Below are 56,623 nucleotides of genomic sequence, written 5' to 3'. Positions count from 1 at the left end.
CAGAGACACGGAGGATGGAGTCAGAAACATGGAGGACGGAGTCAGAAACGTGGAGGATGGAGTCAGAATCATGGAGGATGGAGTCAGAAACATGGAGGATGGAGTCAGATCCTACAGCCTTCTGGACATGAGCTACAGAGAGACGCTCTCTGCTCTACGGCGGTTTTAGTTGATTTCTCTGAGGTGAGCTTTTATTATACGTCATGTCACGCTAAGGATTGTGGGATTCCTGAAGGCTTCTTAGCGCCGGTAAGGGATACTGTGAGATTCCTAAACTAAAGGAGCTAAGATAGGAAGCATTCAGGCTCCTTTCCTACCTCCTTCTTCACTGACTGCTCTATTCAGACACTCTGATCATGGAGGTCTCACCTGGAGGTCTCACCTGGAGGTCCCACCTGGAGGTCTCACCTGGAGGTCTCACCTGGAGGTCCCAGAGCATCACTCTGGTCCTCTGTCTGATTAAAGCAGTGGCGCACATCGCACAGGAGGAAATAATTAATTATGATGGTTATAACAAAATAAAGAGGAATTCACCGTAATCAGGATGGAAACGTTCATCCATGACTTTGTTCTTTGGGGCAGGTTCTCCAGATCATTTGAGACAGAACCAAAGTCAGCAGCTGATCCGTTGGGTTCTGTTTCCCTTTACCAACCCTGCAGAACTGCTCCTCAGCTTCCAGCCTGCTTCACCAGGAAACGTTCCCTCTGTGGTTCTGCAGACGGTCTCTAGAGAACAGGAGGAACCGCATGGCCCAAAGCGCTGGTTCAGCTCTCCTGCTCCAGGAACGGTTCTGGTTCTGAACTTCTCCATAAGACTCACCTGGACGAGCTGTTCAGGAACCTTTACCTGTCCACATAATGACCCAACATGATTCCAGCTGACGAAGGAAAGTGAGACTTTAGATGATTCCTGCAGCACAGAACCTCTTCATCACCACCAGTCATCCTCCTTAATGAATGAAACCTGGACTTTAGACTAATGCTGCATTTTGTTTACATCTCTGCCAACATGTCAGAAGCTCTTGAAATGGAGCTCCTCTTTTTTCATCTACACAGCTAGGAAAAAGTATTTACACCCCATCAGATTTCTTCTTTTTCCATTTTAACATCTTAGAAAGAGAACCTGTCTGACAACATGAAGTAGGCGAAAGATCTCAAGAAATAAAACTTGTCCCCATCTAAAGAAATTCAAGAACAGCGGAGAACCTTCCCAGGAGAGGCCGACCCACCAGAATTACTCCAGGAGGTGTCAGAGGAACCCAGAGGAACCCAGAGGAACCAAGAACACGTGAAGCTCTGCAGGCCTCACTGCCTCAGCTAAGGTCAAGATGGCCTCCATGGGAGACCAGAACCACTGCTGACCCAAAAAAATGTTTCTTGATTTCCAAACCTTATTGAAATTACTCTGGAGACAAACGTGGACCTTTTCTGTTCTTTGTCAGATTTTATGTTTGTTTGATGATCAGAAACAAATAATTAAAAAGCAAAACCAGAAGAAATCTGTAAAGGGGCAAATACTTGTTCACAGAACTGGACTAAAGCAGATCCAGCTGCTTCTCAGAGGTGTGACTGTGCTTCACTCTGTGGTAAAAGTTGTTTGGATCCAGAACCGACGCCACACCTGAGCTCAGTGGGTTCTACTGACAGCTGGAGCCTTTCTGGTGGGTTCGTTTGGCCAGATCCACAGTGGACCTCATGGACCAGCATGGACCTCATGGTCCTCATGGACCAGTATGGACCTCATGGACCACCATGGACCACCATGGACCACCATGGACCTCATGGACCACCATGGACCACCATGGACCTCATGGACCAGCATGGACCTCATGGTCCTCATGGACCAGCATGGACCTCATGGACCAGTATGGACCTCATGGACCTTATGGACCTCATGGTCCTCATGGACCTTATGGACCAGCATGGTCCTCGTGGACCTTATGGACCAGCATGGTCCTCGTGGACCAGCATAGACCTCATGGACCAGCATGGACCTCATGGACCAGTATGGACCTCATGGACCTTATGGACCTCATGGTCCTCATGGACCAGCATGGACCAGCATAGACCTCATGGACCAGCATGGACCAGCATGGACCAGTATGGACCTCATGGACCAGTATGGACCTCATGGACCTTATGGACCAGCATGGTCCTCGTGGACCAGCATAGACCTCATGGACCAGCATGGACCTCATGGACCAGCATGGACCTAATGGACCCTCTTGGACCTCGTCTTCAGGGTCTTTTGTTAACAAGAAACCTTTGATTGTGCCAAATCCAAACTGGGTTTAAGTTACCGAGTCGTGATTTTCTCTGATTCTTCCAGACAGACATTATTTATGGAGACAAAGAGTCTGAGAAGGTTAAAGAACAGCCAACAGATTTTGAACGGTTCTGGACAGAGACAGCAGAGGACAAGAAGGTTTTCAAAGATAATTCCTTCCCTTTATAAATTCATTTGTATAATACAAGATAAAAACACGTTATCTGTGAGGAATGAGTGAGACTCAAAACAATAATTAATGACAGGGGCTTTAACATTCATGGCATAAATGTCTTAATAACCTTTAGCAGGAGCAACAGCGCCCCCTGTCGGCAAACCACAGACAAAAGGATGATTTGTCTCCTTTGGAATGGTCCAATGGGAAAGGTTTACTGGGAGGAGGTAACCCAACAGATTAATAACGTTTAACATTTGAAAAGATTACTTACTGTCTACCAAATGATACCAAGCAGCATAAAACTGATGTTTGGGAAAATTCTGCTACGAGTCGCTCACAAAATAGTGATTAAGCTCCTTCAAGCGCACCGTGGAGTCAAAGACTGAAATGTGTGACCTGATGGAGGAAATAACGGCGGTGCTGCGTCATGTAGATGCTTCCCACCTAAAAACTGCTCTAACTCATACGCACATAAAAAATAACTTCTACTGTTTTCATTTGATCATTTATTATCTTGAACATCCGCTGGATTCTAACCAGATCTTCGTCACAGTGAAGACCTGATCACATTCCTAGAGCCCTGCTGAGGAAGACGAGGGTCCAGCTGCTGGTTCCCAGCGACTGCTGGAGGATTTCAGAACCATGACTGGACCCGGTACTGTTGGACACCTGAAGACGTGTTTGCAGGAAGACAAAATAATATCTGGATAACCAGGAGAAGCAATGAGAAAGTTACAAAGTAGAAAAGCGGGCCTGAGGTTCTGCTGGAACGTTCTGGCCTGAGGTTCTGCTGGAACGTTCTGGCCTGAGGTTCTGCTGGAATGTTCAGGCCTGAGGTTCTGCTGGAACGTTCTGGCCTGAGGTGCGTGAACGTGAAGCTGCTGATATGAAACCTGCTGCCTTCAGCCTGTTTGATGGAACAAAAGCTGCAGGAGGAAGAGGACGTCCTCAGCCCCAATGACTCCTGCACGCTGTGTTCTGCCGCCTCGCTGCTGGATCCGGTCCACTTTGTTCTGAGCAGGAACTCCCCAGAACAGCTGATGGATACAAATCAGCTGTGTGCTTAGAGGGGCCCGTCTAATCCCTGGTCCTGCCTGCTGGCTCAATGGACCTGGAGAACTTTGACAGTGGTCTCATCAGCCAGAGACGCGCCCTGTCCCAGCAGCTTCACATGCGTGATGGCGTAGAGAGGCTCCAGAGGTCTATGCCCCGCCCCCTTTGCGCCCATGCATATATATTCATATATACCATTCATATATACTTTGTTTTGGTGTGAAAGCATTGGAGGGAGCAGGCAGAGAAAGTGATGCAGAAGAAGACGTTGGGAAGGTTTGGGAAGCTGGAGAGGCAGAAGGTGACCAGAGCAGAGCCTGCTGCTAAATTCTCAGAGACATGTGGATAAAATCGGTTTGGGAGACTTGTTAACCAGATCTGTTATTATTTTATTCTTCAATTAGTTTGATGTGTTTATAATGTCTGAAAGCAGCAAGTAAAGCATGTCTATTTCAAGTTTGAGGTATAAAAATTACAGTAGTTATGAAAAAACATTTGATGTCTTTAATATTATCTCAGAATTTTCTGTATCCCAACAAAAAGGTGTTGCATCAAGGTGCTGTCATTAGTTAAAGGCACACACACACATATATATATATATATATATATATATATATATATATATATATATATATAGTTATTTTAGATTTATTTTGGGTATATGTTTTAACAATATAATTTTTCATTTGTGGCTATACCCGCTCTGCTATGGCCAAGTCTCTCAAATTTAAGTTCTGGCACTTTATTCCCCCCAAAACACTCTTAGCAGTAATGATTCCTAAAATAGCGACGGTTCTGTCGCTTTTGGTGTCTCAGTTATGACGCAGAGGCGCAAGTTAATGACGTAACCCCTAATGTCCCAATTCTCCAATTTTACACACTAACCTGCGCATTCTGACCACTAAATGCGCTTCATAGACCGCCAAGACTTGATGCAACCTGCTGGGTTTCCTTAGAGAGGAAACGTTCTGACCAACCTGGAGGATCTGATGGAGTCTGACTTTGAAATGAACCTTGAGATGATGTGATGTTAATTGGTGCTATAAAAATAAGATTTAATTTAATTGAATAGAGGGGCGCAGGGTTTAGTGCGAGTATTGGGGCAGGGCTCTGATGTTACGTCATCAACACCTGGATTTACCTGCTTAATGCTGGATCTCACAGACAGAAGCAGCAGAACAGAGGGCTTTACTGCCCCCTAGTGGCCGCTTAAAAACTGCACGTCAGTTTTGTTAGTATAGATCAACCAATACGTTATTAATGCACCAATAACATAAAATCTATTTCCTTTCCTACTGTTTGATCTTCTGTGATAAGAATAACCACTTCTTATACCAATTTAATCTGCAGTTATTTAATATCTGTTAAAATAAGAAAAGTAATCACAGAGCACCAACAGGGAGCGCTGTCTCTAGAACAAGTCCTCTGGAATCTGATTCACATGACAAACATTTTACTTTGTTCGTGTTGGAATTCAAGAAAAAAAGGACAGTAAACATCAGAAATAAGTAAATAAAATAAACTTTGAGGTATTTGCGGAAAGAAAAGGAATAAATTAACAACAAGGAGAACTTTAAAATGATCAAAATAAAACAAGAGTGACAGAAAATCAGCAATTAAAGGCAAAATAGAAAATTAAAACATTAGACTTGAGTTTTATTTTAAAGGCAAAACAAGGTTACAAAAGATTTATTCTGAAATGTTTGAAGAGTCAAAACAGTTCATTCTATACTGTTAAAATTAAGATAAACTGTTCATTTTACATTAAGAAAACCTTTTTATTTGTGACTGTTAATCATTAATGCTACAATACAAATACTGATAAATCATTAAAATCACATAGGTCAAAAAATGTTTTTTAAACTCGATATTCTATAGATCAGTTATTCTGTTTTCTACTATTAAAAAAACATAAATAAGCCACAAAATAAATTTTTAACATATTATTGCAGTTTCAAAAAGTTTCTTCTTAGAAAAACATCTGAAATATTCTAATGTTCTGTCAGCATGAGGAGTGTTACAGGAAATATCCCTGAAACTAAATAAAGACCAAGCAGATCTGCCTTCAGTGAATCTATCATTAATATAAAGCCAACAATGATGGAATCGGCAGAAGATTCACATCCTGACGTAGAGAAATGAGCACCAAACTTGGGAGTGATGGTCACAAACATACAATTATTAGTGTTGAGAAAAGAAAAAAAAATTGAAGGTAAACAAGAGTCACTTCCCCAAGATTTAGTTATTTCCTTTTTTAGTTAAAATCCTGAATTTAAAAACAATAGGCACAGATTTTAACTACATGTGCATCTCTATGCAGATGATATTTGAACTAAAGCATTTATCACAATAATAATACGTAAACCATAATCTTTGATTTAAAGCTAAAGGAACCAAACTGTAAGAACCACAGAAATGTGATTTCAAAGAAGTAGGAGTGTAATAAATGGGCTCGTTTTCAGGTTCCTTTACCTCTGAGACAGAACAGCCACACTTCAGTCATGATGCAGCAGAAGCTGTTGGAGCATTGATGTTTGGCATCTTAATTTGAAAAGACTGGACCTCAGAAGACAGGAAGCAGGAGCGGTCCATCTCAGGATCCTTTCTCTTTTCCTGAACACCTACAGGACAGACAGAGGAATCGGCATCAGGAGAGCTTAAAGTGTCCAAAGAGACGCATCGCTGCTTTCTCCATGCTGACGTTGTGAATGAGGAGATGAAGCAACAATTTCTGAGGTCTGAAGGTTGATGAAGACAGAATTCCTATAAGCAGGAAGTTCTCTGAGGGAAAAACTCAGTGAATGATCAAACAAAATAAAGCGTCATAAAGCGTCTCTGCAGCTCATGTAGAGTCTATCCAGAGTCCCAATCCAGAACCAACAGCAGCACAAGTCCGGTTCTGGTCTCTGAATCCCATTCCTGCAAACCATCAGAAAGACCAGATGTGATCCAGATGTGAATGAAACCTCTGGAAAGAGAAGCCTGGAGATGACCGGGGTTAAAGAACCGGATCAGACCACAGCCTGATGACTGACCCGGTACCGGTCCAGATCCAGAACCAGTGCGACGCAAACTGAAGCGTTTCCTCGGCTTCTCCAGCAGGAGAAACGGACTCTGATTGGACGCGTCACAGAAGCTCTCAGATAGGAGCCAATCAGAAGCCGAGGACCTGGATCGGTTCTGAAATGACCCGATCAGCAATGGTTCTGTGCTAACCAGACTAACAGGAGAGAATGTGGGAAAGATTAGGAACGTCTGCTGGATGATTGGGAATAAAGCAATGGAAGAAGAAGAAGTCCGGCTCATCGGATCAGAACCTTCCCAACAGCCTGAACTCTGGGAGGACCTCTGGGGAAACCCAGTCTGCTGCTGGTCCTGCTAACCCTGAGCTGGATGTGGGCCGACCCGCTTCAGGAACATCTGGGACGGTCGTGGCTCCATGGAGCTGATTTCACCTGCTGCTCATGAAACCAACTTTGTGGAGCAACCTGAGTTATTTTGGAGAGTTTTCACCTCACATGCAACTGATGAGTTGACCTTGACCTTGACCTTGTTTGCACGTCGTCTAGACGTCCGTAATTAGCCATGGACCGACCCAACATAGACGTGATCTGAACGTCCGTCAGATCAATGTGGTCTAATGTGGCGATTAGTGACGTTATGAGAATGAACTGAAACTGGGCGAAAAGCTGCCAAAGTCCAAAGACTCTGAGAGAAGAAGTATTGATGTCAACCACTTTAAGGATCCGACACAGAAATGAGAACTGGACCCGTCTTCAGAAAAGTAGCTCTTATTTTAGGAAAAACCTTAGAATTTCCCAGGTTTTAAGGTTTTTCTTAGAATTTTACTTCAGTGAGATAAAAGTTCTTCTCCAAACATCTCAAACCTTCAGAGCTGCTGGAGTGGAAAATGTTAGTAGAGAGGAGGGAGGAAACAGAGAGAGCTGATTGGCTGATCCACCTGAACAGACAGAGCTGATTGGCTGAACAATGGAGGAAATGAGCTCAGAAACCTCTTTACCAATCAGACGATTATTAATATGTAGATAAAATAAACTTTATCGTCTCCATAGAGGGAAATTAGTTTTAGCGCCATTGGGTTAAAGGTGCAGCTCTAACTGTAACATAATTTTATTGGTAAATAAATAACGGGAATAATCCTGAATAAAAAGAGGAGAAATGTACAAAGAGATAAAAGAGGCGATTCAGCGCTTTCTGACGTCAGCATCAAAGCCTAAACGGTGGTCTGGAAGGTTGCTGGTGCGACGCCGGCTCCTCTCTGGCTCCTGATTGCTGCACGGAGAGCTTCTCACTTTCCAGGCTGGAGCTTAAAAGCAGAAAAAAGACTCGTTGGTCTGCAGCAACCAGCCTCTAAGTCCCTCTGGGCTCCAGGATCCAGGGAGCACTTCACCTTCAGCTCTCTGTTCTCCTCCCAGAGCTGAGAGGACGCAGCAGCTGCTCTGCTTTCTACGTGTCATGGCGCTCCTTTATCCCAGCAGGTGATGGCAGTAAGACGCTGACAGGTGAGAGGCGTTAGCAGCAGGTAGAGGAAGCAGGAAATGAGCTTAATGGAGAGGAGACAGAAGCAGCTACTCACAATGATGATGAGGATGGAGATAAGGTTCAAACCTTCTGATGCTCTGACCATCAGTTTAGCTAAAGTTTCATCATCATGACACGTTTTCTGACCCGGTCTGACCGCCTCACTTCTCTCCTCTCATGCTAGCAGCACAGGTGTGTATCAGCCAATCACAGCTCTTATAAGACGGCGTCACACCTGGGAGCGACGCTGACGAAGCAAATGACAGAAATGTTGACTTCAGTGAGGAGGCTGAGCCCGTAGCCAGGTGTGACGCCGTCTTTCTAGAGCTGTGATTGGTTGATGGTGCAGGAAGAAGAAAGGAGAGCAAAGCGATTAGCCTGGATGAAGAAATGCGTGGTGATGATGACATTTAGATCGTCCCACAGCATGAAAATGTTTGAACGCAGCTTATTTCCATCCTGGTCATTACTCTGATGTGCTTGTTGACCCTCCAGTGGTTTTACTACCTTACCTGTCTGCCATTAACGCGCTCTCACCTGTCAGCATCCTGCTGCTATCAAGCGGTTGGATTTGGCAAAATAAGCCACATGAAATGGAGAGAAAAGGGAAAAGCAAAGGGCAGCGCACCTGTGCAGCTCTCTGGGAGGAGTGTTGGCAGGTAAACTGGTCCCTGGGTGCCGGTGCAGATCCAGGGACTTTAAAGCGTCTTCCTGCAGGTCAGTGCGTGTTGTTCTCTGCGCGTCTTGGTGCTTTCTGCAGCCGCCTGGTGAGAAGCGCTGCGTGCAGCGATGAGGAGAGGAGATGCATCATGCAGGCACACCTAGACCACCGTTAGGCTGCTCACCTCATCATGCAGGACAGGAAACACTCAATCACCTCTTATTCTCTCTGACCAGGTGCATCAGCCAATCAGCTCTTATTCTCTCTGTCCAGGTGCATCAGCCAATCAGCTCTTATTCTCTCTGTCCAGGTGCATCAGCCAATCAGCTCTTAGATATTCTCTCTGTCCAGGTGCATCAGCCAATCAGCTCTTAGATATTCTCTCTGTCCAGGTGCATCAGCCAATCAGCTCTTAGATATTCTTTGGACATTTCTCCACCTTATTCAGCATTATTCAATATTTTATTGATATTAACTGTCCTCAATAAAATTACATACAGAGCTGCACCTTCAACCCAACGGGCGCTAAAACTAATTTCCCTCTATGGAGACGATAAAGTTTATTTTATCTACATATTAATAATCGTCTGATTGTTAAAGAAGTTTCTGAGCTCATTTCCTCCATTGTTCAGCCAATCAGCTCTCTCCGTTTCCTCCCTCCTCTCTAACATTTTCCACTGCAGCAGGTCTGATGAACTGAGATGTTTGGAGAAGAACTTTTATCTCTCTGAGGTAAAATTCTAGGAAATTCTAACATTTTTCCTAAAGTGACGTCACTAAGAGCTGCTTTTAGGGTTCTTGATGAAAACGGACCTGGAGCTTTGGACAGAAATCACTTTTCTGAAGGTTTATTCATTTATGTAATTAGTAGAAGTTTTAGGAAGATGTTTTTTTAAATGTTACATTTAACTTTAGCTGGTCTTAATCAGAATATTTTTCTTCAGTTCCTAACATGGTTGGCAGTAACAGGATTATGAGCTCAATTTTTAGTGTCGGCTTTTTAAACCTAATTGGCTCCTTTTCCTCCTTCACACCAGAATCTGGTTAACAGGCGGTGAAACGAGGAGAAGCAGAATCCACATCAGGTGGATCAGTTCCAGGAGTCAACATTTTTAATTTAATTATCAGAATGTGAGAATTTCAGATGTTAACAGGTTTCATCCCCATCCTATCATCGCTGCAGGTAAACTGTTTTATTTTGTTTGGTTCCCAAACTGAAGGGAAACTTCCTGAAAGCACAAATTAAAGACAAACCCAAGTTTAGTGTTTGTTGTAGTAAACTTTACCAAAAGAAGTTTTTACAAACCCACAAACTGGGACACAATCAACGCAGTCAGCCGAACAAACGGCCCAAACAGAGAGGAACCAGAACCAGGACAGTTCTACCAGCAGGGGGCGCTGCAGGCGACCCAAACACAAACTGCATCATGTTCAGAAGAAGTTATCAAGAGTCCATCAACAAAAGTGAAACATATTTTCTGCTCTTCAAATATTTAAACTTCAAAGTGTAAACAAAATATTCAGCTTATTGACAGCAACAAGTTATGCTTTAGCTTCTTTTCCGTCATATATCTTTTATTTTTCCAAAACAAAAACAAAGAAAAACTTTTACAAAAAAAAAAAAGAGATAAAAATGTGTCAGAACAGATAATTCAAAAGATAAATTATCAACAGAAACAATATTTACCTACAATCTACATGTCATTTTATATATTTGTGTTCATTTATTCATTTCCTTTGAGGAAGAATTTTTTTTTTACATTAATTTAACATTAATAACTTAATGGTGATGAAAAAGTTATAATAAACATTCAGACAAAAGAAAAGACGTTTTAGGATCATTTTTGGCATTTCATTTTGGGTGAATAAAAAAGGTTTTAATGGAAAATGTTTGATATAAACTGATAAACTGTTCAGCTCCCTGATATCATTTGGTCCTCATGCAGAAAAGTGGCGGAAAGGAAAGACCCAAACCCAGACCGGCCCAAACGGACCCAACACCATCAGGTTCTGATGAAGCCGGAGCAACGAGCTCAGACCTGCTTCTGTCCCAGTTTACCAGAGTAATTCTGATTTATTCCCACTAAGGCGGCAGCAGGCTGCCAACGCTGTCGCCACAAACCAGGAGGATTATTCTGAACGTTGCTGAAAAAACAAACTCAGAACCCAAAGAGGACGACAGAACCGGAAATCAAGCGCTTAGAGAGGAACCATCTTCAGATCCTGGAGGTCCAACTACTTCAGATCATGTTCAGCACCTTAAACCACGTCAGAGGCTTCTGGAAAACTGAAGCCTCGCTTTAAAGACGATAAAATAAAAAAAACGACTTTCTGAGAAACCACCAAATAAAGAATACCTCAAAATCTGAACCAACTAAAACCCTGATAACCCAAATCAAACCTCTTCACCGACCAGAACCCTAAATGATCTCATTAACATGATACGCCTGAATGGACCTGCTGGTTCTGATAAAGCCTGACCCTCCTCACTTCCATGAAGACCTTCACCGCTCTGCGGTTCTGATCATCCGGGTTTTCTGTCTCCACATGGACCGGACCTCAGAGGCTAACCCCAGACAGTCAGAACCAAACCCAACTGGACCTTTGGCCGTGGATTAGAACCTCTGACTGGATGGAGAGGTTTGGAGGAGTCCAATCAGGGCCCTGAAAGTTATTCCAGCTCCTAATGTGAGAATTAAAGAAGCATTAAATCTGTTCAAAGGTTCTTTAATGACCCGGTCCATCTGGGAGCTTTCACTGCGGTTCTGCTCGCTGTGACCTCTGGGAAATGTCAGAACCGTTATTTACATTCATTATAATTGGTATTAATCAGATTTTGTTCCAAACATGGAGGGATAAAGGAACCCTGATGTTCTCCTGGTTCCGTTTCAGGATTTTTCTCCTTTGTCCAGCAGACGGCGGTGATCAGCTGCCTGATCCCTTCAGAACCGAACCGTCTCCTTCAGAACCCGCCTGGACCGCAGAGCAGGACTGTAGGGCGGTCATACCAGCGTCTGCCAGCAGGGGGAGCAGCTGTCTGGGAGGTGGGCGGGGCTAACATTGAGCAGGGGGTGTGGCCAAGCAGCTGGCCCCGCCCAGTACCACAGATGGACCGGTTCTATCAGGACGATGGCGCTAGCAGAACAATCAGAGCAACTTTGCCTTTTAGGAACCTTTGAACAGATTTTAATGATTTCAGGCGTTCATCCAGAACTGAGGTTAAAGTTTAAATCCTCCAGGTGTGTCAGAGTCCAGGTGGAGACAAAAGAGGGAAACACGACCATTCAGACACCAATGAGCAGCAGAACCCCCCCGATGGTCCGGTCCGAGCTCAGAACCAGCGTATGGCTTCTGTTCAGCTGAGAGAGAAAGGCACCGAGCCCAAACGCCACCAGAGACCCTCCAGAGCTAACGTTAGCCGTTAGCTAGCAGAGAGCTGTAAGGCAGAGAGAACAGCAGGGGGCGCCGCAGCTCCTTCCTCCTCCGCTTCCAGCAATTAGTCTGTGTCGCTGGCGGCAGGAGCTCTGAGGAGGAGGAGGAGGAGCAGAGGTTAGTGCCCAGAAGGAGGGAGGACAGGAAGAGGAGGCGCAGCAGCAGCTCTCTGATTGGTTAGTCGGAAAGAAGCGGCCGGCGGCGCCGCAGAAACACGATCACTTCACCAGAACTGACTTTGGCAGAAACGCCTCCATTTGGCCGCTCCCCTCCGTCCTCAGCGTCTGCGGGGCCGGCGAGGAAGAGGCGGCGCCGGGGGGGAGGGCGGCGCCGGGCGCCTTGGGCAGGCTGTACATGTAGACGGCGCCGATGACCAGCCCCGCCCCCGCCGTGAAGAGCAGGTCCACGTGGAAGGAGAACAGGTAGACGGACATGACGGTGGACACGATGATGGAGAAGGACGTGGCGAAGCCCTTCAGGATGTTGTCGGCGTACTTCACCACCACCGCCACCAGCAGCCCGCCGAACGCCTGGTTCAGGATCACGCACCACACCATGCCCGTGTAGCCGAACAGGAAGCCGCGCCGCGCCACGGCGCCGCCGTCGTTCCACCACATGCCCAGCAGCCCCAGCGCCGTGCCGAAGACCCCCAGCTGCACGTTCCTCATCCACACCGACGCCGCGCTGCCCTTCAGGATCCGCTCAAAGTAAACGCCGGCGAAGCCCGACGACAGGCAGCTGACCACCACCGCCACCACGCCCACCGAGTAGTTCTGGGAGGAGCCGTCCGCCACCGCCGCCTCCTTGTTCCCCTCCTGCTGCACCTGAAAGGAGAGCAAGATGAGCGCCGAGCCGTCATGGCGCCGAGCCGCCGCCATGACGGCGTTAACGATGACATCACGTCACAATCAACAGGAACGCCCGTTTGGCTCACTTATCTACAGGAAAACGTCCTTTATCTTTATTTAAATAATTCATATAGTGACTAAATGAGATAAACGTGACGGGAGCTCTGAGCCTCGCTCCTCCTTCACTGCACCGTACTTCCTGGGTCCAGGAGGATTCATCCAGATGTTAACAGCTGTCTGTGAGCTCCGTATAAACGCCTTAAGTTTACAGAACCAGGCATTTTGATCATTTACTGACAGAAGCAGAAGATTAGTGGAGCAGCTCCTCTCTGGACGACAGAACCGGTAAAATAAAAGATTCATTTCTCAGCGTCTAGTTGTCGTAGTTCAGGGTCTCAGTCAGCGCTGATGAAGGAAATCTGATGTTAAACTACAGCAACTGATCTAAAAAGACGAGATAAAGACATTTTTTCTGGGAATTCAGTCTCTCAGGGGAAGTTCTGATTAATCATCTAGAATCAGAACCATCTGGGTTCTGCCACTAGAACAGAATATTTTATTGGGGGAGGAAGCGTCTCAGTGGCGCCGCCCTGGTGGTAAAGGTCTGAACTGTCTGCAGACGTTGGCCGACCCGTCGGTCGTCCAGCCGGTGGAATCAGAACCCGTCAGAGTCGTTAACCTCAGACTGATCCACTGGATCAAGGTTCTGGTTCTTCTGGGACCTCCTGGAGTAATTCTCCTGCTGCATCGACCAAAATAAATTCTGCTTCCTCTCTTCATAAAAGCATCAGTTTCAGGTTCAGTCAACCAACAAGAGATGCTGTTTCATCACCGGGGTCCGGTTCTGGTTCTGATCGCTCCGGTCCCCCTAACCCAGCAGAAACCCAGCACCAGGTGACACCGGACCAGAGGACAGGAGGCGGGATCAGGAGGAGCAGCAGCCAATCAAATCGCTGCGAGCGCCGTGTCAACATAAAAACAGTGAAATCTGTTCATCTAGAGTCAAATGTCGGATCAGAACCAGAACAACAGAAGCTGACTGGTTCTGATCCTCCCCGTCAGAGGCTCAGCGGGTCTGTGAGACGGTACCAGCTCAGATGTTCAGGAATGTTGGTTCGGCTCAACCGGACTCTACGGTTCTGATTAAGTCCAGTTCTCCAGCTGCTGAGCAGAGCTCAGCGGATCAGAACCAGGAGCTTTCAGAACCAGCGCTGGCTGTTAATGCACCACTGGGTGCAGATTCTGGGAGAACGATGGAGGTCCACCGTCTCCAGGAGCTCTGGACCGATCCGGATGGAGCAGAACCAGGACCAGAACCACCCTGAGATATTATGGGACGGTCCAGAGCAGATTCATGGGTTAGAACGGCCTAGTCAAAGTCCAGACCTGAGTCCTACAGACTTGAGAACCGATGTTCTCAGACGTTCTGCCTCCAGCTGCTTGGCTGGAGGAGGCAGAACCCAGAACCTGCAGCCAGAGGAGGTTCTACTGGGTTCTGCCTCCTCCTTACCATCATTTCCTCTTTGTGGAGCGGACCAGAGGGAACTGGACCTACCTGGACGATGGCGACTCCGGCGAAGAGCAGCAGCAGAGAAACCCACTGGACTCTGGACAGAGACTTCCTGAGCATGAGGACGCTGAACAGCGCCGTGGTGAGGATCTTCAGCTGGTAGGTCACCTGAGGGGGAGGAGCCTGTTAGAACCACGCAGGTAGGTCACCTGAGGGGGAGGAGCCTGTTAGAACCACGCAGGTAGGTCACCTGAGGGGGAGGAGCCTGTTAGAACCACGCAGGTAGGTCACCTGAGGGGGAGGAGCCTGTTAGAACCACGCAGGTAGAAGCAGCAGCCTGAGCCGGTTTACGGCTTCACGCCTAAAGCCAAACGTTCACATCAACGTCTTCTAAAGCAGAAACAGCAACAATACGGCCGTCTCTTTAAGGCAGTGGTGGATATTACAGGACTTAAAACTAATTATTTATATTTGCTAAATGGATTTATGAGAAAACCATTAATTTAACTTGTGATATTTTAGTAAAACCTGCAGAACTTGAACGCACCAAGAAGCTTTACTGTCATGAGTTCCCATAAATAAATAAATTATTATATTTGGCCCTGAGGCGGCGCCGGTGTTGGTCCTGTTCAGTCCTGGCAGCTAAAGGACTCGGGTCAGTCAGAACTGTGTGGCTGAGCAGGTTTATGTGTGAGAATCTTCATCAGCATCAGAGAATCAATGATTCAGAGCAGAACCTGTGGAACCAGCAGCAGGCAGTAAACATGGAAACATGCTGGTCCACTGGCTGCCAGCAGGGGGCGGCAGACCTCAGCTGTGATAAGAAGCTGTTTTTACGTCTGTTGGCTTAATTTAATGTTTAATTTAATGTTTCTGAAGCGTTCCTGGTGGAAGTTGGTTTCTGGGACTGACCCGGTGGAAATGTTCAAGTTTGACCATGTGGGCCGACAACAATGAATACTTTTAAGAACAGCGATGTGGGAACAACATCTAACGGGCAGGAAGAGTTTAAACTTTAACTTCCTCCTCAGTGACAGGAGTGAATGAGAAGGATGATTATTATCAAATTATCAAAAGATGGATTCATACTGACCCTGAAATAATCCACGTTTTTCACGTTTAAAGTCCTCTGCTGTTAATTCAGGTACCAGCGGAGTTCAGGGTGATACGACATTACTGATGGTGTCCAACAAGACTTTTCCTGTTTGTCTTCTCAAGGTTAGAAAAATATGCAGAACTGGTTTAATCACATCATTAAACGACGAGATCAACTCCTTTAAATGTAATCTTTCAGGTTTGGTAGATTTCCACAAACGCTCCACTTTACGACACGATCTGCTAAACAGCAATATATCTTCATTCAGGAGAAGATATTTTGTGCCTTATAGGAGAAACTTAGCTTAGAACGGACAGACAGTGACTTTTAAAAGACTCGATAGAAGAATCAGCATCACTGACAAAATGATTTAACTCAGGTCAGAGAAATTCTGATTCATTTGATTTATAAAATCGTCTTTTGGAAATAACCGTCTGAGGCTGACTAAATTAAAAGAAATGAAAATACACACAGCAGTGAGAAAAATTAACACTCAGCTGGTCTGTGCTAAAACCGGAGGAAAAACTTCATGTAATGTTTGTCGTTTAGAGCGTAGAACCAGAAACATGCTGGTTAAAATGAAACGCTGCGGTCTGGCTAGAAGCTTCATCAATGTGAACGTTCATTTCTCCAAGGATTAAAACATTCTGTAGTTGTGTGTGTGTGTGTGTGTGTGTGTGTGTGTGTGTGTGTGTGTGTGTGTGTGTGTGGTAAATCAGAGGCACTCACATTTAACGAGATTAATGAGTGAGTCAGTGTGTGTGTAATCAGGTAATTATTGGAGCAGTTTAAGAGAGAAAAAGAGACTAGATTAAAAACTATCTGTCCAGGTTCTCCTCCCTGTTAAAGGGGAGTTTTCCTCTCCACTGTCGCTTCATGCATGCTCAGTATGAGGGATTGCTGCAAAGCCACCAACAATGCAGACGACTGTCCACTGTGGCTCTACGCTCTTTCAGGAGGAGTGAATGCTGCTTGGAGAGACTTGATGCAACCTGCTGGGTTTCCTTAGAGAGGAAACTTTCTCACCAACCTGGAGGATCTGATGGAGTCTGACTTTGGAAAGAGCCTTGATGATGATGTGATGTGTTAATTGGAGCTATATAAATAAAACTGACTTATCAGGGTTTATACAGGAATGAGTAACCCTAATTTAATGCTTTTTAATGCTCTTTTAATGCTCGTAGAAATAAATTTAATGCCATCAACAAGTACCCATATTAATTATATATATATATATATATATATATATATATATATATATATATATATATATATATATATATATATATATATATATATATATATATATATATATATAATAAATGAGAGAGAACTTGTTGGCTGTGTTCAGACAACAGAACACCTCCGCATGCAGTGTTGCATTGGATCCAAATGTTGATCACAGATCATCTGATTTCCCGACGTTAGTGGCGGTAGAGCTTGCACCAGCTGCTGCTGTGCTGTTTGCGATAGCTAATGTGGACGTGACTGCGTTGGTTACAGAAAAGTAACTTGACATTGTTAGCTGCTGTCTGCTCCTTGCAGCTGATCTGTGGCTGTCTGCAGTGGTGTAGTGGTCCCTGGAGACGTGGGTATACTCTCATTGTTTGCCCTTTTAGACACAGCTCAGAAAAATGCTGTTTTAGAAACAATGACATGTAACACTGCTTTATTTAGTTTACCCAAAAATCCATCACTAGGGTTTACTCATTTTAGCCTAAAATATTTAGCCTAAAACATTTAGATTAAAATATTTCCTTGAGCTACTACGTGAGGCGTGAAAATACTGTTGTCTCTTTTTTTTAAAGATTTTACCCAGCTTCTGGCAGGTAATGTAAAATTTTCTTTGGTTTATATTCAAGGAATTCCTACACTACATCCAGAATCAACATTTAATTTCATTACTGTAGGTTTTTTAATATAGACATGGATAAGGCATATGGAAAGTCCTAAATTGAATGAGAAAGAGAATCTATACAAAGAGCTAAAGTTAATAACGAGGAGAACATCAAAACTCAAATCACTTTGTCTTTGCAAATCATGAATTGTCAAATATACCAGCTGAAACACCCAAAGAACTGTTGATCCTGTTAATTTAGACACCCTGACAATGAATGCTTAGCCCCTCGATTTTAAAATGGACGGTGATTTTAAACTTGACAGCCAAAAAGGACCTCAGTTAAGTAATTTTTATCATGTAAGGAACAAAGCAAAGGTAAAACCTATTCTTTCAAGGCATAAATATGAAAACACTACTCCAAGCCTTCATTCATCATGGCTGAATTAGTGTAATTCTCTTTATCTCTGAATTGGTCAGTCCTCACTCAGATGTCTACAGCTGGTTCAAATGTTGCTGCACACATTTTAATGGAAAAACATAAAATAAAGCATATTACCTGATCCTGGCCTCCCTTCAATGGTTACCTGTTTATCTTAGAGTTCAGTTTAAAGAACATCTGTTTGTTTTTAAGGTTTTAAACAGCTAATTATTATTGTTGTTGTTTTAAAAACTGTTGAGTCTTTACTCAAGTAATTTTATTGGATGTTATTTTGTTTTACCTCGTGTTAAAGTGCTCTTTAAATAATGATGATGATTATGATCACAAGAAACTTTTGTATCATCACCCAGAAGCTGGAAAGAAAAGAGACAAAAAGATTTTTCATACCTCATTTAGTAACTCAAGGAATTATTCCAAACTAAATATTTTAGGCTAAAATATGAAACTGTTTATTGGTTGTTGTTTTTTTTTTGTTTTCTCTTAAATCCCACCGTTATGTTTATTAATTTCTGCCAAAAGCTGCAGCATTTTCATTTAATCCATTTGAATGCAGTATTTGCAAGCCCTACTCTGATTGGATGGAAAGAAACCTGTCTGTGATTGGCTGGTGAGGTGGACAGTTTTTTTTAAGTCAGAGCGCACAGCTGATGGTGAGCGTGGAAGTATCATGTCACGGGCAGACACGGAACCGAACGCGAGCGAGGATAGTGGATTGAGAAAAGTTTATCAGTTTTGAGCGCGCGCGCATGATGTTTAAACGCTGAATACCTGTCTCACTGCGCGCTCAAACAAAAGACACAAATATCGCTCCCGAAAAATGCTGACTGAGAAATAAGTGGGTATGCGCCGCATACACCCTGAAATACACTGTCGGACTTCAAATGAGATCGTGAAGCATTGACACCCATTGTGCATCTTCATTTTTTTTTTTTTTTTTTTTTTTTTTTTTTTACACACACAGCAAACTCCTTCATCATCCTTACCATCGACAGGCTGCAGCCATGTTTTCCATCCACTTTTAGCTTTTTCCCCATTCCCCAGCTCTTTCTCCGCCTCGAGCATCTTTGCCGAACATTGTAAACATACGGCTTTACGATCAACCGGAAGCAGTTATATCTGATAATATATCTGACGAAACTGTTTTTATGACCGTATTTGTTTTAGAAAAAAAAGCTATTTTTAATGCCACAGATAATCACATTTAATGACTTTTAATGCCAATTAAGGCCTTAATTTTAAAAGATTTCATTTAATGACTTTTAATGACTTTCAATGCCCCGCGGAAACCCTGCTTATAGAGACTGGATGTTGTTGAGGAACCCTGAGGAAGAACGGATCGGTGCTGGTCTCTGACCTGGAAGGTGGCTGCTGGCAGGTTGGAGATGGCCACGTACTGCAGGTTGTTCTGCAGCGTGTAGATGAGCGACGGCACGGCCAGCTTCAGGGTGTCTTTGTACTGAAAGACGACGGAGTCCAGAAGGAAGCAGGCGGTCTCCTTGACGTTGACTGCAGAGAGAGGCTCAGCGTGAGGACGGGCAGACACACCTGGACTCGCTCATCTCCACCCCGCTGTACTTACATCTCTTCTGCAGCAGGATGATGAGCAGACAGGTGGTCACCTTCAGGACCTCCGCCATGACCACGGCCGACGTGGTGAAGAAGCGGTCCCCCGGCAGCGTGCGGACATAACGGATGCTGAGGATGAGCGATGCGTTCTGGACCACCAGGATCGCCAGGCTGATGTACTTCAACTTCCTGTTGGCTGCAGGTGAAAAAGGACGGAGACGTTTTACACAAACCGTTGACCCGAGGAGAGACTGTGGAGCAAACGTAACACGGATTCACCACAAACAACGAGACTTCAGTTCCTGCTTCCATCTAAGAAGATCAGACCAGAAGTGCATTCATGTAAAGCAGCCTGGAGAACGCGCTAGCAGCAATAAACCTAGTAAGTTAATTCAATATAAAGTTTATTTTGGCCTTATGTTAGAAACAGTGTAGTCCAGCTCCTCTGTCCTCCAGAGACGGACAGAGAGCTGTGGACCTGAAGGGGCTAAAGGGGAACTAAAAGTAAAATTTTATTGAAATTTGTGTTTTTTTTCCCTTATTTTGAGCAGCTAAATAAGACTATTTGTCAACGCAATGCGCATATTTACCCCCGAAATAAGATAATTAGATATCCTGCCCTTCACATAAGATGACGGAGATGAAATGTTCTTATTTTAAGACAAAATCTTATTCCATCGACACAAAGTCTTATTTACCTGCTCAAATTAAGGAAAAATTCTTTCAAGAACATTTTACTGACTTTTAGTTTCCTTTCTGCAGTGCAGAGTGATGTTGCACATGTGGGAAGAATATTTGGTGCCCCTTATGGTCCAGAAAATACGGTACTGGGTCCGGCTGTTTGCTAACTTTAGCAATCAGAAAGCGAAGGTCCGTTCCAACCTGGCAGAACTTTGCAGCAACGCTCTTCACACCAGAACCACCATTTTCTTCCACATATTCTTTTACAAACTGCAGATTATGAACAAAGTCCTGGAAGCGTGTTAAACTACTCCAGCAGGACCGGCTTCTATTATTCTGCGTACGCAACGTTTTCCTCAGAGCCTCAGTTATTTGGTGTGGTTGCTGCAAAAGGTATTAATCATTTTTAAACAGGCATTTTTTTTATAAATATGATTAATTTTTCCTAAATTGATTCTTCAGTATCACTTATAGATATTTCATTAATTCACACTGGAAGTGGAGGATTTTCATCGTTATCAAGGACAGAAGCTCATTAATTAGACAAAGATTCATCTTTATCTTTGCAGTTTTGCTCAAAGGCATAGAGCACGTGACCTGAGCAGAACCTTCACTTTATTACATCCTGGGTTAACAGGAAGTGGGAGGAGCCTAGAAAACAGGAGCGGCACCGACCGCTACCATCCGGATCTGAGGGATAAAAACAACAATTCACACCCGAGTTACATTTTCACAATAAGAGCCTCCAAACTAAAGTCAGCAAACTGAGGCGCCGCGTCTTCATCTCAGGGATGATGATGATGTCCACTCAGGACATTTCCACTGATGAGTCCTCAGCAGATGTTCTGATCCATTCAGTTCGTCCACAAACCACAACTGGGTCGAACCTCCAGAACCTCCTTCCTTTAGTCACATGACACCCAGGACCCCACTGGGCTCCTCACCTGCAGCCAGGTAGACAGTGACCGGCCTCACCTGTGATGCTGTTTTATTGCTGCCTGTTTTAGTTCACCTGCTCTGATGCCTTCAAAAGATGACGTCAGAGAAAAGTAAAACTGAAGCAGATGGAGCCTCAGGTGTGCCGAGAGCCCAGGGACCTCGGACACACCTGAGCTCCACGTCACCAGGTGAACAGGTGGGTCGGTCAGAACCTCAGGATCCAGCTCTGTGTGAAGTGACCCAAACTCTCTGCAGCTCTTTATCGCAGAGCTGGTTCTCTTTATTAAACTCTTTCATATTTTAACAGTTGTTCTGGTGATGGTTCGGTTCGGTTCTAACCAATGTGTGGGTTCTTTAATCGGCCCAAACAGGTTTAGCTGCAGTCAGCTGGCTCCTGTCACCGGTCTGACTTGTTTTAACCGCTAGAAAATAACAATTTATCCCGAACACGGACTGGTTTACCTTCAGTCTGACTCCGGGTCGGAACCTCCCCGGTACCGGTGCTGCTCCCAGCCGCCATGCTGCGCTCTCTGCCCCGTCCGGACCAAACCTTCAGCCCGCTGGCTACACAGCTAGCCCCGCTAGCCTCCCGGCTAAACACCTCTGTCGGTACCGAACCGGTCAGCGCTCCGACTCTCGGCTGGTTCTGGTTCTGGTTCTGGAAGCAGGCGGCAGAGGACCTGCCTGGTAGAACTGGCGGGAGCTGAGGAGCAGGACCGCGGGGGGAACCTGCTGCGTGGAAGCGCTGAGCTGTCCCGGAAGTCCGCTGGACTACAGCGGCGAAGATGGGAATGTTAGACAGGATGCCTTCTTCTTCGTTTTATTTATTGGTGGATTGCAAACAGCTTCGCGGCGCATACCGCCACCTGCTGTACAGGAGTGTGTAACTTCACGGCCTCCACAAACTAAATTCTATTTTTCAGTTTAGTATCATGTAAGAATGCTTTTCTAAAATTATAAATATATTCTTTGTCCTCTGCTGGACCTAATATTCCCTTTTAGACTCCATTCTCGTCCTGCCTTCTGCACCCTTTCCTTTAATTTCTCTCTTTCAGCTAAATATGCTACATATTTCATCAATATGTGCTCAACATTTTCTTTTTCTGCACAAACTATCTGGATACAGCCTTGCCGTATCAGGAATATAGAACAAGTGCTGTCCTTTTAACTTTAGCAGGACGTCATTATGTTTGCTGGTGAAGATTCTCAGTCATCCAGGTCATGGTCATTCCAAAAAAGTTAAGTGAATTTCTCCATTGTGAGATCAATAAAAACTATCTTATCTTATCTTATCTTATCTTAAAAAAATAAAAAACAAAACAACTGGACTTATTTTTCGTAGTTGAAGATGTTTCGCTTCCTCTCCAGGAAGCTTTCTCAATTCAAAAAGTCTGGAGTTTTTCTCCCAAGCAGAACACGAGCTTTAATGGAAGGTTATGACGAATTTGAGTCATTAATTAAAACGACAGGAAACACCTCAAAGTCTGTTAAAGCCAGGAGAGAGGGCTGGCAAAAAGTAGCAGACAAATTAATGCGTAAATACTGTCCATGGTAGATGTTTCTATCACTTTCTACAGTATGAATTTTTGCATTTTAATAATTTCATATTTACTTTGTTCTTTTATATCAAAGCCTCCATGGGACCCACTAGAACATGAGGACAAGTAAAAGTGAAATACAAGAATATTCTACAAAATGGTAGCCTTTAATTATTATACTGTATTTTAAAAAGCCACTTTTTCCTCTTTTTAAAGACCACTGTTAAATGATGTGTTTGTCTGTTTATAACAGCCACCAAGAAAAAGGCTAAAAAAAAAACAGTTTTCTTTTAATCTTGTTGCATGAGGCATGTTTCACCCTTTCTTTTTCTTTCACAAAATGACACAGGGTGCCATCCGTTCCCTATATAAACGGCTTCTTCAACAAAAAAAATTGTATTTTGACCTGAAATAAACACAAATAAGGAGAAGAAATTGAACTCCACAACTTGAAAAAGAGAAAAATTGCACTAGAGATCGAGTTGCTTCAAAAGGACTTCAGAGTAAGTTCTAATAAACCATTTGACACATAGCAGTATTGCTGACTTTATATAACAATCCCTTATTGCAGGCAAAACATGACTTGCTGTCTTTTCTTTATAAAGAATTGTTTAAATAAAACAACAGGAACTAAGCATTATTTGTTTCGTCTTTTATTAAACATTAAAAAATGGTGTTCCACAATTCTGTCCCGTCCTCTGCCACTAGGTGGTGCAAGTGCACTGGCTGGACAGACTTCCCTATCGCCTCCGCTTATAAAGCTGCGATCTAATCCTGTTTACATGAAATAAACCTGAGAGCGAGCAGGTTTAAGCTGGCGCACATGTTGCTATGACAACAAGTCCAGGATGAGTTTTGAAGAACCAAACGATCCAAGATCATGCCAAACCGTCAACAATCAAATCCAGTTAACTGAGTTAGGGATGTATGAAGAATGGACCCCTGGATGGTTAATACAAACTTTATTTGCATTTAAAATCATAAAATCTGAAACAAATCGAAAGAGAACACTTTACAAAAGGGTACAGAAAGTAAAATGTGGCCCAGGCCTCCCTGAAACTAAATTATCTGTTTATTATAAAATAACTTAACATTATTTCCCCGTACAGCTATTAAGTCACGGGGCTTCCTGGTTTGTGTAGTTTTTCCACTGAGCTATATTATAGCTCAGGGAGTTTTTCCTTGTGGGGCTGAGTGAGTCTGGAGGAATCAGGGACAGCGCCCCCTAGAGGCCATTTGTCCAACCCTCATCACCTGCAGTGGTCCTGTCTGTCAAACCCAGACTTCAGAAACAGCAACAAGGCCCACATGGATAATAAAGTTAATAATGGAACAGATCATAACGTTAATAATAATAATAATAATAGGTCCCTGAATGCCAGTCTCTGGGATTCGAATAAAAACAACAGACCATTAATCTGATAATGGACCACGTTGGGCATCATCACTTACATAATTTAGTATTTTTATATTTTTTAAGAAAAGAAACATTAAGTTTCCAGTTGCTGTTATCTATGTCAGTGCCTGCTGTGCTGAGCCAATCAGGTTTAAGTTCAATCACAGAAACTAAAGAAAATCTAATACAAATAAAATATAACGCTTAAATAAGTTAATGAGAAACCATTTTCCTTCACTTCCTGCCTAAATGTGATCTATTGTTTCTGATGACAGAGCCGTGAAGTTTAATCTTTGGGAAAACGACTAAATGAGGTTTTAACGGTTTTAGTTTAACAGTTTGTTTTGTTGGCGTTTCGCATCATTGAGAGGAAAACATGCAGGAATCCATCAGAGTGAGACCTCTTAGTGAAACACAGACAGGATGAGTCTGAAAAGGTTTTATTCAAACATGGGATCTTTGTCATCGATCCAGAACGTCTTATTTAATGTAAATAAACGGAACCAAGTGGCGGGGGCCACTTTAAGCAATACGTAGACGTATTTACTGCAGCATCCTTCCTGCAGCCGGGAGACGCTCCCAGCCGCCGTGATGAAGAACATCTGAGGTCTTCACTTTTTCCACAAAGCTTCAGCTGAAGGAAAATTAATCGCTTTAACGAGTTCTGAACATCCTGCAGAACGTGCAACAGAGGAACGGGTCGGTCCGACACTTCAGCAATCCCTCCTCTTCATCACCGTCCCAGTTAACTCCAGCTTATCCAGCAGGAGGAAGAGGAGGACACCAATAAATTATCAATAAATAAAACTCATCATCATCGTCATGACGAGCGTCTCAGTGCAGGTAAAGTCCGGTTTCTGGTTCTGATCCGACTCGGATCACAGCGAGGAGCTGGGCAGCGAGCCGCGCTCTTCCTCCTCCTCCTCCTCTTCCTCCTCTCCTCCGTCCATCCACGGGTGGGACAGGATGTCCTCCAGGGAGGGGCGGTCCTCGGGCCGCAGCGACAGACACCAGCGGACCAGAGCCTGGCATTCTGCGGAGGGCGGGAACAACACAGTCAGCACACCTGTCGACCAATCAGGAGCCGGTGGGGGCGTGTCCGGCGCTCACCTTTAGAGACGCGCCGCGTGAAGAAGGGCGTGGCCTCCACGATCTCCTGGTCTCGCTCGAACGGGATGTCGCCGCACACCATGTCGAAGAGCAGCACGCCGAGCGACCACACGGTGAGCGGGACGGCGCGGTACGTCCGGTTCTGGACCCACTCCGGAGGGCTGTAGACCCGCGTACCTGCGCACACAGACACCTGGCTTAGAACCCCGCCCACTTTCACCGTCCGCACCACGAGCCGCCGGCCGAGCGCCGCCGCACCTTCAAACTCGTCGTAGGCGGCGTCCTTCAGCAGCGCCCCGGAGCCGAAGTCGATGATCTTGACCTCCAGCGTCCGGGTGTCCACCACCACGTTCTCGTCCTTCATGTCCCGGTGCACCACGCCGTGCGCGTGCACGAAGCGCAGCGTCTCCACCAGCTGCCTGAAGAACCTGGAGCGGAGAAGGCCGTTAGCACGAGCCGGCGGTCCCAGGTTACTACGGTCACCAGGGTAACCTCCAGGGTTACCGGGGTAACCAGGTTACCAGGGTAACCAGCCCCACCTGAGAGCCAGACGCTCCGGCAGCGCCCCGCGCTCCGTGATGAAGTCGAACAGGTCCTGGCTCTGCGGCGGCCGCTCCATCACCAGCAGGAAGCCCCGCCCCTCCACCTCAAACCAGTCCAGCATGCGGATCACGCCGCCGTGGCCCCCGGCCTCGTTGAGCCGCTGCAGCAGAGCGATCTCCATCGGAACCGGGCCGAGCTCACCGGGCTGCAGGCAGAGAGACGGAAACGATGAGTTAAAACATAAAAACGTTTAAACGAGAGAAACTAAAGAACCAGAATCTGATCTGCAGCAAAGCCACAGAAAGCAGAACCTCTGCTGCCCTGAGTTCTGTCTGCAGGTAATCTGGGGAAAGGCTAACGGAACCAGCAGAGGGCGCCAGCTGCCTGGTTCTGAAGGGGAGAACCGGACCTGGAGGCGGGACTCACCAGTCTGGCCCACTGCTGAACCCGGTCACTGCAGATCTGCTTGATGGCGACCTGGAGTCCATCCGAGAGCCGCTGACCCGAAAACACGGAACCGAAGCCGCCGCTGCCGAGCAGAGGACCGCAGCGGTACTGCTGGCTGAAGGACTCCTTTCCTGAGGGGCAGAACCACAACACGGTCAGAACCGGACCCAACCCGAGGCTCCCTGGGAAGTAATTACCTACATCTCTGTGCTGACTCGGTCCACAGTAAACGGGACCAAACGCTTTTACCGAGATTTATTTAAAACACTAAACGTGAAAAAGTTTAGACAAAAACAGTAAAGCTTTAACAAATAAATAAATAACTGAGAAAAATATTCAGTTCGGTTCCAATTTCTATTCTTTTAAAGCTGGACCCAAAGCTGGTTCTGGTCCAGGAAACAGAGAAATTCGTGTTGTCACTTGTTTAAAGGATCCGAGACTGACTCGGTCCGTCTCTGACTGACCCACAAACTGAACCGAGTCCTTAAAAAGACTCAAAGATCCGCTCCATCAGAAGCGACGTCAACGCGCTGGTGCTGAAGGAAGCGTCATTAAACGCGGCCCATTGGACCGGAACACAACATTTTCAGGTGCTCACCATGTTTTTCATGTTTTCCTTCCACTTTCTCCTCCGAATGAAGATCCGCGGACCTTTTCTCCAACATTATCCTGCGTCTGAGTCACTGAAAGCGGATACAATCCATCCAGTGAGTCACGGAACCCTTTTATCCGTCCAAAACTGTTTCAGCGAACCCGTCCGAAGCTTCCGGGACTTTCCCGCTCGATGGGTCCAGCTGAGTGCGCAGAATTATCCGAAGGTTCTGCTCCGTGGCCGCGGAACCAGACGTTTGCGTTATGAACTTAGTCGCTCCGGCTGCCGTTTCTCCTGACTTTATAGCTTCTCCGAGGACACGCCCACCCCGTGCTCCCCATCCAATCAGCAGCTCGTAGTGTGCGCAATGTTTTGAACTGAGCGGCCAATCAGATTAAAGATGTCGGCTCATGAATGTGGAAGCGGCGCGTGGGGAAGAATTCGTAGAATTCAGATCAACGAGGCGGGGGGAGCGCGCGCTGACAAACTGACGGGAAACACGAGGCCGATTTCCTGACAAATATCGGTGCGCGCGCGCACACACTGACACAGAAACGTGCACGACCTCGCGCACCAGCGGTTACTCGGACGCGCACGCGCAGTGAGCTTCCTGTCAGGTCTGTTGAGAAGCTGCTGATGCGGTCAGATAGCGGAGAGTCGACTTAAACTTCTGATTATTAGTCACCATAGCTGCTTCAAAATGCAGATATAATTAACATAAATACACAAAACACCCGTGAAATCAAGTTTTCTTTGATTATTTTAACTTTCCTATTTATAAATCCTCCACCTGTTTGCTGCTGACATCAGGTCTATTTTACCTGAACTCGTAAAAATGTCTAATTTCAACCAGTTTTAAGTGAAAATACGCCAAACTGAAATATTACCTAAAAAGGTCAACATCCTTCCAGCAGAGTGAGGTCACGTTATCAGATCTGACGTCAGAACCCGTCAAGAGAACCTACTCTATTTGTTTTTATCTGACATCAGATTTCTCGAGGAATCAGCCTTTTATGTTGAGAATTAAAAATGTAAACATTACAAATTCAATAAAAAAAATAAGTTTCTGTATCAGAATGAAGTTTTTCTCCAGTTTGGTGTTTCTTGTCCTTCAAGACGAGCTGTTTTCAGTACATTTATCTACTACAGAAGAGATTTTATTAAAACTACACACTATTAAAACTAAAAGATTAAAATCTGAATAAAATAAGAAATCCTAGGAATGGCTTTCTTTACTGGGGGGACATTTAAATAAATCATGCTCATGTCCTTAAAGTGAAAACGTCACAATGACCCAAAGCAGCCGGGTGGCTCTGTGTAGCGTTCTAACCGGTGAGCTCTAACTATCCGACAAATGAACAAAAATATGTTTCTCAGCCGATCGGACAGATGAGCTGAAGATGGAGACGTCACAAACGTGTTTTTTGGTCGCGGTTCCAACTTTACATATAAAAGAGTTCAGACGGCGTGAATACTTTGTGAGCCACAGAATAAGTGCCCAGGTGCAGAAAGCTGTGCACGGGTTCACCTGCTGGCTTTAATGGAGCAAGGAGGACGTCTCTGGTTGTCCTTCAGAGGGACAGCAGAGACAAGCAGAGACGCATCGTCAGCTGGAGTCCTCCTGGTGAAGTTGGGTTGATGCTGAGGTTAAACTGAACCTGATGAGTTTACGGACATTAACCAGGTACGTCTACCAGGTACGTTAACCAGGTACGTTTACCAGGTAAATTAACCAGGTACGTCAACCAGGTACATTAACCAGGTACGTTTACCAGGTACGTTAACCAGGTACGTTAACCAGGTAAATTAACCAGGTAAATTAACCAGGTACGTTAACCAGGTACGTTAACCAGGTACGTTAACCAGGTACGTCAACCAGGTAAATTAACCAGGTACGTCAACCAGGTACATTAACCAGGTACGTTTACCAGGTACGTTTACCAGGTACGTTTACCAGGTAAATTAACCAGGTACGTCAACCAGGTACATTAACCAGGTACGTTTACCAGGTACGTTTACCAGGTACGTTAACCAGGTAAATTAACCAGGTACGTCAACCAGGTACATTAACCAGGTACATTAACCAGGTACGTTAACCAGGTACGTTTACCAGGTACGTTAACCAGGTACGTCAACCAGGTAAATTAACCAGGTACGTCAATCAGGTACATTTACCAGGTACGTTAACCAGGTACATTAACCAGGTACGTTTACCAGGTACGTTAACCAGGTAAATTAACCAGGTACGTCAACCAGGTACGTTAACCAGGTAAATTAACCAGGTACGTCAACCAGGTACATTAACCAGGTACGTTAACCAGGTACGTCAACCAGGTAAATTAACCAGGTACGTCAACCAGGTACATTAACCAGGTACATTTACCAGGTACGTTAACCAGAGACGTTAACCAGGTATATTAACCATGTACGTTAACCAGGTACATTTACCAGGGCCGTTAACCAGGTACCTTTACCAGGTACATTAACCAGGTACGTTTACCAGGTACGTTTACCAGGTAAATTAACCAGGTACGTCAACCAGGTACATTAACCAGGTACGTTAACCAGGTAAATTAACCAGGTACGTCAACCAGGTACATTAACCAGGTACGTTTACCAGGTACGTTTACCAGGTACGTTAACCAGGTAAATTAACCAGGTACGTCAACCAGGTACATTAACCAGGTACGTTTACCAGGTACGTTTACCAGGTACGTTAACCAGGTAAATTAACCAGGTACGTCAACCAGGTACATTAACCAGGTACATTAACCAGGTACGTTAACCAGGTACGTTTACCAGGTACGTTAACCAGGTACGTCAACCAGGTAAATTAACCAGGTACGTCAATCAGGTACATTTACCAGGTACGTTAACCAGGTACATTAACCAGGTACGTTAACCAGGTACGTTTACCAGGTACGTCTACCAGGTAAATTAACCAGGTACGTCAACCAGGTACGTTAACCAGGTAAATTAACCAGGTACGTCAACCAGGTACATTAACCAGGTACGTTAACCAGGTACGTCAACCAGGTAAATTAACCAGGTACGTCAACCAGGTACATTAACCAGGTACATTTACCAGGTACGTTAACCAGAGACGTTAACCAGGTATATTAACCATGTACGTTAACCAGGTACATTTACCAGGGCCGTTAACCAGGTACCTTTACCAGGTACATTAACCAGGTACGTTTACCAGGTACGTTTACCAGGTAAATTAACCAGGTACGTCAACCAGGTACATTAACCAGGTACGTTAACCAGGTACATTAACCAGGTACGTTAACCAGGTACGTTTACCAGGTACGTTAACCAGGTAAATTAACCAGGTACATTAACCAGGTACGTTAACCAGGTACATTAACCAGGTACGTTAACCAGGTACGTTAACCAGGTACGTTTACCAGGTACGTTAACCAGGTACGTCAACCAGGTACATTAACCAGGTACATTTACCAGGTACGTTAACCAGAGACGTTAACCAGGTATATTAACCATGTACGTTAACCAGGTACATTTACCAGGGCCGTTAACCAGGTACCTTTACCAGGTACATTAACCAGGTACGTTAACCAGGTACGTTAACCAGGTACATTTACCAGGGCCGTTAACCAGGTATGTTTACCAGGTACGTTTACCAGGTACATTAACCAGGTACGTTAACCAGGTACGTTAACCAGGTACGTTAACCAGGTACCTTTACCAGGTACATTAACCAGGTACGTTAACCAGGTACGTTAACCAGGTACATTTACCAGGGCCGTTAACCAGGTACGTTAACCAGGTACATTAACCAGGTACGTTAACCAGGTACGTTAACCAGGTACATTTACCAGGGCCGTTAACCAGGTACGTTAACCAGGTACGTTAACCAGGTACGTTTACCAGGTACGTTAACCAGGTAAATTAACCAGGTACATTAACCAGGTACGTTAACCAGGTACATTAACCAGGTACGTTAACCAGGTACGTTAACCAGGTACGTTAACCAGGTACGTTTACCAGGTACGTTAACCAGGTACGTCAACCAGGTACATTAACCAGGTACATTTACCAGGTACGTTAACCAGAGACGTTAACCAGGTATATTAACCATGTACGTTAACCAGGTACATTTACCAGGGCCGTTAACCAGGTACCTTTACCAGGTACATTAACCAGGTACGTTAACCAGGTACGTTAACCAGGTACATTTACCAGGGCCGTTAACCAGGTATGTTTACCAGGTACGTTTACCAGGTACATTAACCAGGTACCTTTACCAGGTACATTAACCAGGTACGTTAACCAGGTACATTTACCAGGGCCGTTAACCAGGTACGTTAACCAGGTACATTAACCAGGTACGTTTACCAGGTACGTTTACCAGGTAACGCGTCATGGATGTCAGACCAAGAGGCTGAGGTGAAGCTCTTGCTCCTCGTGTTGCAGGACGTTCTCCTGTGTGGAGAATCTGAACCTCACGGTTCCTCAGGTGCTCGCCTTTAAAGCGGAGCCGCTTTGATCCCAGCAGGTGAAGCTGCAGCTCTGCAGCCACGGCTTTATGCTTGTCAGCCAGAACCCGGCTTCAGGTTCTGGAAATAAAAACGACGTAGAGGAAGAGGGACGTTGTCGTCGAGAAGCTAAAGACACTTTAAGGTTGGAAAGAAGAAACTCAGCTGCTTTTCAGAAACTTCTTCCTCGTTTTATTCCAAGAAACCAAAAAGTTTTCATCCCAACTGAGAAAATAAAATAAAACAAACTTCTATTATTAATAATAGCAACAATAATCAATCATTAAGAGGATAAGTATGACAACGGTCTATGTTGCCTCCTTTTGTCGTTTCTTCTATGATGAGCTCGGCTGTGGTCGGTTAAACATGCAGCTAAATAAGTCTGATGATGAAGGTGACGATGAGGAGGCCGCCTGCACCACGGCTCGTTATCCGCTGCGTCCGCGCTGGGAATGATCAGCGCCGTGCAGAACATGATAAGACTTTTGATGGCTGAACAGAACCGGATGGGCCGGACAGTCGGGCTCGGATCGGACCGCCGAGCGTCCTTCATTGGAACCATGGAGCTAACAGCCTGATTGTGACAACAGGAAAACCAAAACTCAAACTGCTGGGCGCTGTCCACATTTAAATACGAGCTGATCCCGGATCAGCGTGACGCCCTGGCTCCGTCTCAGAGCAACCAGGAGGTGGGAGGAAGTGATGCTGGAAACGGGAACATGAATCAGAGGATTTGAAAAAGAAAATGAGTGCATCTCTGTTGGATGGTTTATTTTCTCCATGGAGGAGGTCCGTCTGTGGGCCGGGGGGGCGAGGCGGGCCGGGGTATCAGCTGCTGTCTGGCGATGGCTCGCGCTCTCTATGCATGGCGGCGCCGGCGCTCTGGTGTTTCATGCTGTCCAGGTATTCCTGCTGCGACACGGCGAGCACCGAGGCCAGGATCTCATCGTCCTCCCAGTCCGTCAGACCTGAAACACAAACAGACGCTTTAAAACCACCTGACTGCAGATTTTATTTAGGGGAGTCGGTGAACTGGATTTTGAGCTGCTTTGTATTGGTCTGCCACATTAAAGCTACAGCTGGTAATCCTGCTCAGAAACACTTTTTGTTCTACTGGGTAAAAAGGCCGTCCAAGCTGAAGGTAAATATATATTATGCATTCAGAAAAAGGTTAAGAAGTTAGATCTCTGTGGAGCTGAGGGCCTGTAAAAACTGACCAATCCCTGCTGATCGGTCCAAATAGTTCTGGTTCTGGCCCCCCCTCCCCCTCCTCTGTCCCTCAGGTTCTGAAGGAATCATCTTATCTACTGGATGTCCCACATGTCAATCATTCTGACGCGCTTACGTAACGCCAGTCTGCGTGCTCCTTCCTTGTTAGTTTCTGCTTGCTGGCTGCGCACTTCCTCACTAGACGACTACTGAAGGGAAAGTTCAGCTTGGGGTTATGCTGTTAGCACACACTGTAGTTATTATTGATGCTGTAAGTGGTGTTGGCAGCGTTCATTGTAACTGTCATTTATGCATTCTCTGCACTGTTCTTGGACAAGTCACCATCACTTCACTGAATATATATATATATATATATATATATATATATATATATATATATATATATATATATATATATATATATATATATATATATATATTAGGGCTGGGCAAGTTAACGCGTTAATTTCGCGTTAATTCTTTAGACTATTAACAGCGATATTTATTTTATCGCGCATTAACGCATGTTGCTCACATGCTTTCAGTCAGTGTCAGTCAGCTGACTGCAGCGCGCTGTCACGGCAGCACTCTCCCGCTCCCCCTCCCCTCTCGTACATGGCTCAGCGGCGTCAGCCAATCAGCACGCAGGCTCAGCCTGGCCCGCCCACTCAGCTCTCACACAAACTTAACAAAGAAACAGCTGAGAGAGACCGCAGCAGCGAAAAAACATGAACAGAGGAAGTAGCACCGTTTGGCTTTATTTAATACCGTAAATGAAATCAAGCTGTATGTTATGGGGGCGACTGTGGCTTGGTGGGTTGAGTAGTCGTCTGGCAATCTGAGGGTTGTGGGTTCGATTCCAGCTTCCCCCTGCCACATGTCGATGTGCCCCTGGGCAAGGCACTTAACCCCAAGTTGCCTACCGAGCTGCGTCTCGGTGTATAAATGTGTGCGCGTTAGTGAGAGCGACTGGGTGAATGTGGCTATAGTGTACAGCGCTTTGGGTGGGTAGCATGACTGGAAAAGCGCTATATAAGTTCAGTCCATTTTACCATTTTTACCATTTAACTTTCAAAGTAGATATGTTACTGGAGCCCACACAGAAAATGTAATTAAGACCTTGAAAGAACCCAGTACATATATTAAAAAGTGTTATTTAAGATAAGATAACATTAGCTAATCCTTTTTTTTATCCCACGACGGGGAAATTTATAGGATTAAAGCAACAGGCAGGTGCACACAACACAGACAAAATTACATAAGGATTGAAATATATAAGAGGTGGATTTTCGAAAAAACACTGAACATAACATTATTATTATTATTATTATTATTTAATTGTAATAATAAAATAAAAACCACAAAACCCAAAAGGTCAACAGTTTCATGATACATCAAGCTTAGGGACTGGCTAATATACAGCAGGTCAAAAAAGGCCATATTTTGGCTTCAGTGCTTGCTGTTCTCTTATGAATAAAAGATCAACTAGTGCACTAAATTCAATAGATGGGTTGAAAATATCCAGTATAAAATAAGTGCTACAAATGTTACAACACTTTTGTTCATATGGCAGCAGAACATTAAAATAAAAGTACTCTTTACACTACTTTTGAATTCATTCTTGGAGTTTGTAAATACAATGCGATTAATCGCGATTAATCAGGGCGATTAATCGCGATTAAATATTTTAATCGTTGCCCAGCCCTAATAAATATAAATATATATATATATATATATATATATATATATATATATATATATATATATATATATATATATATATATTCAGTGAAGTGATGGTGACTTGTCCAAGAACAGTGCAGAGAATGCATAAATGACAGTTGCAATGAACGCATATATCTGGAGCATGTAACAAAAGTAATTGGTGACGGCAGCGTTCTCGCCTCCTCTCCCAATTCTAGCCGACCTTTTGGTCTGATTACAGCTAACGGTGTTAGCATTCCTGGGTTTGTTGTCTATGATTGGTGACGGCAGCAGCTGCTCCTGGTTTTAGCCGACTTGGTCTAAGATGGTTTGCAGCTAACAGAGTTAGAGTTAAAGTTAAAGCCAGGAACGTGGAGGTGACCTTTGATTCAGAGCTTAGTTTTTTCAAACAGCCCTTTTCCCCAAACTGGATTGGTGCCAAAATCAGATGATTTATTTTATTCTTGGATGCAGAAACTCTTATTCAAGCTTTTGTCTCCTGCCACCTTGATTGCTGTAGTTCCTTATTTGCTGATCTACCTCAAATTCCCTCAGTCGTCTTCAACTGATACAAAACAATGCAGCTAGAGTTCTAACAAGATCCTATAAGTATCAGCACTGCCGTTCTGACCTCATAGCAATGGCTGCCTGGTTAACGTACCGCGCTCACATAAGCTCCGCCTCCTGCTGACAGACAGCAGGAGGCGGAGCTTATCTGAGCGCGTCCTGCTCAGATAAGCTCCGCCTCCACAGCAGGAGGACTCGGTATCTCTGTGAGGACCAGCAGAAGCTTCACCGCCGTCAGGAGGCGTGTGGGAAGCAGCTTTCTGGACCCGGTGCCTTCAGAGTGGGAATGCGGGTCAGAACAGGAACAGAACCTCAGACCTGTGAGTGTCTTACCAAAGGCTGTGGGAGACATTTCCTGCATGATGGCTCTGTACTCCAGGTGGTGACGGCTCTGGTTGCTGGGACCTGGACACAGAAACATTGAGCGAGTCAGGAACAGAACAAAGTTCTGGTTCTGGTGCAGTTCTTTTTCTCTTGGCAGCACTGAAGCTTTGGGCAGACCCTGTTGGTGTCGTCTGTTCAGGCGGCCATCATGGGACCAGAAGTTCTGGAAGGACTGAAGCGTCCTGATGGTCCGATGATGGATTAACTCTAAAACTGACGGGTTCTAATGTTCTGCCCGTTGGGTCTTGGCACAACGGACTCCTCCATCAGCGCCTGACGCTGGAGCTCACAAACAAAATTCTGCTGTAAAACTAAAACTGGACCACAACCAAAACAGGAACGTTATTAAAACAGCCAGAAGGTTTGCAAAGTTCCCCAATAACACCAGAACCCAGGTTCTGACACCTCAAAGGTCCAGAACAACTGATTACCTTTGTTTCCATCTTTTGACTCTAATCTCTGACAGTAAAAGGCACAGAACCAGAACCTCATTAGGCACAGAACCAGAACCTCATTAGGCACAGAACCAGAACCTCATTAGGAACAGAACCAGAACCTCATTAGGAACAGAACTTCTTAGGCCTCAGCGAGTAAACGGGCCTCAGATGAAGCTGCACCAGAAAACCAGCAAATAAATGTCTTTTTCATACGTGTTCAACCTTTAAGAAGCACCAAATGACACGCTTAGCTTCACGTATGTTAACAGTTCAGGGAAAATGACTCATTTAAACATTTAACTGAAAGCTCCATTAGAAAATAGACCTTTTAGTAAAATAAAAAGCATAAAATGACCCACAGAAGTTTTGTAAACCACAAATAATGATCAGGAGGCTTTTATTTGATGTTCTTTTGTTCCCTGAGGTTCTGGTCGGTTCTGCTGCGTCCTAAAGGGATCTGCAGTTATTGGTGCAGGCAGCTGTGCTGCAGTGACAGCCGGAGCAGGTTACCTGGGGCGCAGGGCGACGGGGGCTTGCTGAGGATGAGGGCGGCGCCGGCGGGGGAGGGGGGCTTGTTGTGGGTGGACGGGCCGGTCGTGAGGTCAGAGTGGGAGGGGTCCGAGTCCCGTTGCCGCGGCGACCGGGCGCTCCAGTCGTCCGGGCCGCTGGACGCGGCGGCGGTGGCCGAGCTGCAGGTGGCGCTGGCCTTACGGGGCTGCAGCAGGAGACAGAACGGGTTTACCTTCTCAGAACAACAGAACCTTCACGGGCCTGAGCCCCCCCCCAGGCCTACCTGCCGGGCCTGAGCCCCCCCCCCCCCAGGCCTACCTGCCGGGCCTGAGCCCCCCCCCCCCCAGGCCTACCTGCCGGGCCTGCTTCTCCTGGTCCTGCAGCCACTGCAGGTAGGACTCGCGCGCCACCTGCTCCTCGATGGCTTCGTTGGTGGCCTCCCAGTCCGTCGCCCTCTTCTTGTCCTCCAGCATCTGCTGCTCGATCCACGACTCCTCCGACGTCTTGATGGCCGACTTCATCAGAGACTGGTCTGCGTACTGCGGGCAGAGAGTCTGGCGTTTAGAGCGGCGATAACCCAGCGTGTTGTAACGAAGGTTCTGCTGCGGTTCTGGTACCCCGGGTTTGAAGGCGGGCAGTCCCAGGCCGACGCCGATGGTGGCCTTGTTTGGGTTCACCACAGAGTTGTAGTGGATGTTGCGGTGGTAGCTGACTCTGATTGGCTCGTCGTTGTTCTGGTGGATGCCGTGGAATGTGTTGATTGGCTCTGCAGGAGGAAGAGGAGGAGCATGGTGAAGACGGCGCCTCTGACTCAGGTACGGGGGGCTGGCGGACTCACCTGTGCTGTACTGGTACACCTCCACTGGTCGGTTGTACATTTCGGCCATGGCCTGCATCTCGATGTGGTTGCCGTGGCAATTGTTTTTCCTCTTCCTGTTGATGTACGTCGTGAAGTCTTCTGTCACGTAGTTGGAGAAGTAGTCTGCGTTCTTCATCTGAAGGACAGAAACAGACGCGGTGAACAACGGCGGCGGCCTCACAGCCGATTGGCCGAGCAGAGGGAAGGAGTCATGTGACCAGAGCAACTCACCAGGTAATCCATGCAGTGCTTCCTCACCACCTCGTGCATGTCCTGATCCCCGTACACCTGATCCGCTGCAGCACAAACACACAGCAGTCAGAGGAGGCAGCAAACACCGCCCTGCAGGGTTCTGTAGGGTTCTGCTGGACGCTCAGAGCAGGAAGTTTATTACAGTGCAGTAGAAACGGCAGAACTAAGGGAAGATGGTGAGCATGAGGGGAACCAGGCGTCTTACCTTCTGGTCTCCTTCACATTTGATCAGATTTGCTGAAAATGTTGCTTAGAACCGGTTCTGCAATGAAGGCCTTTAACATTTATGGCCACGGTTCCAGAAAACAGTAGAAACTAAATTAAAGAATCAAGAGCTCCTTCCTAAACACCGCTCCAGCTTCAGGCTGAACTGGTACCGGTCCCGGTTCTGGTTCTACTGGAGGGGGAGTCCACAGAACTTACTGAGAGGAACCAAACGGAGCTTTACCGTGTTCATATTTAATATTTTATATTTTCATATCTTCATCCCCGGGTCAGAACCCTGAACATGCTAATAGTCACGGCTGAACCCATCAAACCCAGCCTGGCCTTTTCTACAGAAAGGCCCAGCGTGACGCCTTCGTTCTCCTGAGACCAGTTAGATCCTCAGAGGCTGAAGCAAAGAAAATCAAACATTTGATCAACATTTAACTGGAGCTTTGATCCTCAGACGCTGCAGGCGGTCAGCCTGGTCAGTAACATCTATTCATGCCTGAAACCACAGCTACTGTGGATACATGCAGCTCCTTCAGACAGAAATCCGTTCCTAAACACAAGCGACGGGTCCGTGTTGGCTTAAGCACAGCAGAACCTAAGTGGATCTTAAGGTTCTGGTACCAGCAGCCGGTCCAAGGAACATAATCTGTTGCATGAATCCCAGAGACGACCGGCAGCATGGCGACGCTGGGACACGGTGAGCCACAGAGGCAGCATGTGACAGGGTTAGCATGGTTAGCATGGTTAGCAGGGTTAGCATGGTTAGCTCTGACACGTTTTAGACTTTTATAATTCAGAATAAAAGTCTGTGATCTGAAGCTGCAGACAGAACCAGGGAGACTTTGACCCGATCAGGGATCAGCTTCTGCAGCTCAACACTCGACCTCAAACCGCCGAAACCCGACGGCCAATCACACACGCACTTCCTCCCTGTATGCAAATGAGGCTCACTTCAGCTGCGTTTCCAGCAAGTCATGTGACCGCTGACCGCGGCGATTCTCAGAACCGCCGCCAGCTTCCCTTTCTCACATGTGGGTGAGAATCAGACTGAAAGCAGAACCAGCAGATGAAGCTGCAGCAGCAGGCGGGGATCTCCCAGAGACGCTGCGGCACCCAGAACCGGCGGGCCCAGACGGTGTCCCTGAGTCAGAACCTCCTGCAGCGTCACAGCCTCCACCTGCACAGGTGAGTCAGCCCAGGGAACCCCCTCAGCGGGCTGACTCAAACTGAGTCACAGACTGGGTCGCAGGACCGTGACCCGAGTCCCGGTCAACGAGTCAGAACCGGGTTCTGGAAGAAGTTCTGTATTTCTGTTTAATGGACTTGTGTCGGTACTTGTCCAGTTATCAGTGCTGCATGTGACCCAGAAGCAGGCGGCTGCCATATTAATAAATCTAACATCCGTTTCTCAGAGACATACCAGAACCGCTGCTATTGTTCTGATAACTGGATCAGCAGGAGCTGGAGAACCCAGAGTTCTGATGCCGCTCAGAGGGAGAATCCCCAGATTTGCATCGCGCAGCAGAACGAAACCCCAGAGTGAAACGAAGAGACAAAAATAAAAAGCAGAGAATCTAGACAGGAAGTTCCTCCTAACAGACGTCCACCAAACGTGTGTTAGGAGGAACGACTGTTTCTGGCGCTACTAACATTACATTTTTACATTTATTAGCTAATTATCTGTGCGTTTATTTTAGTCCTACAGGTTCAGTGGGCTGGTTTAGAAGCGGAACCAACCAGAACCAAGGAAGTATCTTTATTCAGGGAACATTCATGCTATTTCTGAAAATGTGACAAGTGGACGTGTGAATGAGCTCAATTACAGAAAAAGCAGGAGTTCAGACAGGAAATGCCTAAAATGTGAGTTTAACGTCAGAAGTGAGTAAAACCAGCAGCTGTGAGGCGGTTCCTGAGCAGATAAGCTTCTGCAGAATTAATAATAAACCCACTCAGGAAACCACAGCCGACGCTTTCAGAAAGAGGCGGCGCCTCAGCGTGTCACCCTGTGTGAAACTCCACGGGTGTCGATAAAGTTTTGTCTGCGCCTAACTGAAAAGCATGCTGGGTAATGCAGCCCAGCGGTTGTCCACCAATCAGAGAGCCCATCAGCCCTGAAGCTCCGCCCCTTCCTCTCAGCACCCAAAGCTCTTCTTCAGCGGTTTGTCTTCCTGCTTCCCAGTCAGGGTCAAAGGTCGTTGCCAGGGCAACACAGGCCACGCCTCTGAGGAACGCCCACGCATCGCTTCCTGATGGCAGGAACGCTGCGTTACGTCAGCAGATCTGCGTCAGAGAACCAACCAGAACCAACGTCATCATCAGAAGTCCAGAACCCACCCGGACCAGAACGTCTGGTACCAGGGGACGTTATGAAGTCACGTTAGCCCCGTTACAGAGCGCCAGCATTCATTGGTCCCTCTATCGAGGTCAGTTAGTGGGACGATTAGACTGGCAACAGGAAATCCCGCTAGTTCTGTGGTTCTAACTGAAAACTGTTACATCAGCTAAAGACAAACAAGGTAGAGACACAGAGAGTACCGTAATGCTCCTAATATCCACTGAGCGGAGCAGCTTGTTGCTAATGAAAGTCATATTTACACATTTTAACAGATTTATGAGCGCATTGCACCATAAAATCAGTTAGTAAGAACAACGGTGATCAGATATAAGGAGCACCATAAATTTCTGAGAAGATTTAAGGATTTCTAGAGTTGTGCCATATAGTCCGTAAAATGCGGTACATGACCGGACCGGACCGTGAGCAGCCGCCCCTCTGGGCTCAGCCCTCCCTGCCCTGAAGTACCTCCGTCAGAGCAGAGTAGTAGGAGAGCATCCAGCAGATGAAAACAGCTTCATAAAGTCAGGAGTTACTTTCTCTAGACGTGTTCCTCTGAACGGTGAGGCTGTTCTGCTGGGAAGGAGCCGGGTTTGGTTCTGGTCTACAGACAGAGCTCCACAGCGCCACCTAGCGGTGAGACACCTTCACCGCTCCTTTAATGTTACTTTTTTTTTTTTTTTTACATCTTCATGTGAACTTGTTTAGTTCCATATTTATCTTAAAACCGTCTCAGTGCTGCCCTCTATGGGTTGAACGGTTGAACTTTCCTATTGGTTCAAACGGTTCACGCTGAGCCACCATAATTCTGTTTTAGGTATAAAAGCATCTCAGACACACATGTCCTGTGGAAACACGAACATCGATCAATAGCGTTTAGCTGCTTTGAGCGTTAGCCCCTGTTAGCAACGATGCTGCTAACATCTCTTCACCACTCAGAAACTGGAAACTTTCAAGGGTTTAATTCATCATTAGATAGACGGCACACATCAGGACTAAAGTTACACAGCTGGATGTTGAATAAGAGGACAAACAGGAAACAAGCAGATCTGAGGGGAAAGTCCACTGATGGAGAAACTCTGGAGATTCCTCTGTACACAGTGGGCGGTTAGACACACAGCGTCTGCACACCTACAGTCAGACCTTACAGTAAACCAGGTCAGGGGTCAGCAGGTCAGGGGTCACAGTGTGACTGATAAGCAGGTAAAGGGGTTTTTACTTTGACCTTAGAGGCAGACGAAGAACCAAGATGGCGGCAGGACTGGGGTCAGCAGAGCTGCATTTTGCTGAAGGTTTGCATCCTCAGCTGAGCAGCAGTCATTTTTATGGAAATCATCATCAGAAATATAACTACTGCTGTATTTACCCGCCGTGTAAAATGAGTTTTCCTCCGTTTAGCGCAGTTCATGGGGCGACCGCTCTGGGCGCTGCTGTTCTCGTTCACCCTGCTAGCTCGTTAAGAGTATTAGCAGCTGAACACAGACGCTAATAACGGCCTGGGCCACGGAGCGACCGGCTGCTCCTCACGTTTTAGTGTGATTTTACATAATTAGGCCAGTAAACCAACACGCAGCAACGAGCCAAGGCTGCAAACGCTGCACCTCGGTCACATGTCACTTTCTGTCAAATGCAAGCGCAGCAGCTTCCTCAGAGATCTGGGCTGGTAGGTGAGACGCTTCAGCTTCTTCTGGCTGCCTTCATCTGCTGATAGAGAGTACCCACTGCTGTGAGCCTCTTCCTTCTTTTTAGGCAGTTTCCTCACCGCAGTTTGTTGTTACTATATGTGTGAAAGGACAGGACACACGTCCTCATGGTGATTTCAGGTCAGGGAACGAAGCTTCCTCTGCAGCCCAGGCAGACCTGTAACGTCTGCTTTGCCTCATCCACTTCCACAGCCTGACCATCAGGATGAGAAGCAGAGCAGAAAGTCTCTGCTGACAGTGGGCTATGCTTCCTTCAAAGCTCTGTAACAATGATCCAGGCCATTATTATCCCTGATGGGCCACTTAATGAGCTCTCTGCTCCTCAGAGAGGTGTGCAGATCAGAGGTCTGCGAGGTTTTCTCCACGCCTGTTTTCAGCTCAGCTCTCCTGGCTTGTGGTGGGATGTAAACACAGGCTAGAAGAAACCAAGAGGATTGTCCTGCAGAATAAAAGAGTCTACAGTGTTTAAAAATGATGCCAGGTGAGAGGACTACACTGACATTGTTTTTGTTGAAGCACCAGACTCCTAAAGTACGTTTCAGAAGAAAAAGGAGTCACATCCAGTAGCTTCTGTAAAACCACGATAATAATTCAGTCTGTTGGGTCACAGTTTGTGCTATTATTACACTAGTCTCTAATTTATCATCCTGACATCAGCCAGATAAAGACAGGAGATACAAGTCTAGGCTGTATTGTTCCTTTAGTGAACCGGTTTCACTGCAGGAGTCTTGGTGTAGCACGCCATGTTTAAAAAAACATTTTTCTAACACACTGTTTCACATTTACTACATTTAATAGTGAGGATCTAGTCAGCCTTTGCCTGTCCAGACATTTCATCTAGCCAAGCTGTCCTTGTGTTCAAGAACAGACATTTCTGTTATCTCACATATTTCAGTAACTGCTGTCAGTATTTCTCTGTGGATCAGACGCTCTGAACTCATTCGTCACTCAGGAACTCCAGCAGGTTAAACTGGACTAACAAATACCTCCACCTCAGAGAAAACAGCCAACAATAAGTCCTTAACTCCCTTCCAGATCTGTAATTATTCAGTACTTCAATCATAGAACCTCTGCTAGTTGGTCTAGTTCTCCTAAAATCCCGTCTCTTCCTGTCTAGGACCTTCTGGAGACAAAAAGCTGCATCACCCAGCAGATTAGACACAATCAAATGAACGAGAAACTAAACGGACAGACAGTACAAACGTTACTGTTTATGCAGACAATACTGTGGAATAAACACTGATACGCAGCGCAGTTACGCAACCTCATCAATTTAAGGATCTGATTTAGTGGAAACATTACAAAGTCTCTGTTGTGACTGTGAGCCACTCATTAGGTGAGAATGCCTACTTCATATTTACCTCTTGTTACGCTAAACTTTTTTACTCCATCATGATTCACTGAAATCGGGGACAGGTCATCCAAAGCAGGGTGTGGTCATCCTGCCGGAGGGGCGGAGTGATATTACACACTTGGCAGAATATGTAATGCGTCTTATAACCTGGTGAGTCTTATATGTGGACAAAGACACACAGACACATAAATTTACGGTGCACCTTATGGTCCAAAATATACGGTATTCTAGAGCAAACATGTCCATAATGTTGACGCAGATCTTCATGGTCAGGATAATCCTGCAGAAAAGACTTTCTAAAATAAATCTAGCTCCTCTGTGAAACATTTTAACAGAACCAACAGATGCAAACACACTGAAAACGTCTAAAATAAATAGTCTCAGGATATTCCAGTTCACTCAAAGGAAGCTGAAATAAAGCGGTCCAGACTTACACAGACACGCATTTATCTTTGGAAATGGATAAGTTTCTGATGTCTTCATACGTATTACATGTGCTGCCTTAGTTTCCAGAGTCCATTTTGTTAATTTTAAGATGTAGTTTTCCACTGCATCTAATTCATAGAGTCATTATGCTTTAGCAGTGGAGTGCTGCAGCTCTGTCAGCTGTTAGCACGTCTGGGTAACACCTCCCCAGTATGGCTGATACCTGAAAGCACAGCGACACATCAGGCTGGAGTGTCTGCGTTCAGCTGAAGGTCGCTGCTATCTGTCTCATGTTGTCTTACAGGAGCCGGACACAGCGCCACCTACAGGCTGCACGGCTCGTCACAGATCAAACCTTTTTCCAGAAATGACCTGAAACACAGAGACGTCCGACTGCAACAACAGGGATCTCTGCTCATGAAATTACACTTTATTAATAATAATGGGTTCAATTTTAACTTCTCAAAGTTCTACAGGAGGAAAAGTCACTAAAGGCAGCTAGATTAAAAGCACATTTAAATCCAGTGAAGGGTGGAGGCGGCATTGAGCTGATGACTGAGGACTAAAGACTTCTTTCTGCCGTGTAAACATTGGCGTGTAGGCAGAGGTAGATTATCCTGGTTATTAGCCTGAAGTAGGTTAAAAGATGCAACCATCTAGAGCCATAAACTCCCTCAGGCTGTCTCAGGAATAAAAGAATTTATGAAAACTTAGCATTCACTGCGTTTTATTTTTCCTTTTGCACATAATCGTTCTCAAACTGTGACATACGGATAATTCAAGCTTCTGTCTGATAGATTACAACCTGTCAGACCTGGTTAACCCTTCTTTAACCAAACTCCTAGAAAACAACTAATGCAAACTGCACACATCTAAACGTCGGAGAATTAGTCGACTCTTCAGAGAACTTAGGATGGTTTCTAGGACCTGAGCTTGTTGTTTTCAGAGGAACCATCAGACAGAAACTGAAAGCCAAACGTCTGAGAGGTGAGAAAACACTTTAGGCCACAGAGGGTTCTGTTCACATCAGGTGCTTAAAGTTCTTCTTAATGTCACTCGTGGTTTTTAGAGAAACATCGGCACAAATTTAATGATAAAGCTGCAGATTTGTATGAAAGCGGAGGAAGAAACTGAAACTGTTGGTTTTTACTCCAGACCAAAGGACCCTGCTGTCTTTCATGTCTTCATCCAACAAGCTGGAACAAGTCAAATTTAAGACTTTTTAAGACAGGAATTTAGATTTAAGACCTACATAAATGACTAAAAATAAGACGAAACACTTCCAGACTTATGTGCTACATGTGTTCTGATAAGTGCCTGGAACTTTTCATGTATTTTCTTCATTGCAAATGAAACTGATGACGTCAAATCCGCCTCGATGATTCCCACTGGAGTCGCATTCATAAGATCTGATATGAATCTGATTCAGACCACCGATGGAAGAGGCTCAAATGTGACGTGAAAACATCAGATTTGGACCAGATCTGAGTTCCCACTGGTTCTAAAACGTCTGAGAAACATTTGCCTGCAGTGGGAACGGAGCCAAAGTGAACTCTCCATCACCAATAAGAGCTCCAGACTTCTCATCTTTCCCTTCTTCCTCAGACCAAACACAGTTTTCTCCTCCTATAAGTGATGGAAACCTGCAGAGAGCCGGCAGCTAGCTGTGGCTCTACCCACAGTGATGACGGGAACAAACCTGTCATCTCTGTTGGCGGCTTTAATGTTAGTGGGACCTAATTTAGCAGAAGCTACACAGAATTTCCAAAGTAACAGAAATAGCTAATCCACAAAGCAAAAGGCCTGTTCCACTATTAGCTGTTAGCGGATATGGACCAACCATATCAGTTCTTTATATAAATCCCGCCCATACAACTGTTTAAAATTAAACCATCTGCAGCAAATTTTATTTTTCTTTCAGCTTTTATTTGTGGATGATTTCCTGTTTACATCTAATATGAACCCATTAAGTAATACTTCTATAAACAGAAATGCTCCAGATAAATATGACGACCGATTCATCATTGGCGAGCAGAGGACACGGCTCAGAGGAGAGAAACATCACTGGGTCACTTCCTGCAACCATGCATGAAAGTAAATGTCTGTAATGTGAAGCCTGGCCGCGGGTTTGGGCTGAAACTCAGAAATAAACCGACTTTATCAAGAAAACACACGTGAAGACATGACTGCAGCAACACAATAGCTGTTATCTGACACACAAGCTCCACCTAGCTGAAGGCAGCTCTGTGTGCTTTGAAGGAACAACAGAAAAACGCTAATCTGACACGGTGACCCACATTTCTTCAGCTTCTCATCAAACACCAGCCTGAACAGTCCACTAGCTGCACAGCGCCCCCTGCAGGTTGGAATTAACACACCGACCTAACCGTAGACATTACATGGGTAGACGGCCCATTCACTGGCGCTGCTTATTGAGCTGCCCTCTCAGCACGGCTGCCATCTTGGATGGGTCTCTCACACGGCCCCAGTGCCTTTATTTGTGCTGAGGGCCTAACTAAACTAAACTAAATCATAACTCCCTGAATTATTACTCGATTTTCACACGGTTTGGTTTGCGCAGGACGCTGTTAAACATAAAACATGTTTTTATTGTTCAATTCAATTCAATTCAATTTTATTTATATAGCGCCAAATCATGAAACATGTCATCTCAAGGCACTTTACAAAGTCAAGTTCAATCATATTATACAGATTGGGTCAGATTATACAGATTGGTCAAAAATGTCCTATATAAGGAAACCAGTTGATTGCATCAAAGTCCCGACAAGCAGCATTCACTCCTGGGGAACCGTAGAGCCACAGGAAGAGTCATCTGCATTGTACATGGCTTTGCTGCAATCCCTCATACTGAGCAAGCATGAAGCGACAGTGGGAAGAAAAACCACCCATTAACGGGAAAAAAAAACCTCCGGCAGAACCGGGCTCAGTATGAACGGTCATCTGCCTCGACCGACTGGGGTTACAGAAGACAGAGCAGAGACACAACAAGAGAAACAAAAAGCACAGAAGCACACATTGATCTAGTAATCTGTTCTACATTAGATGGTAGTAGCAGGTGAGCCGTCCGGGTGAGCCGTCCATTTGTGTTGAATAACGTTGTTTTATGTCATCTAACAGATGTTCTATGGCATATTATTAAATATGTAAATGAATACGTGCTTTAATGCTGAAATACTTTTTTATGCTCTTAAAGAAATGTTTTTGTATACATAATAAATGTATGAATGAATGCATTTTATATTTTAATAAAGAATGAAGTTTGAATTTATTTCACTCTCACTTGTACAATCTTGAGCCTTCTCTACACACCAACAATAATTTCTGCGTGCTGTGCATGCACACATGCATACACATGCTTTTAACGGCCTGGAAAAGTGTTGTTTAAAATGTCCAGGTCATTCCAGCGTCTTATAACTACCCTAACATGCTTGCAACTAGGGCTGGAGCTTAAGACCCATGAAAGCAACAGTTCTGCACAGCTTCCTGCATGTGATGGCACTCTGCAACAATTCAGCCTTAATTTGTGAAATACACTGATATCAGATTAATAAACATAAAATTATGATCCATCTGTTGGGTTTCTGCATCGTTATCACCAAGTAAAAACTCATCTTCAGAACCAATGTCAGCCCAGAACGCTGATCTGCACCACATGATCTACTTTCAGTGGTTATCGCTGGTTATTATAACCATAAGCTGCAGAAAATACGGTAAAGTTGCTCCCTCTGCCTTTACTGCCGTTGGCTGCTGTGCCAGCCTGGAGTAGGAGAGACCCATCCAAGATGGCCGGGAGGCAGCACAAAATGAGGCGTCTATGTATATAACGTCTATGGACCTAACAATCAACTAAAACAGGAAGAAGTTTTGGTGAAACATGAACAGAATAAAGAAAGGTAACAGCTTAAGTTTGCTAAACTGATGCTGCTTTCTGATTTACAGACAACCATAACAGAATAACACTGTATTTCCTGTCATTCATCAAGTATTCAAGTGAATCTGAGTCCTGTTCCAGAACCTTCTGTGATGTTGTGTCTCCATGCAGAACCAAACTTCAGGGCCAGAAAGGTTTCCATGAACAACATTATTTAAAAGTCTTTTAAATAAGAGAAGGAAAGAGTCAGAAGTGTTATATCATCACAAGTCAGGCCCGGTCAGACACTGACCCCTGGTGGTGATCAGGGGAACTGCACAGACACACATGCAGAGGAAACGACTGTTTCTGAGACTCACCCACAGCTCTGAAAAGACACGCCCCGTCCTCCTTCATCTTTTTGATGACAAAGCCTTTCTTCTCTCTCAAAGCCTTCTCGAACCAGTGCTCCTGCTGGAAGAAACACAGACAGCTCTTTAGGGGAGCGGAGCCGCAGGAGGGAACCTAAAGCACCAACGGGGGTGTTCCTGTACACATGACCCCCACCAAGCAGCACCACAACCAGCGGCGGCTTGTTAATTAGGGGTCCTGGAAAAAAACTAGAGACCGTAAACACAAATTACAAATGAAAACGCGTTTATATCTCTCAGAAAATGTGTCTTGGCTTTGGACTTTTGGATGGGTCTGGTGTATCCTTCATTGCTAATCCTATCTCATGATCCATTGCAGGTCAAAGAGAACTTTTTACCAGACACAGCAGTGGTGGAGGGGAGTGAAAAGTGAATAAAGTTCAATTTATTCCACTTTCTGTGACGTAACAGTAACTTTTAAACCATTTTAGGTGAGAAGTTAGCTGTTAAACAGGAATATCTGCAAGTTTGTTGGCAAATCAGCCGACTGGCCACGCCGAGACAGAACGCCTTCCTCCTGGCACGCTTTCTAAGTCCTGCTGACTTCCTGCTATGAGACATAATTCAGATTTCTAACGTCAATGTCTGGTTAGTTCATTATTAGTATTACTCTCTATAAATAAACTGATTTAATCAATATTTGTTTAGAAAGTTAGAGGGTTTGTGTTTAAGTTGGAAAATGCTTTACTAAATTACACAAATGATATTTTTTATCAATGATTTTTGTTTAGTGGTATATTTCAGCATAAAATGAAACATTTGGCTAATTAATGAATTAGAATATAATAAAGATGATTTTAAATAAAAGCCATAATGAACATGTAAAGGAGGACCCAGCCCACGTAGACCAGAGAGTGGCGACGTTCCCACAGACGTCTATAAAAAGAGTAAAGAAGAAGAAGATGGTTCCAAAGAGCAATAGTTCCTGCATTGATAAAAAGTTCATTATCTGTGTTTCTGAGTCATTTTCTCTGGTAAATTGATGAAATTACATTTTTTGGCCTTGTGAGGCGTTAGCTGACTGCTCCGTACTAAAATAGGTCAACGGTGACTTTTCATGTAGCTGCTTTTACTAAATGAATCCCGTTAACCAGCTGGTTGTTAGCTAAGTGTGCAGGACGGCTTTAAATGGTTTTAATTCAGTTCACCGCAGTTTTAAATGTCCTCAGAGTTTATAATGTCTCATTTTCTGTGACGTCTGAGCTCCAAATGAATCCCAGGTAGACTGAATGTGTGGGAGAGGAGGCTCCACCTGACAGAGGCAGAGGAGACGGTCTACCTGCCAAACGGCTGAAATCACAGCTAAAGGCGGCGCTACAAAGTATTAACTCCAGGGGGGTGAATACTTTTGCACACTCAATTTTTCTGTTTATTTGTTAAAAAAGTTTTAAATATCCAATAAATGTTGTTCCACTTCATCATTGTGTCCCACTTGTTGATTGTTCACAAAAAATAGTTTTATATATTTATGTTTCATTCTTGAAATGTGGCAAAAGGTCTAAAAGTTCAAGGTGGCTGAATGCTTCTGAAAGGCATCGTATGTTGCTGTGAGCCGCCCTGTCAGTGGTGACGGCACCACAGAACTCCTCTGGAAGCTGCTTTCTCAGTGATTTCCAGGATGACCGGCTGGTAATCTGGCCAGTTAATGAACTGGTGAGCCGCCGCTAGCTTTTATCTTATTGTTCTTCCTGCAGACATAAAACTCCTGCAGGTTCTGCTGCTCTCACTGCGTCCAGCGAAGGCCACGTCCACCAAGCCTCCCTGAGCAGGAGGCTGAGCTCAGCCCTCCTCCTGCTCAGGCCTGGTTCCCAAACAAGGCGCCTAAGTTAGCCGCTTGTTCGCCTCGGACCGAACAACAAGCTTCCTGGAGGAAATCGCTGCAACCTGACGCCACAAAGTGGACCGAATGGACACAGAGGCAGAGTTTGGCAGCAATGGTTAGGATGAGATAAATCATTTAAAATTGTTTTACTGGTTTTTAAGGTTTGGCTGAGGTGACGACCTGGAAGCTGCAACCTCTGAAACAAAGCTATGCTGGTTACGGTTGAGACAAACTTTATTTCCAGAATGGCTTTTAACACTGATGGGACATCAATGTTTGCCTTTCCAGGTCCGCTAGCATTAGCCGCTATTAGCCTCCATTATTAACATTCTACTAACCCCAGCAAGCGTAACTACGGCTGGTTTATCTATCTTATTTTATCTTATCTTTAAAAACAGTGCTGGTTGTCGTTTCACCCCGCCATCGTCCGATAGTACAGCCTGAATAGGAGCATTAATGTGGATTTAATGGTGTTTTGTGTAAGATTAACTCATTAAGCTAATGGCTGCATGACCCGGACACATCATTTCTGCTCAGTCATCCGTTACAGCGCCCTCTAGCTTCCTGAGTCACCAATATGAGTCTTAATTATTTCCAGGACAAATTATTACACTGATAAAAATCAAGTGTCCTCAAGGTTATTGATTTTAATTCAGTAAATCCTAATATCAGCTGATTGCGCTAATATTCACCGGCCAACGTGCGTAATTAAAGGCTTTACCTGTACCAGGCTACACCTGTACCAGGCTTTACCTGTGCCAGACTTTACCTGTGCCAGGCTTTACCTGTACCAGGCTTTACCTGTGCCAGACTACACCTGTGCCAGACTACACCTGTACCAGGCTACACCTGTGCCAGACTACACCTGTACCAGGCTTTACCTGTGCCAGGCTTTACCTGTGCCAGGCTACACCTGTACCAGGCTTTACCTGTGCCAGACTTTACCTGTGCCAGGCTTTACCTGTACCAGGCTTTACCTGTGCCAGACAACACCTGTGCCAGACTACACCTGTGCCAGACTACACCTGTACCAGGCTTTACCTGTGCCAGGCTTTACCTGTGCCAGGCTACACATGTACCAGGCTTTACCTGTGCCAGGCTTTACCTGTACCAGGCTTTACCTGTGCCAGACAACACCTGTGCCAGACTACACCTGTACCAGGCTACACCTGTGCCAGACTACACCTGTACCAGGCTACACCTGTACCAGACTACACCTGTACCAGACTACACCTGTGCCAGGCTACACCTTCTTCAGATTCAGCGCACCTGTTTCTCGCACCTTGTTGTTTCTTTTAACCATGCAACGTTTTGTGAGCTGTGAATAGAAATATTACAGCTTATGCTCTAAATTCACCTCTGATCTACCTCCTTCAAAGCACCTGCACTCTGGGAGGAGACCAACCTGCTTCCTGTCTTTTCTGTGTGGGACTGGAGATGTTGGGATTATGAGGAGTGTTTTCTGCAGCCGGTTTATCCATGTGTAGAGTCAGAGGAGGCCAGGGCTGGCAGCAGAAAGGATTACTTTATCTCTGCTCTGGTTCTCTGTGGCTATGCACAAAACTTTATGATCGAATTAAAATGTATTTGGATTAAGAAAACTAAAATAGTCGGACTGCAGCGTTTAATCCACTCTGACAGACGTCCCTAAAAACTGGAGGTTCAGCAGCACCACTGGATCACCACTGGATCCCGGTTAGATTCAGAGTAGAAATCCTTCTGGACTCATTAAGGTTGTCCAGAACCTCGCTCCCTCCTACCTTTCTGGTCTCCTTCACACCTCCACTGCTTCCTGCACCCTTAGATCCTCCACCTCCATCACTTCACCTCCTCAGCACCAGGGGGAGCATCTCTGCCTCCAGACATCAGAACCGCCTTCAGGCCTGACCTCTGACCTCTGCTCTAAAGTCCATAACTCTGTGATTGCTGCTTCACTCTGACTTTATCAGCTGTTTTATCTTAATTTCTCTGCTGGTTCTGTACAGGGTTGTGTTAAATAAAATATATTTTTATTATTTGTTTTATCTGTTTGTTTATTAGCCGATGCGCTCTCAGTCAGTAACATGTTCCACTGAGGTTCTCATTAAATAGAACATTAGAACATTCAGCTAGGCTGAAGCTGTGGTTGTTGTGGGTCAGTGAGTTAATTTCTGTCCCAGGTCATGTTTCTTCTCACAGGCTGGTCAGTAGTGCATGGAAACAGTCACTTTGTCTTTACATGTTTTATGTTTAGGCAGCGTTTAAAGTTAATAGACTCAAACATGTAACGTCTAAATTAAAACTGGTAGCTGTCTGGTACTTGTGCAGCGCTTTAACTAGTCTGACCATCATTCCCAGCCTGACGTGGTGAGCTGTTAGCGGTCTGAAGACGCTGTAGTACGGTGATGAAGAGGATGATCAGTGATGAAGAGGAGGATCAGTGATGAAGAGGATGATCAGTGATGAAGAGGATGATCAGTGATGAAGAGGAGGATCAGTGATGAAGAGGATGTTCAGTGATGAAGAGGATGATCAGGGATGAAGAGGATGATCAGTGTTGAAGAGGATGATCAGGGATGAAGAGGAGGATCAGCGATGAAGAGGATGATCAGGGATGAAGAGGAGGATCAGTGATGAAGAGGATGATCAGGGATGAAGAGGAGGATCAGTGATGAAGAGGATGATCAGTGATGAAGAGGAGGATCAGTGATGAAGAGGATGATCAGGGATGAAGAGGATGATCAGGGCTGTCTGTGATGTGATGGACAATCATCTCCACAGGTTCTAGAGGAGTCCCCACAGCAGAAGCCGCCTAAAGTCACAGGTTGAGGTGCTGCCACTCCAGCAGGGATGTGGGCTGGTCTAAAGTCACCGTCACCATTACTGAACATTTCACATCTGTAACGGTGAACGGACGACTCTCCATCCCTCAGCCTGACCTCCTGTCACAGAGTGGATGGGCAGGAGCCAGGTGACTACAGACCGTGAGGTAGCAACGCCTGCCTACACAGCCGAATGAGACTAAGACTACTTTTATTTTCACTTTTCTACATTCTGTAAACAGACATGGAGCCTAATCACGTCAGTTATTAGCGTAAATTATGCTGTGGCTGAATTTTCATTTTATTGCCTGGGGCCAGAGCAGACAGCTTCTTGCTGAGGAACCTCTGCTCCCTCAGGAGGTCCAGTCTGCTGTCCAGATGAACATGGAGGTATTTATGCTCCTCTGCTTCTTCTCCCAGGATGGGAACAGTGTTTGAGCTGCTCCAGTTTCTCCTGAGATCTACAATCATCTCCTTTGTTTTATTCACATTCTAGATGAGATGATAGTTTACAGACGATGCTACGCAGCGTTCCTCCAGCTGGAGGCTGAAGATAAAGCCGTGGAAGCAGGAGGGTCCATGGTGACCTTCTGAGGGGGGACAGGGAAGCTGTGGGCAGGAGAGGAGGCTGGTGAGTCTGTTCCTGAACCTCTAGAAGAACGTGTCCAGCTCATTGCTCTGTCCAGACTTCCATCTGCGTGAAGCCTGTGATGGTCCTCCTCTCTGGTCTCTAATCTGGACTCCAGGCTGCTTCTGTGTTCTCCTCAATAGTTCCTCCCTGAAGGCTCGTTGTTCTCGGTCAGCAGGTCCTTCAGGTCTCTGGTGACCCAGTTTGCTGCTGGAGAAACATCTCACTGTTGTCCACCCTGAGGTTTATAGAGATGTTCTATATTTTGATGCTCCACACGGGTAATATTTCCCTGAGATGATGGATGATGACCATCAAACAGCCAAAAAAACAACTTCTTCTTAGCCATAATTCCACACTATAAAACTAAAATAAGTTTCGGTTTTAAGAATTTTTATTAAAGATTAATTGATATTTTTCTATAATTTTACAGACAGCTTTTTATCCCTCCTCTCTTTCTCCATTTACTACCGTCTGAATAAACACCTGTAATGTAACCAGATGGCAGATGAGCATCACACTGAGCCTGGTTCTGGTTCTGCTGGAGGTTCTCCTCCCTGTTAAAGGGGAGTTTTCCTCTCCACTGTCGCTTCATGCATGCTCAGTATGAGGGATTGCTGCAAAGCCATCAACAATGCAGACGACTGTCCACTGTGGCTCTACGCTCTTTCAGGAGGAGTGAATGCTGCTTGGAGAGACTTGATGCAACCTGCTGGGTTTCCTTAGAGAGGAAACTTTCTCACCAACCTGGAGGATCTGATGGAGTCTGACTTTGGAAAGAGACTTGATGATGATGTGATGTGTTAATTAGTGTTATATAAATAAAACGGAATTACATGTAAATACAGAAATGTTTTTGTACATTTGTAACCTTTTATATAAGATTTATATAAAAATGTTTGCATATCTGGAGCGTGTAACAAAAATAATTTCCCTCTGGGATTATTAAAGTATGTCTGATTCTGATTTTAGTAAGTAAGAATTTCAGACATTTCGTTGAACTGGTGAGTTTCTGGTTGACAAAAAGTCAGACGTTAAATACTTAATAAATGTGAAAATCTAAATTGCCTTTGATTTCCTTGGGGAGACGCAAAGAAAAACCACGTTGGAGTCAGACGAGACAAATAGTTTCCACATTCTTCCTGATCTGAAAGTGTAGAGATCCCCACGGCCATTTTCAACGTGAGTCAAATGAAAAATTATTAAATAATTCAAAGTGTCTCTGTATGATCAGCTGCTTTGCTGCATGTCACACCTTTTCAGCCCATTAACTCACAGCCATGTTCTCATGCAGCTATAATATACAGATCTACCACGCATGCAGCGCTGCTCTTCACTTCCCAGAATAATCTGATGTTTTATTTTCAGGGTTCCAACAAAATGTCCCTTTTTTTAAATTCCAAACGTTTCAAGACTCAAATATACAAATTTTGAAGCATTATACATTTTAACATTTTGGTGCACAATGTTTACTGAGCACCAAAATGAGTTGTGCCACTTGAACTAATCAAGACTTACATTTTATAAAAGTAATCCAGAATCACTACTAATTTATCTTTTAATTTTCCATCACTAGCCTCGCCTCATCAGCCTGCTGCTAAACAGGGAGAGATCCCAAAGTTCAGCCTCTGATCAATCAAACTGCTGAAAGTAGATCTCCAAGGATTCCCAGCAGGTCTGTGCTGGAATAATAACAACGACCTGATTTCTCCTTCCAGGCATCAGCCTTAGAACATGGAGAACATATAGAACATAGAGAACATGGAGAACATGGAGAACATTCAGTCTCCCGGGGGGAACTGTCCCGCCAGACCACAGCAGGACCCCGGGGATGGAACCAGGAAGTAACCGGGAGTTGGACCAGGGACCAGGACCGGGCCTGGGTGTTGTACCTGTGCAGTTACCTGTCAGCAGCATCACCCCCGTTACTATAGCAACCTGAAACTTCGCGAAATCCAGTCAAACTTTGACCCGAATTGTACTGACAATTACATAATTTGGTGTTTATAGGCCAGTGTCCAGGAAAAACGAGCCTTTATCGAGTCAAACGTCACGGCGTGGTTCTGAAAAGGGTTTCTAGCTGATACCGCTGCCGGTGTAGACACAGTTTAAAGCCGTTAAAGCGCCACAACGCCACCGTGTAGCCGCGTTAGCCGGCTGTTAGCATAGCTAGCTCCCTACCTGCTCCACGGTGGCCGGGTCCACGGACTGCAGCCGGGCCGCGTTCTCATACTCATCCTCGCTGTTGTTCCCGGCTCCTTCCTCCGTGTCCTGGCTGGAGCCCATTCCTCCCGGGCCGGTCACTCCCGGCTGGCCTCCGCCGGCCAGAGCGGCTACCACCCCCCCGGAGCAGGTTCCTGCCTGCCGCCGCCTCTTACTCAGGCCGGGCCCGGAGCAACAGCCTCCTATCGCCCCGCCGCATCCGACCACGCCGGCAGACACCACCAGCTCCCCCCGGGAGCCGGTCACCATCCCCCCGCTGCTGTCACGCCCGTCCCCTGGCCCCACGGGGGACACAGAACCAACAGGCGGCGGAGAGGCCTGCTGAGGCCGGGAGCTGGCCTCGATGCTCCGCCTGTCGTCTCTGGCTGAAGGTGGGGCGCCCTGGTAGGACCACGGAGGAGGCGAAGCCCTCGGTCGGGCTCCGGTCCTCCCTGCGTGGGGGTGCGTGTGCTGGTGAGGGTCAGAGCCACTCCGACGGTCGCTGTCATCGGTGTGGTCCGAGACTCCGACCGCGGAGCTGGGCTTCTTCTTCGGGAGGATCGTCATGGTGGAGTCGGTGTGAGGGGAGCAGGGAGGCGGTGAGAGATGGGGACAGCTCCGTTGTTCTGGATCAAAAGTATCGGCCTGTTCACCGTCCGGACCGGCCGTTAGGCTCCTACCGCCAAGCTAAGACCCTCAGACGAGCCGCAGGAGAAGAAAGAAGCGTCCCCTCGGCTCCTTTTCGACGGTTTGACTTGAACAAAAACAAACGCGTCTCCCTCTTCCCGTTCTCCAAAACATCAACACTGGCTGACGGAGCGCGGTGACGTCACCACCTATGTAACACGTCATCACGTTAACGTACAGACCCGCTCGGAGGCTCCTTCCGAATACACTTAAAGGTGCAAAGCGACGTTATTTGACTCCTTTTTTATTATTTATACGCCAGTAAATCATTCTGGTTGCATACAAAGTATTTATGAAAGAGTATCACGTCCTGTTGGCGTATAAGTTGGCCTTTTATTCTTTGATTTACTCAGTTTGTTAGTAAATAAAGCCCTTTGTCTATATTTATAACAACGGAAGTACGACACTACGCATGCGCAGCAAGGGGATAAAACAAGGAAGTGGCTAATGGTTATTAGCAAAAATTATTTGTTAAAATGCCACTATTAGAGGATGATGGAAGTAACAAGAAAAAGCTAATGTTTTTTTAAATAAATTTGCTAGTGTGCATAGTGGGTATTATTTAGATGATAGTCAAAGACAACAAAAACTGACGAAAGTGAGGAAAGTACATTAGATGCAGAAATCAATATGAATTAATTAAAAATAGTGTTAAAGGCTAAGGGTAATAGAAATGGTGCAACAGCAGAAGATAAGTTGAGTTACATCATGTTTCAGAAATTACCTGAGAAAGTATGTGAGATAATATTACAGTTATTTGAGAAAATATGGAAAGAAGCTAAAATCCCAAAAAGCTGGACGAGTGTTAATATTGCCATTTAATAAACCTGGAAGATATCCTAATAATGCAGGCAATTATAGACCTATTGCCCTGACATCACATTTATGCAAGTGGATGGAGAAAATACAAGTCAGAAGACTTAATTACACTCTTGAGAAAATAGGATTATATGCACCATATCAAAGTGGATTTAGAAAAGACCGTTTTACACTGGGTGCTGTTGTGAAAGTGAGTAATGAGATGGAGAAAGCATTTAAAAAGAAAGAAATAA

The 56,623-nt window shown here is 45.4% G+C and overlaps 3 protein-coding genes across 6 annotated transcripts; all 3 read right to left on the bottom strand.

Annotated features, from left to right (window-relative positions):
- Positions 1–4,854: 4,854 nt before the first annotated feature.
- slc35a2 (solute carrier family 35 member 2) lies at positions 4,855–21,846 on the bottom strand. 2 transcript variants are annotated; one of them, XM_012855955.3, is made up of 6 exons: positions 21,514–21,846; positions 19,445–19,627; positions 19,220–19,371; positions 14,536–14,658; positions 12,370–12,956; positions 4,855–6,118 (listed from the first exon to the last, which is right to left on the bottom strand). In XM_012855955.3, exons 1-6 carry the CDS (start codon positions 21,569–21,571, stop codon positions 6,091–6,093), a joined length of 1,131 nt encoding a protein of 376 aa, XP_012711409.2. In that variant the 5' UTR covers positions 21,572–21,846; the 3' UTR covers positions 4,855–6,090. The 2 variants fall into 2 exon arrangements, with proteins under 2 accessions (XP_012711409.2, XP_012711410.2); XM_012855956.3 differs by lacking the exon at positions 4,855–6,118 and adding an exon at positions 9,960–12,224.
- A 2,563-nt stretch (positions 21,847–24,409) lies between these two features.
- pim2 (Pim-2 proto-oncogene, serine/threonine kinase) lies at positions 24,410–27,270 on the bottom strand. The gene is made up of 6 exons (XM_012855954.3): positions 26,684–27,270; positions 26,065–26,216; positions 25,635–25,843; positions 25,354–25,523; positions 25,096–25,272; positions 24,410–25,018 (listed from the first exon to the last, which is right to left on the bottom strand). The coding sequence occupies exons 1-6, from the start codon at positions 26,748–26,750 to the stop codon at positions 24,864–24,866; spliced, it is 930 nt and encodes a 309-aa protein (XP_012711408.2). The 5' UTR covers positions 26,751–27,270; the 3' UTR covers positions 24,410–24,863.
- A 4,072-nt stretch (positions 27,271–31,342) lies between these two features.
- On the bottom strand, positions 31,343–55,717 carry otud5a (OTU deubiquitinase 5a). Of its 3 annotated transcripts, XM_036143539.1 has the most exons (9): positions 54,864–55,716; positions 47,381–47,474; positions 37,078–37,142; positions 36,826–36,982; positions 36,605–36,753; positions 36,341–36,526; positions 35,988–36,192; positions 34,990–35,061; positions 31,343–32,144 (listed from the first exon to the last, which is right to left on the bottom strand). In XM_036143539.1, exons 1-9 carry the CDS (start codon positions 55,449–55,451, stop codon positions 32,005–32,007), a joined length of 1,656 nt encoding a protein of 551 aa, XP_035999432.1. In that variant the 5' UTR covers positions 55,452–55,716; the 3' UTR covers positions 31,343–32,004. The 3 variants fall into 3 exon arrangements, with proteins under 3 accessions (XP_035999432.1, XP_035999430.1, XP_035999431.1); XM_036143537.1 differs by having other exon boundaries at positions 36,605–36,982; positions 54,864–55,717; XM_036143538.1 differs by having other exon boundaries at positions 36,605–36,982; positions 47,381–47,471; positions 54,864–55,717.
- Positions 55,718–56,623: the final 906 nt, after the last annotated feature.

The sequence above is a fragment of the Fundulus heteroclitus genome, chromosome 1 (assembly GCF_011125445.2).
Source record: "Fundulus heteroclitus isolate FHET01 chromosome 1, MU-UCD_Fhet_4.1, whole genome shotgun sequence".
Classification (NCBI taxonomy): Eukaryota; Metazoa; Chordata; class Actinopteri; order Cyprinodontiformes; family Fundulidae; genus Fundulus; species Fundulus heteroclitus.
This window is presented reverse-complemented; position numbering and strand designations above follow the sequence as displayed.

Coding starts and splice junctions, on each gene's coding strand:
- slc35a2 (XM_012855955.3), bottom strand. CDS start 21,571: ATGGCGGCTGGGAGCAGCACCGGTACCGGGGAGGTTCCGACCCGGAGT. Junction 19,628..21,513: donor GACCCGGAGTCAGACTGAAG/GTAAACCAGTCC, acceptor TTTCACCTGCAG/CCAACAGGAAGTTGAAGTAC. Junction 12,957..14,535: donor CCGGAGTCGCCATCGTCCAG/GTAGGTCCAGTT, acceptor CTCTCCTTTCAG/GTGCAGCAGGAGGGGAACAA.
- pim2 (XM_012855954.3), bottom strand. CDS start 26,750: ATGTTGGAGAAAAGGTCCGCGGATCTTCATTCGGAGGAGAAAGTGGAA. Junction 26,217..26,683: donor AGGAAAACATGAAAAACATG/GTGAGCACCTGA, acceptor TCTGCCCCTCAG/GAAAGGAGTCCTTCAGCCAG. Junction 25,273..25,353: donor CGCCTACGACGAGTTTGAAG/GTGCGGCGGCGC, acceptor CTGTGTGCGCAG/GTACGCGGGTCTACAGCCCT.
- otud5a (XM_036143537.1), bottom strand. CDS start 55,451: ATGACGATCCTCCCGAAGAAGAAGCCCAGCTCCGCGGTCGGAGTCTCG. Junction 36,983..37,077: donor AGCACTGCATGGATTACCTG/GTGAGTTGCTCT, acceptor TCTGTCCTTCAG/ATGAAGAACGCAGACTACTT. Junction 36,193..36,340: donor AGGAGAAGCAGGCCCGGCAG/GTAGGCCTGGGG, acceptor CTCCTGCTGCAG/CCCCGTAAGGCCAGCGCCAC.